This window comes from Chlorocebus sabaeus, chromosome 20, assembly GCF_047675955.1.
Source record: "Chlorocebus sabaeus isolate Y175 chromosome 20, mChlSab1.0.hap1, whole genome shotgun sequence".
In the NCBI taxonomy this organism is placed as follows: domain Eukaryota; kingdom Metazoa; phylum Chordata; class Mammalia; order Primates; family Cercopithecidae; genus Chlorocebus; species Chlorocebus sabaeus.
In genome coordinates, this window is record NC_132923.1 from 111,536,894 (window position 1) to 111,602,508 (window position 65,615).

The window sequence follows — 65,615 nt, forward strand, 5'->3', positions numbered from 1 at the left end:
GAGACTCCATCTCAAAAAAAAAAAAAAAAAAAAGAACAAAAAGAAAAAAAATGTATTTTGTCCAACTTCCCCTCTAGAACGAAGAGGGAATTACATAAAATTAATAAAAACAAATGTATCTTATAGACAATTTCAACTTCTAATAAACCCTTTCGAGAAATTAAGGCAGGGTGCGGTGGCTCACGCCTGTAATCCCAGCATTTTGGGAGGCCAAGGCGAGCAGATCACCTGAGGTCAGGAGTTCGAGACCAGCCTGGCCAACACGGCGAAAATCTGTCTCTACTAAAAATTGAAAAATTAGCCAGGCATGGTGGTGCATGCCTGTAAATCCCAGCAACTCAGAAAGCTGAGACAGCAGAATTGCTTGAGCCCAGAACCCGGGAGGCTGAGATTGCAGTGAGCTGAGACTGCGCCACTGCACTCCAGCCTTGGAGACAGAGGGAGACTCCATTTCAAAAAAAAAAATTAAAAATTAAAACAGGGTTAGGGGATTTTTTTTAAGGATAATGATGGCAACAACAGCTGCTATTTTATTTTTATTTTTAAATTTTTCTCAGTATATTATACCTCTTTGTGGCTGCTAATTTTGAGTGGGGTCAGATGAGGCCTCTCTGAGGAGGTGATATTTGTACAGAAACCTGAAGGAAGTGAGGAAAAGAGGAACAATGGAAGAGCACAGGTGAAGCCCCCAGAGGCAAACCAGCATGGCGTGTTTAAGGACCACCTAACTGGGTCGAACCACACACTGCACCCCTGCACACCTGGGTCTGACCGCACACTGCACCCCTGGGCATCTGGGTCTGACCGCACACTGCGTCCCTGCACACCTGGGTCTGACCGCACACTGCGTCCCTGCACACCTGGGTCTGACCGCACACTGCGTCCCTGGGTATCTGGGTCTGACCGCACACTGCGTCCCTGGGTATCTGGGTCTGACCGCACACTGCATCCATGCATACCTGGGTCTGACCGCACACTGCGTCCCTGCACACCTGGGTCTGACCGCACACTGCGTCCCTGCACACCTGGGTCTGACCGCACACTGCATCCCTGGGTATCTGGGTCTGACCGCACACTGCATCCATGCATACCTGGGTCTGACCGCACACTGCATCCCTGCACACCTGGGTCTGACCGCACACTGCGTCCCTGCACACCTGGGTCTGACCGCACACTGCATCCCTGGGTATCTGGGTCTGACCGCACACTGCATCCATGCATACCTGGGTCTGACCGCACACTGCGTCCCTGCACACCTGGGTCTGACCGCACACTGCATCCCTGCACACCTGGGTCTGACCGCACACTGCGTCCCTGCACACCTGGGTCTGACCGCACACTGCATCCCTGGGTATCTGGGTCTGACCGCACACTGCATCCATGCATACCTGGGTCTGACCGCACACTGCGTCCCTGCACACCTGGGTCTGACCGCACACTGCATCCCTGCACACCTGGGTCTGACCACACACTGCATCCCTGGGTATCTGGGTCTGACCGCACACTGCATCCCTGGGTATCTGGGTCTGACCGCACACTGCATCCCTGGGTATCTGGGTCTGACCGCACACTGCGTCCCTGCACACCTGGGTCTGACCGCACACTGCGTCCCTGCACACCTGGGTCTGACCGCACACTGTGTCCCTGCACACCTGGGTCTGACCACACACTGCATCCCTGGGTATCTGGGTCTCACTGCACACTGCATCCCTGCACACCTGGGTCTGACCGCACACTGCGTCCCTGCACATCTGAGTCTGACCGCACACTGCATCCCTGCACACCTGGGTCTGACCGCACACTGTGTCCCTGCGTACCTGGATCTCACTGCATACTGAGGTAGAGTGAGCTTCCAGGATGCAGCAAGCCTGGGACTGTGGCACCCATTCTGGAATTCAAGAAGGAGGCTTCCCTAGGCCTGAGAACATGTTCTGAGCAAACAGGAAGGAGGAAGCCTTCTTCGCCAGCACGCCAGCCTACTCTGAGCCCAGCCTAAGAGACTGCCAACGTTTGCAGAAATACTTCCTGTTAACATTTACCTTGGCTGATGTTTATTAATTGGGTCTATTAATAGACTTTTTGTTTGGCCTTTCCTAAGGAATAACTTCTAGAAGAAGCATTCCTACCCAATTATGCCCTGCCTTGCACAATGCTTAGGGTTTGTAAATTGCTATTCCATCCTTATCTCTTGATCCATTCATTTATTTATCCATAGCACACAATTATTGAGCAGGGAACAAGACAGACTCAACCCTGCCCTTGTGGAGCATATATCTTTTATGAGAGACAAATATGGAGGCCCCTGGTGGCTCATTTTCTTCCTGCCTTTGGTAGTTTAGCAGAGCTGTCTCCGCTGGACCAGGCCAGGCTGCAGGGAATAGCTGACATCAGCTTTGGTGGATAGCAGCGTTCTTGTGTGCAGAGGATTCTTCGAGAGACTTCCTGAGTCCTCGGCATGCAGCCCTGGGCCTTGGTATATTAGTCAGGATCTCTGGAGAAACAGAACAAATAGGATATAGAGAGATATACATATAACAGGGTATTTATTTAATTAGGAACAGAGTCTCCCTCTTTCATCACGCTGGAGTGCAGTGGTGCAATCTTGGCTCACTGCAACCTCCGCCTCCTGGATTCAAGTGATTCTCCTGCCTCAGCCTCCCAAGTAGCTGGGACTACAGGCTCGTGCCACCACGCCCAGCTAATGTTTTTGTGTTTTTAATAGAGACAGGGTTTCACCATGTTGGCCAGGATGGTCTCGATCTCTTGACCTCATGATCCGCTCGCCTCGGCCTCTCAAAGTGCTGGGATTACAGGTGTGAGCCACCGCTCCCGGCCTGTAAGAGGGTATTTATTATGGGAGTTGGCCCACACAATTATGGAGGCCAAGAAGTTCCATGATCTGCCATTTGCCAACTGGACAGCCAGGAAAGCCTTGGTGTAATTCAGCCCAAATCTGAAGACTCAAAAACCAAGAGCTTCAATGCTGGAGGGCAGGAGAAGATGGATGCCCCAGCTCAAGCAGAGAGAGAGGGAGAATTTATCCTTCCTCCAGCATTTTATTCTATATATTATTCCTCCATTATTTCATTCTATGAGAGACTGGATGATGCCCACCCACATTGGTGTGAGTGGATCTTCTTTACTTAGTCTGTGGATTCAAATATGAATCTCTTCTAGAAACGCCCTCACAGACACACCCATAATGATAGTGGGTTTACCAGCTATCTGGGCATCCCTTACCCCAGTCAACTTGATACATAAAATCAACCATCACACCTAATAAGCATACTCCTTAGTGTTGCTCACTCCCAGCCCTTGATATATTTATTTCTTTTTGAGATGGAGTCTTGCTGTGTTGCCCAGTCTGGAGTGCAGTGGTGTGATCTCGGCCCACTGCAATCTCCACCTGCCAGGTTCAAGCAATTCTCCTGCCTCAGCCTCCTGAGTAGCTGAAACTACAGGTGTGTGTAACCACGCCTGGCTGATTTTGATATTTTTAGTAGAGACGGGGTTTTGCCACGTTAGTCAGGCTGGTCTCGAACTCCCAACCTCAGGTGATCCCCCTGCCTTGGCCTCCCACAGTGTTGGGATTACAGGCGTGAGCCACCACACCCGGCCCAGGAAGACTTCTTAGAGGAAGGAACACTTCATCTTGCAGATGCAGAAGTGGGCATGGAAAGAGGAGTGGTCCAGGCAGCGGTGAGAGCACACAGGACTTAAAGGCAAGATGGAAATGACACTCTCAAGGAGCTCCATGACCCAAGAGAAAAGCAGGGCGGACCCACTTTACGATGGAAACACAGAACCTCTGTGAGGCCACTTGACCCATCCAAACTAAGGTTACTGACACACGGCGAGCCTAGATTTGAACTCCAGCTGTGACTGCATCCAGAGTCCTTCCACCGCACCCGCTCCCACTGTGGATAACAGTTCTTAGTCACTCTTTCTCTTCTCTGCATTGGCCATTTCCATTCTCCACATTCCCACTCCATGCCTATGTGCACAGTTTGCACGGCTCTGCTCGGTGAAACACTAACTTTCCTTCTGGTTCCAGCACAAGTCCTGCCATTGGAAGGGATCTTGGGCTCCTATTTGGGCTAGGTTTGAGGTTAACGGTTGGTTGGTTGTTCGGAAATTAGGGGTTAGACTGTGGTCACAGGCACAGATCAGCTAGGGATGGAGGTCAGGACTGAAATTAAAAGTGACTCATGGCCGGATGCAGTGGTTCACACCTGTAATACCAACACTATGGGAGGCTGAGGCAGAAAGATCACTTGAGGCCAGGAGTTCAAGACCAGCCCGGGCAACATGGTAAGACCCTGTCTCTACAAAATAAAAAATAAAAGCAGGGCATGGTGGTGCATGCCTGTGGTCCCAGCTACTTGGAAGAATGAGGCAGGAGGATAGCTTGAGCCCCGGAGGCTGGAGCTGCAGCAAGTCAAGATCACACCACTGCACTCCAGCCTGGGCGACAGAGTGAGACTCTGTCCAAACAAAAAAAAGGTTGGGCACGGTGGCTCATGCCTGTAATCCCAGCACTTTGGGAGGCCAAGGCCGGTGGATCATGAGGTCAGGAGATCGAGACCATCCTAGCTAACACAGTGAAACCCCGTTTCTACTAAAAATACAAAAAATTAGCCGGGCGTGGTGGCAGGCGCCTGTAGTCCCAGCTACTTGGGAGGCTGAGGCAGGAGAATGGCATGAACCCAGGAGGCGGAGCTTGCAGTGAGCTGAGACTGGGCCACTGCACTCTAGCCTGGACGACAGAGCGAGACTCCGTCTCAAAAAAAAAAAAAAAAAGTAAATAGAAGTGAATCATTACAGAATTTCTGATCAGAGTCAAGGTTTAGTTAGGGGCCAGGATTAGAGTTTAGTGTATAGTAAGGGTCCAGCCTGGAACAGAGTTCAAATAATTATCTAAAAGCTGAGGGCTCAGTTTTAGAGCAAGTTCAGGGCTCAGCCTGGAACCAGATTGAGGATCCACCCTGGAACCAGGATTAGGGCTCAGTCTGGGACTATGTTCATGACTAAGCATGGAGCTGGGGTCAAGCTCACTCTCGGGTCAACTTTGGGTCTCAACTTAGAACTAGAGTCAGGGTTCAGCTCAGGCTGGAGCTCAGATATGTGAATCTGCATCTGAGAGTGGATTGAGGACTATCAGGGCTCAGGCATCCCTGGTCAGGTCCCCCATCTGCTCAGGCCTGGAGTGTGCACTGTGCCCAGAGTGGGAGTGAGGCGGGAGAAGCCCAATGAGGGTAAAGACACACGTCAACAGAGCCCCCACCCCTGCTGCAGTGCTGCGCTCCAGACCTCCTAACTCATCCCCTCCCCGACCCAAAACACACACACACGCACACACACCTGGGAAACAGAGATCTAGGTATATGGCACTGGGAAGTGCTGTGGCCCTGATGGACGCTGGTATCTGCAGGGACCAGTCCACCCAGATCAGATGCGGCTGCAGCACAATGAGCTCTCAGGCAGGCCCAGAGATGAGTGCAGGGACAGCGAGGGGCTCAGGCTGCAACTCTCCAGCCAGCCTACCATGACAGCCCCGGGCCACCCAATCTGAATACCAGTCCTTGGTCACTCTTTCTCTCCTTTGGCTTGGCCATTCCCAGTCTCCTATCACGAGAGCCCCTCAGCCACCTGTCTTCAGAAATCTGGGCCTCTACAAAAACCATCCGCCTTGCCTACAAGTAGGCCCCTTGGACTGGCATTGCCCAGACCCCTGGAAAGATGATGGCCAGGTATAGGAAAACAGCCCTGGGCTTGGTGCTGGGCTCCTGGGTGCCACTGTCTTGCTTCCCTTCTCTGGGCCATCTGTAAAATGGAAATAAAATGACACTCAAGGAGGGTGGGTATTTGACAAATGAAGAAACTCACAATCAGAGAAAAAGGAAGAACCTGACTGAGGGTCGCACAGCCCAGTGGAGGGCAGTGTGGGGACTAAAACCCAGGCCTGCTGACAGCAAAGGCCTTACTTCTCTTGCCAATCAGGCCTCCTTTGTCTCAGAGGCTGACCTGTTCATGTCCACCCCAGCCCCTCATGCAGGCTCCTAGGAGTAGGCAGTAGAAAAGAAGAAGGGGTGGGTGGTTAGAGGCGGGACAGACTGCCTCCTCCTCGGGTCTGCTAGGATCTCGGAGCACAGGAGAGTGGAATAGGCCCAGAGGCCAGCTCCAGCTTCCCCACACACCTGCTGCGTGCCGTCAGGTGAATTGCCTAACTTCTCTGAGCAAGATTCAAACCTCCATCTATGACAGAGAGATAATCAGAGCTACTTCCTCTTTTGGATTATTAAATAAGAAATGCATAAACAGAAATGATCTATAAATGTTGCTGTTGCCACTGTCGCCACTGCCAGCCTCAACTCTCACCGCTCTGTCCTCGGTCTCACCACCCCACACTCACCAGTCTTCCCATCTCCCCATGTGCCACACTCCTTCCTGTTTCAGGATCTTGGGACATGCCATTCTTTTGACCTAGTCTGACCTCCAAAAGTCACTTCCTCAGAGCGCCCCCAGACGAGATCAGAACATTCTCTGCCCTGCCCTTGGTCGCAGTTGCCAGGACTGTAACATGAGGCTGGGGTTTTATGTGGAACAGGATAGCAGCAGGAGCTTTTCCATTTGCCCCAAAACTGACAACTGGGGTGCAGAGCCAGGGTGAAGTATTGCAGAACACCCCAAATCCTGAAGACAGGCTCCAACAAATAGGGCCAGATGCTCCCTCTAGGGCTTGCTGAGAAGGCAAGACTGGCCCTCCCATCCCTCTACTTCTAGATTTATGTGGGGGAAGGGATTCCTCAGGGATATGAAGCTTCAGTTTCATATGGAAGCTGTGGATTTTCTCTCCTCTTCCCCACCACCCGAGACCCCTCTCAACCAAGCCCAGTGGGAGAGGCACCAAGAAAATCACACGTTATTATGGAGGTGGGAAGGTCCCTGCTGAGAGGCAAGACTGGTATCTCCCTCCTGGGGACCTTTGCTGGTGTGGCCAACTTGTTCTGTCCCTGGGTCTTCTGAGCAGGGGAAGAGAGTAATGGAGAGAAATGGCAGGGTGGAAGGGGCTGGCCATAAGACAGTCTGCATGCTTGCCATTTGCTGAGGCCAGCAGAGAACACAGAAAAAAGAGCTGAACTTGTACCATCTTTTGGGACCCAACCAAGAAGACACCCACCACACGAGGGGCCCCAGCAACAGGAACCATGGGGCGGACTGCTGCAGGCAAGGGCAGGGGGTTGGGGGGCATTGGAATAGGTTATCAAGGAGCCAGATAACCACATCAGGTGACTGTGGAGGCTGAGGCTCCCACAGGACCTCCAAAGAGCACACACAGGCTCCCACAGAGCCAGCGTTCAGACACCTGCCATGCAGAGGACATTGGCTGCTGACAGGCTCGACCCACAGACAGGAGCACGGTCCGGGTGGATGAAGAAGGAGATATTGCCTGTCGAGCCCCTGTTCTCTCAGCCCCTGTGCTGGAGAAGCCAGATGTTAAAAATAGGGAGGAACGAAGCACTGGCATGTGCTACAACATGATGAACCTCGAAAACATCCCACAAAGCAAAAGAAGCCAGACAAAAGATCATACAGATCATATGAATCCATTTATATGAAATGTCCAGAACAGGCAAATTCGTAGAGACAGAAAGCAGATTAGTGGTTGCCTAAGGCTGGGGGGTCGGGAGTGTAGAGACATGGTGGAGGGTGGCATAGGGGTTTATAATGGACAGGGATGGGAAGCTACAAAAGGTGTAACTTACATATAATGGGCATACCAGAAAGAGAAGACAAAGAGAAAGGAACAGAAGAATATTTGAAACAATGACAACAGAATTTTTCCAAATTTATGTCAAGCATCAAACCACAGATCCAGAAAGCTCAGAGAATACCAAGCAGGATAAATACAACAACAATAACAAATCTACACCTAGCATTTTGTTTGCAAACAACAGAATATCAAAGATTTTTTTAAATCCCAAAAAAAGCTGGGCGCGGTGGCTCACGACTGTAATCCCAGCACTTTGGGAGGCTGAGGTAGGCAGATCACTTGAGGTCAGAAGTTTGAGACCAGCCTGGCCAACATGGTGAAAACCTGTCTCTACTAAAAAAGTACAAAAAATTACCCAGGCGTGTTGGCGGGTGCCTGTGATCCCAGCTATTTGGGAGGCTGAGGCACGAGAATCACTTGAACCTGGGAGATGCAGGTTGCAGTGAGCTGAGATGACTCCATTGCACTTCAGCCTGGGACACAGAGTGAGATTCTACCAAAAAAAACAAAAAAAATCCCCACAAAAGCCAAAGGAAAAAAACACCTTACCTACAGAGGAGCAAAGATAATTATATCCCACTTCTCAGAAACCATGCAAACAAAGAGAGTGGAGTGGACTTTTTCTTTTTTTTTTTTTTTGTTTTTTTAAGACAGAGTCTCATTCTGTCCCCCATGCTGGAGGACAGTGGTGTGATCTCGGCTCACTGTAACCTCCACCTCCCAGGTTCAAGTGATTCTCCTGCCTCAGCCTCCCAAGTAGCTGGGACTGCAGGTCTGCATCACCACGCCTGGCTAAGTTTGGTAGTTTTAGTAGAGACAGGGTTTCACCATGTTGCCCAGGCTGGTCTCGAACTTCTGACCTCAGGTAATCCGCCCACCTCGGCCTCCCAAAGTGCTGGGATTACAGACGTGAGCCATCGTGCCCAGCTCATTGTACACTTTAAATGAGTTGTATAATATGTGAATAATATCACAACAAAGCTGTTATTTTTAAAAGGAGGGGGATTCAAGTTTAAGGTGATGAAAAAGTTCTGGAGATAGCGGGGAAGGCTGTACAACAATGTCAGTGTATGTAATGCCATTGAACTGTACACTTAAAAAGGTGAAAATGGTAATTTTTTTTTTCTTTTTTTTTTTTTTTTTAAGATGGAGTCTCGCTCTGTCACCAGGCTGGAGTGCAGTAGCCCAATGTCGGTTCACCGCAACCTCCACCTCCCGGGTTCACGCTATTCTCCTCCCTCAGCCTCCCGAGTAGCTGGGACTACAGGCGCCCTCCACCACGCCCGGCTAAGTTTTGTATTTTTAGTAGAGACGGGTTTTCACTATGTTGGCCAGGATGGTCTTGATCTCCTGACCTCGAGATCTGCCCGCCTCGGCCTCCCAAAGTGCTGGGATTGCAGGCATAAGCCACCGCGCCCAGACCATTCTACCATAATTTTTTGAGACAAATTTTAAAATAGAGGGGCGGAAGTATCCTACAACCAGATAATGCACCCCCAAATACTGGAGTCAGCGGGCCAAGGACGGACCACCGCAGTCAATGTCTGATGAAAGAATGAAGAGTTTCCCCTATTTGAGAGACAAGAAAACTGAGGCCCAAGGGGGAAGCCATAGCACTGCCCAGGGCTGCACAACAGGGCCAAGGCAGAGATCCGGACCAGAATCCAGATAAGTTCCAGCCCTGGGAAGCCCAGGCCTGTGCTGGGCGGGGTTGGATTTCACCAAGCCCCTCCCCCAGCTGTGCACATCTGTCCGTCTCAGTGGGATGAGGCCATTGCCCAGGAAGCTGGCCAAGGACTCAAACATCCAGGACAGAACAACGGAGGTGCTTCCAAGGGGCGGTATTGGCAGCCTCACACTTGAACCTGGGCCCTGTGGGGCTGCCTGCTCCTGCCTGGCTCTGGGGGCTGTATTCCTAAGGCCACACTTACTCTCCTTACCCCAAATCCTCCTCCCTCAGCAGGAGCACCAGGATGCAGTCCAGGTCAGCTACTCCCTAGGGGAGGCACTCAGCAGGTCCCTGCCCCTCCCAGGGTCTCCATTTCCGCTTCAGCATAGTCAGGTTTCATCCAGCTCTGCCGGTCCCACTCCTCAAACCTGAGCAGCCTTTCCTGACATTGCTGTCTTGGAATACTTAGCCCTTCAGGTGCCCTAGTCGGAGGGAAGAGACGTGCTGCCGTTAGAAGGCTCAGCCCGAGGTTGGAGACAGAGCCCCGCACACAGGAGCTCCTGATATGTCGGAGGAGCGAGAGTTCTGCCCTTAGGAGCCTCCAGCCCAAAGAGGGAAACGGACCACTCCGGATTCAGGAACTCCTGATCTGATGGGGGAGACCTGAGCCATCACAGGGTCTCCTGTGTCAGTGCTTGGGCCCTGGCTGGTATCTCTCTTTTTCAGAAACCCTCTCCTCTCCCCGGCTCAAGAGGCCAGGGGCCCATATCTACCTCTCTGCTTCTCAGAATTCAGCCGCTTGCCGGGCGCGGTGGCTCAAGCCTGTAATCCCAGCACTTTGGGAGGCCGAGACGGGCGAATCACAAGGTCAGGAGATCAAAACCATCCTGGCTAACACGGTGAAACCCCATCTCTACTAAAAAATACAAAAAATTAGCCGGGAGTGGTGGCGGGCGCCTGTAGTCCCAGCTACTCGGGAGGCTGAGGCAGGAGAATGGCGTGAACCCGGGAGGCGGAGCTTGCAGTGAGCTGAGATCCGGCCACTGCACTCCAGCCTGGGCGACAGAGCGAGACTCCACCTCAAAAAAAAAAAAAAAAGATTTCAGCCGCTCTCCTAGTTTACTCAGCAGGGCCCCCACCCTAGGCTGCTGGCTACAGCGAGCATCACGACAGACTGCCCATGTGCTGAGGCCTGGCAGAGAACACATGTTCCTCACACCATATTTGCTTTTGGTGAGAAGTTCTCCACCCCAGCACGGCACCCTCTTGGTCCAGGACTGGCCCCCAAGCAGGCCAATGGCGTAACATCTAGAATTAGGAAGTACTCAGTCTAGACAGGCTCTTCCTGCCTTTGCTAAGGCCAACAGACTAAGGCTGGCCTAAATTTAGGGAAACCCCTCCAGAGCCTGGTTCTGAGCCATCCAGGATTCACGGTGTCCTGCCAGGTTCTCACAGTACCCCAAAGCCTGGGGTTACTACTGAAGAAACTCAGAACCTGTTCCCCATCTATAAAATGGGGTTGATAAAAGCAACACCTCTTGAAAGATAATTGTGGGCCAGGTGCAGGGGCTCACACCTATAATCCAGCACTTTGGAAGGCCAAGGCAGGAGGACTGCTTGAGACCAAGAGTTCGAGACCAGCCTGAGCAACGTAGTGAGACTCCATCTCTACAAAAAAATTAAAAAGTTAGCCAGGTATGGCGGCTCACACCTGTAGTCCCAGCTACTTGGGAGGCTGAGGAGGAGGATGACCTGATCCCAGAAAGGTCAAGACTGCAATGAGCTGTGATTGTGCCACTGCACTCCAGCCTGGGCAACAGAGTGAGAGCTTGTCTCAAAAATAGTAATAATTGTGAAGATTAAATTGAGATAATGAAGCCAAAATGTTAGCACAGCGTCTAGCCAAGGTGAATATTTTCTTTTTTTTTTTTTTTTGAGACGGAGTCTCGCTCTGTCGCCCAGGCTGGAGTGCAGTGGCGCGATCTCGGCTCACTGCAAGCTCCACCTCCCGGGTTCATGCCATTCTCCTGCCTCAGCCTCCCAAGTAGCTGGGACCACAGGCGCCCACCACCACAACCAGCTAATTTTTTGTATTTTTTAGTAGAGACGGGGTTTCACTGTGTTAGCCAGGATGGTCTTTTTTTTTTTTTTTTTTTTTTTTTTTTTTTGAGACGGAGTCTCGCTCTGTCTCCCGGGCTGGGGTGCAGTGGCCGGATCTCAGCTCACTGCAAGCTCCGCCTTCCGGGTTTACGCCATTCTCCTGCCTCAGCCTCCCACGTAGGTAGCTGGGACTACAGGCGCCCGCCACCTCGCCCGGCTAGTTTTTTGCACTTTTTAGTAGAGACGGGGTTTCACCGTGTTAGCCAGGATGTTCTCGATCTCCTGACCTCGTGATCTGCCCGTCTCGGCCTCCCAAAGTGCTGGGATTACAGGCTTGAGCCACCGCGCCCGGCCTAGCCAGGATGGTCTTGATCTCCTGACCTCGTGATCTGCCCGCCTCGGCCTCCCAAAGTGCTGAGATTACAGGTGTGAGCCACCGCGCCCGGCCTTAGGTAAATATTTTCTGGCTTTTGGTTTTGTTTTGTTTTTCTCACTCAGCATTCAAACCCCTTTTTAAAAATGTTTTGTTTGTTTGTTTTAGAGACACTCTGTCACCCAGGCTGGAGTGCAGTGGTGCTCCTTAGCCTCCCAGAGTGCTGGGATTACAGGCAGGAGCCACCGTGCCTGGCCTCGAGCCCAGTGAACCTTACAGGAAACAGCTCTGTCTTCCCGTGCAGAAGCTGATGTTCACCCTCGTCAGCTAGAAGCAGGCATTACGACGACTCCATCCACCAGGAGCCTACCCTGAATCTGTGGAAATCAGACAGAACAGACAGAAGCAGACATCTGTAGGGGCACCCTGCCTGTGTCCTGACTGCCAGCCTCCCTCAACAGCTGTTCTCTCTCTGAGCCCACTTCTCCAGCCGATTGCCTGAGCTCCTTGGTGTCTTTCCAATAAGTTCCTTTCTGCTTAAATTAGCAAGGGTCAGTTTCCATTGTTTTCAACTCGGAAACCTGGCGGGTTTGGAAATTGGTTGGAGGGGGTGGTTTCACACTCCATACCCTCGGGAAAATGATGATCTGGTCTAGTTGGAGCTGAAGGAAGGGTAAATCCAGTTAGTGCTCAGGGATGAGAATCTAGCAGCTGTGGTATGTAGTGGTGAAACAGCTAATTAAGTTATATTAATTAATTAAATTATGGCCTGTGGCCATCTGGGAAAAAAGCTCCATTGAAGGTAGAGCTTTGAGGGTCTGAGTCGACACTGCTATTGAACACATGAATGGCATGAAGATTTCAGAGATGGGGTAGCTGCTTCTGTGGCACTGGGCAATTCAAGGAAAAGAATAACAAGCTTAAATCCCTAAATTCTTGGCTCAAGGCATAGACTGGAGCCTAGGAACTTTCTATAACTGTGCTGAAAAAAAATTCTCTTATCTTTTATGGCAGCAGGATTAAGTCTGTGAAAAAACAAATGTAAAATCTGACCCTTGGCATCACCACATTACTGTGGCAGCTGAGCTCACGGCCTCCTCTTCCTCTGCCTGCTGCACAAATCCTGTCCGTTCCTCTAGGCTGCTCCTGGGTTTTCTTCTCTTCTTGCCCTGCAGTCCTCCCGAGTAACAGAAAGCTGCCCATGGAGGCAGATCCGTGGTGCAGATCTGTGTGCAGGTGCTTTTCGCTCCCAGCTCTGCTGTTCTCAGGGCTGGCCTCACCGAGTGGGGTGCTGGAGCCGACTCTTCCTGGCTTGCAAGAATAGACTGTGTGCATCTTAACTCCAGGTTAAGTGATGTCATATTGGTAGCTTGACATTGGCCATATTTATACTAGGAAATAGACAAACACTACAAATCAAGGTTTTAAACAACACATGGAGAGGTGGCATACTGCATACTGCTAGCTTCTTCCCAGATCTGGTCCTCTGAAGGGGTAGCATGGGTCATGTAAGACAAAGTAACGAATTTAAGAAGCCATGTTTCTCATTTCTGCATGCCAGCATAATTTCACAAGCCCCTGATTCTGTGACAACGTGCAGCTCTCCAGAAAGATGCTTTAAAGACAAACCCCCCTACGTCTCTTGCCTGAGTCACTATATTCTTTAAAAGATAAATGAGACCGGAGTGGTGGCTCATGCCTGTAATCCCAACACTTTGGGAGGCCGAAGCAGGTGGATCACCTGAGGTCAGGAGATCGAGACCATCCTAGCTAACACGGTGAAACCCCGTCTCTACTAAAAATACAAAAAAATTGCCAGGCGTGGTGGCGGGCGCCTGTGGTCCCAGCTACTCGGGAGGCTGAGGCAGGAGAATGGTGTGAATCTGAGAGGCGGAGCTTGCAGAGAGCCAAAAGATGGCGCCACTGCACTCCAGCCTGGGCGACAGAGCAAGACTCCGTCTCAAAAAAAAAAAAAAGATAAATGGCCACACACCCGGCACAGTGGCTCACACCTGTCATCCCAGCACTTTGAGAGGCCAAGGTGGGTGGATTGATTGAACCCAGGAGTCTGAGACCAGCCTGGGCAACATGGTGAAACCCTGTCTCTACAAAAAATATATAAATTAGCCAGGTGCAGTGGCATGTGTGCCTGTAGACCCAGCTACTTAACAGGCTGAGGTGGAAGGATCGCTGGAGCCAGGGAGGCTGAGGCTGCAGTGAGCCATGATCACACCACTGCACTGCACGCCAGCCTGAGCAACAGGGTGAGACCTTGTCTTAAGAAAAAGAAAGAAAAAGAAAGATAAACAACCCTAGTCCTTGCCTTTTCCTGCACATAAGGTAATGATGTCTAATCTAACGGGGTTAGCGATGATGCCTCTGTAATCTATCACCAGATGGGCTCCTGCACCCAAACTTCAATGTGATTTTGCACTACTGAACCTCGACCAGCTGCATATTGTTGGAACCTAGGTTTAGATTCCTTCCTGGGATAGGGGGTCGTCTCGAGAGACCACTCAACACGGGAGTCACAGCAGAGAGATTTATTACTAGCGCGCTAGGGTCCTCTGCACAAAGGTGGCAAAGGACCCCGATTGCTTGTTACAGGTAGTTTATATAGGCAAACACCACCGGTTCAAACAAGGCGCGAAATTCAAACAAAGCTTGAGGCGCGAGATTCAAACAAGGCTTAAGGTTCAAAACGATTGGAGCCAGCTATGGTGCGAGCAGGGTGTGTCTTTTCTGATTGGTTGGGGTAGGCTAGTTCTCTGATTGGTTGGGGTGGGCTCGTATGAGGGGTTTTTCCTGGAATTATTTTTCTGTTTGCGTTCCGGGGATATTGGGTGTTTACTAAGGGGCCATCTGGTGTTGGGTGGGTCTGAGTGGGTTGTTTTTCTAAGTTTCAAAATGGCCTAACTTAAGTTTCTAATTTTTATTCCTTTCATTCCCTCCTCTTTTTGTCTCAGGAGCTCCATCTTGAGCTTCTTCATCAGTCTTAAGGATCTGATATTGTTGGGTCAGGACCATAGCTTGTATTAAGTTTAATCTATTTCTGATTAAGGCTAGCAAGCGGTTAAGGATGCACGGCCCGAAAGTCAGAATGAGCATAAGTAGGATAAGGGGACCTAAGATAGTGGAGACTAAGGTGCTAAACCAAGGGGACTGATTATACCAATTTTCAAACCAATTTTGTTGGGATTCTCTTTCTTTTTTCCGTTTGTCTAATCTTTCTCTCAGTTTTGCCATAGAATCTTTAACTACTCCGGAATGGTCAGCATAAAAGCAACACTGTTCCTTGAGGGCTGCACAGAGCCCGCCCTCTTTTAGAAAGACAATTTCTAGTCCTCTCCGGTTTTGCAACACAACCTCAGACAGAGAAGTCAGAGACTCTTCAAGTTTTGTGATAGAGTGCTCTATGGCTCTAAGGTCTTCGTCCATAGCTGCTCTGAGCTGTTGCAGATGGTAGCTACCCTTCACTAAGGCTGCTGTTCCGGTCCCAACCCCGGCTGCTACTCCAATTCCTAACATAACAGCGAGGGTAAGGGAAACAGGTTCTCTCTTTGGTCTAATATGAGTTTTCTGCTCAAATTGAAAGTCAAAGGAGTCTCCGGAGTGATAGTATACCCGGGGGACAAGCTGTTACTAACACACAGTAGTCTGTGCTGCTATTAAAGACAGCTGTGGATACACAAGGGGTGAGTCCAGTGTTGCAAGCCCACCAGTCCGCCCCAGAGGGGATTAAATAGTGAGTGGAGCTAGGTACTTTCATGGTAACACTACAGAGATGCTGATGACTAGGGGGCACTTGGCCTATACAGGTTCCTGTCCCGGAAACCTCAGCCAGGGTCAGTTTCTTATGCTGTTCCCATACACATCCAGTAGGATTGGTGGAACTAGAAAAGCTATTAGTGGAGGCAACGCCTTCATAATAAGGGGGGCCTGTAGCCAGGCATAGCCAGCAAGAAGAGGTGGATTCTGGCTTTGTCTGGTTCAAGGCAAAATAGGCGCCCTTTATGAGATTTAAGAGTCTGTCACCCAGCCCTGGGGCGAGGGGCTGGTGGGTGACGTTAGGGGAGGCAGGTTTCAGAGGTGGGGGAATGCCCTGAGGGACTTTTGGCTGCTGAGGAGGCTGAGGGGCTTTTGGCTTAGGAGGCTGAGGGGCTTTTAATAAAACCTGGTTCGGCCCTATTGCGACAGGGGCTTCGATGGGGCTTACTATTAGCTGAATTCTGATAGGGACCCCAAACAATGGCTTTTGGTATAAATACAGGCCCCATATTAACCCTAATGTCCAACGGGTATCAGATTTTGCCACTGTTTCAAATTTGATACGGACCAGGTTGCAATTGGCTGAATACCGAGATCTGGTGCAGGGCTGGACATAGGACATGGTTATGTACCAGGGTTTTGCGGCCCATTTCCATTTCCCATCATTAGTGGTTACACAAGACTAACTATAGCAAAATAGGGAGGTTATATCTCCACAGGTCTTTTTCATTTCTCCTGTCCGGAACCCGGGGCAGGCATAGAACCCGTTTTGGCTTATGGACACCCTTCTAGCCCGCTTTCTCCATTCTCCCCCTTCCATATCATCTATCATTGCTATTTTATCTAGGTTGAAATAGAGGTCTGGGAACCAAGTCCCTACAGGAGCAACATGTGAGGTCTCATTTAGGACTTCATGGGTGTTATAATGAGTTATTCTCCAGGTTAGGTTAAAGGGTTGATGGGGGTTTCTACCATTAGCGACGCAGGGAAAGAGAACTAGGAGTAAGTAAGGGATTAGGTGCGAGAGAGTCTTATCTTGAGTGGGTCCTCGGAGCGACGGAGTCTCCATGTCCCGGGTGGTGTTGGTCCGGGCGTCTCTGGAGCAGCCTTGGCGTGGGATGCGTGGATCCAAGTGGTGATTCCGTCAACCTTTATGGCTGTGGGCATGGTTAGGAGAACAACGTAGGGTCCTTTCCATCAGGGCTCCAATCCTTGAGAACGTCTTACGTAGGCGGAGTCCCCCACCTGGAAGGGGTGGCTGGTCTGTGGATGTCCTGGCTGGTACAGTTCTGCCAAGGGGGCCCAGATTTGGGCCTGTACTACTTGTAGTCCTTTTAGCCGGGCCTGTAGGTCAGTCTTAGGGTTGGAGGGAGAAAAAGAGTCAAGCAGGGTTGACAAAGGGGGAGGTCCTCCATAGAGGATTTTATATGGAGTGAGCCCAAAGCGACTAGGTGTATTTCGGGCTCTTAAAAGGGCTAGAGATAGGAGGCGTCTCCAATCTTTTAGGCCAGTCTCTAAGGTCAATTTAGTAAGGGTCTCTTTTATTGTTCTATTCATTTTTTTTACCTGTCCTGAGCTCTGGGGTCTATAAGCACAATGCAATTTCCAATTAATCCCCAGTATCCTGGCTAGCCCCTGACTTACCTGAAAAACGAAGGCCGGCCCGTTGTTTGACCCAATTACCTTGGGAAGTCCAAATCTAGGAAAGATTTCTTCTAGAATCTTCTTGGCTACTATGTGTGCCGTTTCTTGTCGGGTGGGGTAGGCTTCTACCCATCCTGAAAAGGTATCTACAAACACCAGTAAGTACTTATACCCCGCATAGTGAGGTTTTACTTCAGTGAAGTCCACTTCCCAATAAGTCCCTGGGCGGCTGCCACGGGTTCGTATTCCTGCTGGCACTCGAGTAGCCCCAGCGTTCACCTGCTGACAGACCTTGCAGGCAGAAGTCACCTGTTCTATCAGAGTACTTGCCTTAGGAATTAGAAAGTCAGTTTTTTCAATCAACATTTTTAACTTCCGGCTACCTAAGTGTGTCCAGGCGTGCATCTGCTGGATCATAGCCACGGCTTCTTTTTGTGGGAGGACTGTCTTCCCTTCTTTTTCCCAGTTCTTGGTGTCCTTGTTTTCTATAGCTCCTATGGCTCTTGCCTCTTCCTGGTCTTCTGGGGTGTAGGTGTGTCCATCCTGGTCGGTTTTGTCGGGTTCTGAGGCTAAGGTTAGTACTTCTGCCATGGCTGCCTGCTTGGCCACGTGGTCCGCCTGTCTGTTTCCCACTGCAACTGGATCCTGTCCTTTCTGATGTCCGGGACAGTGGATTATGGCTACTTCTCGTGGGAGGAAGAGGGCTTTTAACAAGGCAATTATTTCAGCTTTGTTCTTGATTTCTTTCCCCTCTGATGTTAGGAGACCTCTTCTTTCATAAATACTTCCATGGGTATGAGCCATTGCAAAAGCATATCGGCTATCTGTATAAATATTAGCCTTTTTCCCCTTGGACAGCTCTAGGGCCTTTGTTAGTGCTATTAGCTCAGCCTTTTGTGCAGACGTGCCAGGGGGCAGTGACTGTGCCCAAATGGTGGTGTGGCCATCTACCACTGCCGCTCCCGCCCTCCGGGTACCTGAGTCAAGATAGCTGCTGCCATCTGTATACCATGTGTGGTCCGCGTCTGGGAGTTCTGTGTCCTTGAGGTCCTCCCGCGTTCCGTGGGTTTCTGCCAACACCTGCCGACAGTCGTGAGGGCTCAGTTGGTCTTCTGGTAGCGGCAGCAGCGTTGCAGGGTTCAGGGTGACCGGAGGGCCAAACCGGACGCGGTCTGTGTCCAATAGGAGGGCCTGGTAGTGGGTCAAGCGTGCGTTGGTAATCCACCGGTCCGGGGGCTGTCGCACTATGGCCTCTAGAGCATGTGGAGTAATAACAGTCAATGGCTGCCCAAGGGTTAACTTAGCAGAGTCTTTGACTAACATAGCAGTGGCTGCCATGATGTGGAGACACGGGGGCCAACCGGCTGCTACAGGATCTAGCTTTTTAGACAGATACGCTACCGGTCTCTTCCAGGGCCCCAATTTCTGGGTTAAGACTCCTTTTGCAATTCCTTGCCTCTCATCTAAGAAGAGGGTGAAAGGTTTTGAGGTATCCGGTAACCCAAGGGCTGGGGCAGAGAGGAGTGCTTTCTTTAGAGTCTCAAAAGCCAATTGATGTTCCTCCTGCCAGGTAAAAGGGGTGCTTCCCTTGGTGAGGGTATAAAGGGGGGTGGCCAGTTCAGCGAAACCAGGTATCCACAAGCGACAGAACCCAGCAGTTCCCAGGAATTCACGCACCTCTCTGGGATTCCGGGGCGGTGGAATGCGAGCCACAGTCTCTATGCGCCCAGGGGTGAACCACCTTTTCCCCTCACTCAGTATGTACCCCAGGTAGGTTACCTTGGTCTGACAAATTTGTGCCTTCCTGGCGGATGCCCGGTATCCTTTCTCACCCAGTTCCTGGAGTAGATGCCTAGTACCTTGCATGCAGGCTTCCTTTGTGGGGGCCGCCAGGAGGAGGTCATCTACATACTGGAGCAAGGTCACTTCTGGATGCTGGGTCCGGAAGTCGGTTAGGTCCCGGTGGAGAGCCTCATCGAAGAGAGTGGGAGAGTTCTTGAACCCTTGGGGAAGTCAGGTCCAGGTCAATTGGCCTGAGATTCCTCTCTCAGGGTCTTTCCACTCAAAGGCAAAGAGTTCCTGGCTTTGGGGGGCCAGGGGTAAACAAAAGAAGGCATCTTTTAAGTCCAGTACTGTATACCAGCTGTAGTCTGGTTTTAAGGTACTGAGCAAGTTGTAAGGATTGGGGACCGTGGGATGGATATCCACAGTTCTTTTGTTAATTTCTCTCAAATCTTGGACGGGCCTGTAATCCTGGGTACCAGGCTTTTTTACTGGCAGAAGAGGAGTATTCCAGGGTGAGCGACAAGGTCGCAAAACTCCAAGTTCTAGAAATTTGATAATGTGCTGCCGAATACCCATATGAGCCTCTCGGCTCATGGGATATTGTTTGATAGACACAGGCACTGCCGTGGGCTTTAGATCAATTATAATTGGGGCTTGACACTTGGCCCGCCCAAGTCCTCCCGTTTCCGCCCAAGCTTGGGGAAAATCTTGTAACCAAACATCAGGGAGGCTGGTGGTGACCGGGGTGTCAAAAAGCCGGTGTTCATCTTGCAGAGACACAGTCAAAATTTGGATGGGCTGGCCGTCCCGGTTTAACACTTGGGCCCCTTCCTCGGAGAAGTGAATTTGAGCTCCGAGCTTGGTCAAAAGATCTCGCCCTAGAAGGGGGTATGGGCATTCGGGCACCACCAAGAAGGAATGTGTTACCATCCCTTGTCCAAGATTAACTGTCCGGTGGTTGGTCCACTTGTGCAGCTTTCTCCCTGTTGCCCCTTGAACCCAAGAAGTACGAGAAGACAGGGGCCCGTTTGCCTTTGTCAACACCGAATGCTGGACCCCTGTGTCCACCAGGAAGGTGGTGGGGTGCCCCCCTACAGAGAGAGTTAGCCGGGGCTCGGGGGGGGCTCCAGAGCCTTGACACCCCTATTCGCTGTCCTCACCTAAGGTGAGGACAGGGGCAGGTTTCTTCTGGTCTCTAGGACGCTTGGGGCAGTCCTTGATCCAATGCCCTCGTTCTTTGCAGTAGGCGCACTGGTCCTTGTCTACTTTTGGCCGCCTCCGCTTCTCCCCCTGTCTCCCTGGCCCTTTCTCTGTTACTACTGCCGCCAGGATTTTTGTCAAGTGCTTATCTCTCTTTCGGTCTCTTCGATCCTCCCGTTCCTCTTGTTCTTTCGCTAGCCTGGCCTCCCTTTCCTCAGGGGTTTCTCTCTTATTATACACTTTTTCTGCCTCTCTAACCAATTCCTGTAATTCATAGGTCTGAATCCCATCTAATCTTTGGAGCTTTCCTTTGATGTCTGGTGCTGCCTGATCTATGAACGACATGGCCACGGTAGCCTTATGTTCTAGAGTCTCTGGATCAAATGGGGTGTACATTCGGAACCCCTCCAGAAGCCTCTCCATAAAGGCTGCCGGGCTTTCGTTCTTCTCCTGAGTTATAGTTCTTACCTTAGCCAAATTGGTGGGGCGTTTTCCTGCCCCTTTGAGACCCACCAACAGAGTCTGGCGATAGATTCGGAGACGCTCCCTACCTGGTGCTGTTTCATAATCCCAGTCCGGGCGGGCGAGGGGAAATCCCTCGTCTATCTCATTGGGGAGTTGGGTTGGGAGGCCTCCTGGCCCCGGCACATTTTTCCTGGCTTCCAGGAGGACCCGTTGCCTTTCTTCGGTGGTCAGGAGGACCTGCAAAAGTTGCTGACAATCATCCCAGGTGGGTTGGTGGGTGAGGAGAATGGATTCTATCAGCGAGGTTAGGGTCCGAGGATCTTGGGAAAAGGAGGGGTTGTGGGTTTTCCAATTGTAGAGTTCGGAGGCAGAGAATGGCCAATACTGGATCGTGTGGTCGACGGTGCGGAGAGGAAATAGAGAGGATTGCCAGGTGGAAGGGCTATTTGGGTCCTCAGTCCACCGCAAGCGGAGACGAGGGGTCGGTGGCGGCGTCCTAGGGGTGAGTTCGGGCGGGGCTGGAGAGGGAGATGGGGTTAAAGAAGAGGCTGAAGAAAGAGTGGGGGCAGAAGGGGTAGAAGGAGGGACTGGGGACAAAACAGGGGCCGAGGGCGAGTTGTAGGGCGGGGGCCTCAGGAGGGGATTTTGAGGTGGAGAAGGCGGTGAGTCAAAGAGGAGAAGGTCTCTCTGATGTTCATCCGGGAGGACTGGCTTAGGCGGGTCCGGAGTCCGGTTCTTTGGGGCTTCTAAGGCAAGGAGGGTGGACTGGGATGAGGAAGGGGTTTGGAGGAAGGGTTTCACCCAAGAAGGAGGGTTTTGGACCAGGTCCTCCCAGGTGATTATGTAGGCCACCTGGTCCAGGTGACCACGTGGCCCAGGATCCATCACTTTTGCTTTAACCTGCAAGATAATTGAGAGGGCAAAGGTTCCGTCTCGGGGCCACTCCACATGGAGGGTGGGCCAGTCAGACGAGCAAAAAGTTTGCCAGCGTCCTTTACGGACTTCTACTGAGAGACTGTGGGCTCGTTCCCGAACGTCAGGGAAGTGAGTCAGAGTCAGGGTTAAAGGTGTCGTTAGTGCCTGTCCCATTTCGTCCAGAGACTCGTTCACACACAACCACACAATGACAGTCACATAAACAGAGACCAGACAAATACAGAGGAGCCGCGCGGCAGGAGAGTGGCGCCACAAATTTACAAAGGATTCAGATGGCAGGGGCGACCTGCCTACGGATTTGAGGAGGCTGACAGAGTCATCGGCCTTCCTCCGGACAAACGCCAGGGCGTTTCAGATGGCAGGGGCGACCTGCCTACAGATTTGAGGAGGCTGACAGAGTCGTCAGCCTTCCTCCAGACAACCACCAGGGCGTCCCCCGGGGCGCAAGTGGGAAGGTGCCGGACACGTCTGTCCCCCTTCCACACTCAATTCAAACGGAGTACTCCCCAGAGTAGCCGGCAAGACAGACAGAAGACAAAATGAAACGAAAGTACCTGGTCGAGTCCGTCCGTTCGTTCAGTCGGCGGTCGGTGGCCCGGGCCAAACGGGTCTCCGCCGGAGGGGTCGAGGGTCCTCGGATGACCCCAAATCCCGGATGGGCCCCCAAATGTTGGAACCTAGGTTTAGATTCCTTCCTGGGATAGGGGGTCGTCTCGAGAGACCACTCAACACGGGAGTCACAGCAGAGAGATTTATTACTAGCGCGCTAGGGTCCTCTGCACAAAGGTGGCAAAGGACCCCGATTGCTTGTTACAGGTAGTTTATATAGGCAAACACCACCGGTTCAAACAAGGCGCGAAATTCAAACAAAGCTTGAGGCGCGAGATTCAAACAAGGCTTAAGGTTCAAAACGATTGGAGCCAGCTATGGTGCGAGCAGGGTGTGTCTTTTCTGATTGGTTGGGGTAGGCTAGTTCTCTGATTGGTTGGGGTGGGCTCGTATGAGGGGTTTTTCCTGGAATTATTTTTCTGTTTGCGTTCCGGGGATATCGGGTGTTTACTAAGGGGCCATCTGGTGTTGGGTGGGTCTGAGTGGGTTGTTTTTCTAAGTTTCAAAATGGCCTAACTTAAGTTTCTAATTTTTATTCCTTTCAATATCAGCAGTGGGCTCAAATGCTGTGCTGTAGTCGTCTGACAAACCCTCTCTGGAGGGTTGCTTGTGGGCCATAGGCCTCTGTCTATAGTCATCAGCAAGACTTCTGTATAAAACTAATTTTAATTATTTAAAAGCTTGATTTTTTGTCTTTAGTCGATGGTCACGCGCTTCTTTGTGTGCTCAAGAGAGAGGGACAGAGAGAGAGAGAGGAAATAACTCTCCCAGTGTTCCCTGAAGTGCAAGAGCCCTGTTGGGGTCAGATCTCTGAACAAAACTGTTTTATTTTTAGGGAATGAGGAAAGAGGAAATGGAGGTGGGGGGGCTCACCCACACCTGCTGCTTCACCGATGACACAGCTACGTCCCCAGCCCAGATGCCCCCTGAGCTCCTGACTTATGTAACTGATGACCTGCTGGAGACCTCCACTGCGACAATTCTAACAACAGTCCCAACAGCTCGTGCACACGCACTGACGCATGCCAGGCGCTGCTCCAAGTGCTCTCTGCAGCTCCTCTCATCCACACAAGAGCCTCACCATCACCCCCATTTACAGATGAGGAAGATGAGGCTCCAAGGGGGGCATAACCTGCCCAGGTCACTTGCCAGAGCCAACTCATGGTGATACCGGGACGTGAGGCAGCCACCCGGCGCCACGCCTCTGCTCTGCACCGTCTCGTCCCCGCCAGGTGCCTCAAACGCTCCGCCTTCCCTCACACCTGCTTGGAGCCCTTCCCCTCCTCGTCAAACTTCAACACAGTGAGGTCTCACCGCAGGCCTCCCTGCTCTAGAAAGCCTTCCTAACCGCACGCCAGGCTCGATGCCCAACTCTGGCTGGCACGTGCTCTGCCTCCTGCACTGGGCATGGTAACTGTCTGCATGAACCCTGAGTTCCTTGAGGACAGGAAACCAGCCCAGGACCTGCCCACAGGGCCACCTGGTAAGGAACAGGTCAAGGAAAGCCCAGCCCAGGCCCTGGTGGTCTTGGCACGTCCCTTCTGCCTAGCCATCCAGGCCTTCATCCTGGCAGCCCTCCCCCACTCCACCTCCCAGCTGGGTCTGCTCCTCACGCTCAGCAAAGCTCCCCTCACCTCCGTTCATCAGCCTCCTTCCTGCTCTACTCTTTTATTAAGATTCTAATTCAATAATTCTAATTAAATGTAATGAGCTGAATCCACAAACTTATTGCAATAAAGCAGCGTTCAGAACATGCTTCCTCCCAATCTTTCTCAGGCAGTGGATGCAGGGATGGCACAGGGTCTCTGCTGCCTGGGGTGACTAAGAGGGGCTAGGACTGACTGCCACGCTCACAGGAACATCGCCACGGGAGGGAACCACTGGCTGAATATCCATGGCCCAGCGGGACCTTCCCACGTGGAGTTGCCCCAGACTCCCTGAGCCGGGCAGAAGTTTCTCTGCTCTTAGAGACAGCAGGTGTGGGCCTGGACCACCCTGCTGGCTCCTCCTTGGGTCTGTGTCTCAGGCCACTCCTAGTGCCTCTGCCTGATGGCACCATCCTGCCTCCTCCACACCAGGAGGGGCGGGCACCACTCCAGGCCTACAATAGGGGCTTGCTAAGCATATGGCTGTCTGTCTGCCCCTCAGCCCTGCTCTCTGAAGCAGCAGCAGCCCTGGGCCTGCAGGCTGCTTCTGTGTGACCTTAGCCAAGTCCCACCCCAAATCTGGGCCCCATCTCAGTTTCCACTGAAGGGCAGGCCAGATGGGGTGGGAGAGAGCCTCTGTGAAAGAGAAAGTGGATATTGGGTTAGGCCCAGCCTCAAATCTTGGCCCCGTTCCTTCCTGGCTGTGTGGCCTGGGGCAAGTTGCTTCACCTCTCTGAGCCTCAGTAGTAACAGCTATCACTAGCCAGGTACCCAAAGCCAGGTGCTCTGCTTTCACTGTCTCGTGCTGCTACTTTTGTTTGTGTGTGTGTGTGTGTTGTTTTTTTTTTTTTTGAGACGGAGTTTCACTCTTGTTGCCCAGGCTGTAGTGCAATGGCACAATCTCGGCTCACTGCAACCTCTGCCTCCTGGGTTCAAGCGATTCTCCTGCCTTAGCCTCCCAAGTAGCTGGGATTACAGGCATGCGCCACCACGCCCAGCCAATTTTGCATTTTTAGTAGAGACAGGGTTTCTCCATGGTTGGTCAGGCTGGTCTTGAACTCCTGACCTCAGATGATCCACCCGCCTCGGCCTCCCAAAGTGCTGGGATTACAGGCGTGAGCCACCGCGCCCGGCCTACTTTTGCTTTTTTTGAGGTGGAGTCTCTGTCACCCAGGCTGGAGTGCAGTGGCACAATCTCAGCTCACTGCAACCTCTGCCTCCTGGATTCAAGCGATCTTCCTGCCTCAGCCTCCTGAGTAGCTGGGATTATAGGCATGTGCCACCACACCCAGCTAATTTTTTTTTTTTTTTTTTTTGTATTTTTAGTAGAGACAAGGTTGCACCATGTTGGCCAGGCTGGTCTCGAACTCCTGACCTCAAGTTATCCGCCCACCTCCATCTCCTAAAGTGCTGGGATTACAGGCATGAGCCACCGCACCCAGCCTCATACTGCTACTTTTGAAGTCAGGCTGCCTGGTTCAAATCCAGGCTCTGCTCATTCCCAGCTGAATGACCATGGGCAAGTCACACCGCCTCTCTGGGCCTCAGTCTCCTCTTCTGCAAAATGGGGCCAGTACCCATTCCACGGTTATCATGAGGAGGCAATGGGGTGGTTTGTGCAAAGCTCTCAGCCCAGGGCTGGGTACATAATCAGTGCTCATTTAATCTCCACAGTAGGTCCAAGAGGCCAGTCCTGCCTCTGCAGATAAGGAAACTGAGCAGCCATTTGACTAAAGTTTTGGAACTAGGAAATGACAGAGCGAGTGTTTGTTTGTTTGGACAGGGTCTCATTCTGTGGCCCAGACTGGAGTGCAGTGGTGCAATCACAGCTCATGCAGCCTCGACTTCACAGGCACAAGCGATCTTCCCACCTCAGCTTCCTGAGTAGCTGGGACTACCAGTGCATGCCACTACACTCGGCTTGTTGTTTTTTGGGGGGGGGTTTTGTTTTGCTTTGTCTTGTTTTGTACTTTTTGTAGAGACAGGGTTTCTCCATGTTGCTCACACTGGTCTCAAATTCCTGGACTGTAGCAATCCACCTGCCTTAGCCTCCCAAAGTGCTTGGATTATAAGCGTGAGCCCCTGTGCCTGGCCAGAAATGGGATTGGAACTCAGGTCCTTCTGACTTCTAACTCTGTGCTCTTTCCACAGTGCCGGAGTCCTGGCCTTCCCAGGAGGCCCCCAGGTTTAGGGGTCTGACTCTTCCTTGGGGCTGGCAAGGCTCAAACATCATAGTCTTCCCAGCGGGGTGGTGAGAGCCCTGGTCCAGCCTTGTGACCCAGAAAGGAGGGTCTCTGGGTTTAAAGCATTGCATCTGGGGACCGGGACAGTAAGTCTTCCTTACCTCCCCAAGATGCCCGGGGAGCAGACCCTGAACCCAAGTCCCCAAGAGGCACAGGCCAGTCCTACTGGGTCCTGGGGCTGTCTGTTTCGATTCACCACAAGAACTAGAGCTGAGTTGTGGAATGTCAAGCGAGCATGACCCAGACAGTGACAGGCCAAAGTCAAAAACACCCCTCACTGCTGCCCACTATGGACAAGCAGGAACCCACAGACATGCACAAGGAAACACACAGACCTCTCACCCTCAACTCATGTACAGACCTGCAGGTCTATACGCCCCTGGCACATACACAGTCCCACTCACACACACCCAGAGAAATGATATAGCATGCCCAGAACACTCGCCGCGTCAGCCTCTCACATGGCTGGCAGGAACCGAGAGACACCAGCCCTCCACATCACACGGGGATACATCAATCTCTGACTCAGGCCAGAGGCCTACAGACACCCACAGGACTCCCGACACACAGACTTAGGACCACCACCAAACCCAGGCCACTGGCCACGCACACATCCTTTTCTTCGACAAACCTGGAAGCTCCTAATTGGACAACAGAGCGGGAAGACACGGGGTTGCCTTTCCAACCTTCCACCTGCCCCCTTGCAAGCCCGGAGGTTGCTCTCTCTTGGGTCCGACCCTGGATGACAGCCTCACTCTCCGAGAGCCTCGGTCTCTGCATTGCCCCTGGCTGTGCAGCCTTCGTGTCCTCGAGACCCCACACTGAGCCCTGCACAGCAGGTCTGAGCCTTGCCACTGCCCCCTGGTCCAGGCGCTGTGCCTGCTCTGAGCCCATTTCCCAGCTCACCTCCTTCCTCCTTCCTCTCCAGCCTCAGACCTCCTCCTGCCCTTGGCACATTCCAAACTGCAATCCTGGGGCTTTGTGCTTGCTTTTGCCCTCTCAGGTGCCTCTCTCTCGGGCCTCCCTACCTCCTCCAAGACTCTGTCCAATACCGTCGACTACCCCAGGTGCAGCAGCACGTCTGGCCAGGCCACTCCCGTCCCCTCCCCTGCCCTTTTTCCTTCGAAGTGCTTACACCACACTTATCTTTACATATTTATAAATATTTATACATATTTGGAGGAGCGTCAGCTCCATGAGAAGGGGGATTTCTGCTGTTTTGTTTGCTGCCATGTTCCAGGCGCCTAGCGTGCATCCTGGCATGTAGTGGGCACTCAATTGCTGGGCATTGGATGAATGACCCTTGACCCAAGCCTGGCTCAGGGAGAGGCAGGAGCAGACCCCACCCATATGAAACAGCCCTGGGGTGCTGTCCTAGCTTTTCGCATCTCAGTCAGATCAGTTCATGGCCTCACGTTGCTATCCTAAGGATTACATGATAATGTGTGCAAAGCCTTGGCATAGCTCCTGACACAGTAGGTGTGGCAGCCAGGTTTTCTTGGGGCTAACCTCCCCCAGCTTCTTTTACCCTCCCTGCCCCCCAACAGTGTCGGGGTGGTGGGGTGCCAGAGGGTCTGCTGCATCTCAGCACCATTTCCCTTCCCTTCCCTGTGCTCTCCTGAGCCACAGGGGCTGGATGTCTGCAAACCACCTCTTCCCAACTTCTGTTGTCAGCAGCTTCAGGCCAGCTCTGCCCTGGGATGCAGCCACCGGGACCTGCAGGAGCAGCAGCTGCCAGGTCCCTGAGCCCCTGCAGGGACCACCTGCACCCTCACCCTGTCAGGGCTTTTGTGATCTGGCGCTCTTCACTAAATACCTTCCTACTGGAAACTGCTAGACTGGAATGCTTTCCTGGCTAGACCGTGCAGTTTGTTGAGTTTTTCCTGAGGGCACAATGTGGTGGTCTCAACGTGGCGGGGCCTGAGTGTGCACCTGGGTGCATCAGGGGAGCTGGTAGGACACAACCTGTCTCCTCCCCACCTCGGCTACCCTGGGTGGGCCTTACCCCTCGGGAGACGCTGGTCATCCCCACCCCCATCTGACCTCCCCCGGCCCCGCAAAGCAGCCCCTGTGTTTGGACTGCACCTTTATCCTATTTAACAGGTGAGAAGACTGAGACACAGGCTACTAAGTTGTTTCTGCGGCTAAAAAGTGGTCGTCTGGGATTGAAACCCAGTCCTGACTGCTGTGGCCCCAGAGGCTGCACTCAGAACCGCAGCTCCACGCCCCCTCTTCTAGGCGTCTGGCCAGCAGCCTGAGCGGCAGATGAGACTTCGGGGCCCTTGAGGGGGACAGTGGAGAGACGGATGATGAGCTGGTGCTCATTACATGCTTGAGAATCCACCAAGGTCCTTTCTCCAGCCTCTTCTTATCATCACATCCAGTTCCCCGCAAGCGCGTGGCCCCCTTCTAGCGGGACTTCTCTCTCCTCTCCCCAAGTGGATGGAGGACTGAGCATGGAGTTGGTGGAAAATACAGCTCAGATCCCAGCTCTCTTAATTGCTGTGAGTCCCGGGCAAGTCCTGTGCCCTTTGCAGGCCTCTGCTCCCCATTATAAGCACAGTGGGTGGGCTGGGAACCATCAGGGGCTCTCCCAGTACTAACATTCTAGAATCTTACTTTGAAGACAGCATGAAAACCAAGATCTTTGGTCGGGGCAGAGGGTGGACCACACAATATGTTTTACCAAACCGGGATGGGTGTGCCACGCCACAGGCTGTGTGTGATGGAGACCCAGAGTGCCTAAGCCCAGTGCACACCGGGGAGCTGTCACAGGATGCATCCGACAGCTGGCAAAATGGACCCCTGGGCTACAGGGCTCCAGCGCCACCTGCTGAGCCAGGGCTGCCCCTTCTCGCAGCTCTCATGGAAGCCAGGCTGGTTCTCCCCTCCTGATGAACTCACTGATGGCCACTCTGTGCCAGGTGGTAGGCTGGGCACTGAGGCCATGGGGCGAATCAGACAGGCATGTCCTCAAGGAGCTCCCAGGCTAGCACATGCAGTCACCATCCATTCTACCCTTCCTTCGAGGCCCACCAGGGATAAGTCCCTCTTCTAGGAGCCTGCCCCGGCTTCCCCAGATGCCATACCTCAGCTCTGACTTCCAATGTCCCGCTGGCCTGGTGCAAGCCCAGCCCATACCCGGGAGCTTTCCAGGGTACCATGAACTACAACCCCTGGACTGCGAGGGGGTCAAGGGCAGCTGTACCTCAGTCACCCTGAGACAGGCTGTGCCAGGGCTCAGCAGGTGCAGTCAGAATTGCTGTCTGGCAACAAGGATTCATGACACAGCCCACATCTGTCCTGGCCACAAACGCACCATCTGATCCAGTACCTCTGTGCTGGACACTTGGCTAAGGTTACTCTGCGCTGGGTTCAGAAGTTGCTAAGCAAGCAAGGTCATCCTGATTTGCCAATGTTCCAACTGGCCTGCAGAGGTAGCCACCCAGCACAGTGAAGAACACACAGGCTCTGGGTCCCAGGCCTGCCGCCAAATAGCTGCGTGAGGCTAGCCGATCATGTAACCTCCACAGGCCTCGGTATCATCATCTCTAAAATGAGCTAACAATACCTACAGGCACAGGTGCTGTGCAGCAGCTTAAACTAGCTGGTATGTGTGGATGCTGCTAGTGTTCAAGATGTGCACCCTCCTTTCCTGCCCTTCCGAGGCTGGCATTCACCTCCCAGAGGAAGCCTTCCTTCTCTGAGGGGCACCAACACTCACTGTGGGCCCCACTGGCAGGCTGAGCAATGCCATTGGGAACAAAGCAGGGTCTCAATGCAATGAGACACACCCCTGTGGAGTTCTAAACTAGACATGTCCAGAGAAGTGGCCCCAAAGGGCAGCCACTGGGGAAGAGGTGGGATCTGCTCTGGTGTCTAGCTAGGAAGTCAGCCCTTGCCTGTGGAGACACCCACTGGCTAGCAGCTTCCAGTGTCTTCCGTGGTAGCTGGGGCTGCTGTCGAGGCAGAGCAGGGCACGGCAGCTCGGTTGGGGTTTACCTTGATCTACACGGAGAGGCACTGTGCAGTGGAAATCTGGAGCGCTGGAGTCAGACAGCAGGGTTCAAATCCCAGATCCCCGAGTGGATGTGAGACTGGTCAACTTGTTGATACTCCTTCACCCTCAGCTGCCTCATCAGGAAAATGGGACTAGGACCACCTACCTGGTAGCATGTGAGGCTGCGAGGATTAGTATCACTGGTGTTAGGTGCAAAAGACCTAACAAGCCCAAGGATTACTTCTTTTATTTTTATTTTTTGAGACGAGTCTCGCTCTGTCACCCAGGCTGGAGTGCAGTGGCGCCATCTCGGCTCACTGCAAGCTCCGCCTCCTGGGTTCACACCATTCTCCTGCCTCAGCCTCCCAAGTAGCTGGGACTACAGGCGCCCACTGCCACACCCGGCTAATTTTTTGTATTTTTAGTAGAGACGGGGTTTCACCGTGTTGGCCAGGATGATCTTGATCTCCTGACCTTGTGATCTGCCCATCTCGGCCTCCCAAAGTGCTGGGATTACAGGCATGAGCCACCGCACCTGGCTGGGTTACTTCTTAATATACAAACGGGCACCTGTTCTGATCAGTACCTGGGAATGGTCAGGGGAGGGAGGCTGGAGGAAGACAGGCCCCAAGCCGGAACCCCAGATGCAAATCTGCCCCGATTCCCTAGCCAGGCTTGTTGAAAAGTCCCCAGAGAGATTTACATGGGACAGGATCTCTTCCTGGGAGAGAAGATCCCAACATGCACCCAGTGAAGCTGAAGGTCATATCAAATCTGAAAGGTGACTTTGTTCTCCCGGCTTCATCCCTTACGCATGAAAGAGCACACGGCGGGTGCTCAGGATTCATAATCCGAGACATCTGGAGACTAAAAACGTTGGCCAAATTTAAACCGAAAGATGAACTTGTTGGCTGTCTTTTCAGATTATGAGGGAAAGAAGAAAGGGGAGAATTTCTTATAAGAGTCATCCACGAACCACTGAGAATTCACTAGGAGTCGGCCTGATGCTGATATGAGGGCTCTGCCTCTGGGTTCTGGACACTTAAAATACCACCGTTTGAAAGGGATAAAGAGATACATGTCCAAGGGGACCCCCACAAGCCATCGCTGATGGGCAGGGGAGTCTCTGGAGAGTGGCTGAAAGAACCTGAAAAGAGTGGTCCTTCTGTGAAGGTCACCGCACAGGTCAACAGGCGGCCTCAGGCAGCATACGGCCAGACGGGGCTCCCGGGAGGCCAGGACATGGTAAGGTGAGGGCCACACAGGTCGGAGGCTTGGCTGTGGCCCTGCCCAGCACTGGAAGCACAGCTGCCTTCCTCTCCCGTTACTTCCTCTCAGCAGTAGCGGGAACTAATGCCATCTAACACCATCTGGGCTCAGCACAACCGTTCCGATATGGTGCAGAGCTCAGCACAGCCCTTGGCGCATAGCAAGAGCTCAGTTAACACTAGTTGCTAACAATTTTACTTTGCCATTGTTGAACATATTGAGTTCCAATTGCCTTTGGCTCTGAGATAACCTGAATGCACAAGTGTTCTAGCAACAACGTGATCATGGTCACCGCTGAGTCACACAAAACCCAGGGTGGTAAAAGCGGGGAGGTCGTTGCACCATTTTCACAGATGGGAAAATCAAGGCTCAAGAGAAGAGGTGATTGATCAAGCGTCACAGCTTCCAAGTGGCAGAGCTAGGGCTAGACCTCGAGTCTCCCAAGACACTGAAATACTTCCCACCATCCCCCAACACACTGAAATGACACATCCTGAGTCCATCGGGGGACGCCTGGACCCCTGTCCCCAGTACTGAGACCCAGGCCCAGTCCACGTTTGGCCTGGAGCAAGGCTGTGGAATGAAAAAGTGTTGCGGATCCAAAAAGTGATGGAAATAACGGACATCCTCTCTGGGGAAAACGCCCATGTGGACACGTACACAACCTCGTGTACACTGCAGGGAACTCACAGCCCCTGGCCAGGGTCCCCCACCCAGGCTCACGGACGCTTCAGCTGATGCACCAGATCCCTGGTGTGGCCTCCGTGAGTCATCCAGAGGTGACCTCATCACACACACACCCAGCTGCTGGGTGAAAAGGGGGCCCCACTGGGCCTTCAACACCGGGAACCTAAGACCATCACTCCCCAGCTCAGTGCTGCACCTGGGCACGTGGCCCCACCCAGCCTGCAGTCACTGCTGCTGCCATCCCCAAAGGGCAGGAGCTGCCGGACGCTGCCGCCGGTCTACTCCATCTGATGAGCGCTGCTTGCATTTCAAAATGAGAACATTTATTATTTGTTTTTTCCTCATTAAACTTTCACAAATAAAGCACAGCAAGACTTGTCTGCAGACACACACGAGGCACACGGACAACCCGTCAATGAGAGATGAAGACGAAGGCCAGTGTGGCTCTCATAGGGCAGTGCTTCTCAGAACCCCTGGCCCCCCCTGTGCCAAGGCTGGCCTGTGTCAGGCCTCGCCCACGCCGCCTTATGACAAATACAGAGGCTGATGCCAAGGAGGTGGCTACAGAGCTGGGGCAAGAAAGTTATCCTCTTGTTCTGATAATGACTCTACAAATCCCACCCTCCCCTCAGGCACCTCCATCTAAGGTGTCCGGTTACTCCAGGTAAGGAGGTTCTAAGGAGGGCTGTGTTTTCCCTGGGGCTGATGAAACTTGCTCAGACAAGCCAGGCCACTGGGAGGCACCTCAGGATGGCAAAGATGCTGGAGGCTTTGCTGGCTTTCAGGATGCCGGGAGCCCCACGGAGGCAAAAGGGGAGGAAGGAAGATTCTAAAGACAGACTGCTGCTGGTATGTCCCGACCCAGGGTCACAGTGTCAGCAAAGAGAACAGCATGATTCTGACAGGGTTGGATTTTGTTTCACCCTCGGGATGAGCAGACTTCAAACACTGCATTTTCACGGAAATCAACAAGAGAGACAGCTAGCAGGACACGGGGCTCCTGCCAGTTCTGTGTGGAAAGGCACCAGATGGTTTGTTATGAAACACATTTTGGTCAGAAAATAGCTGGGGTTTTTTGGTTCCTGGGAGGACAACAAAGCTAGAAGCAAAGGAGGTGTGAGTTGTGTGAGGAGGAGGCAGAGAAGAAAGCAGCTTTGGCATCAGACCTGGGTTCTACTCTTCACTCTACCCCACCATGCTTGAGGCCTCAGTTTCCTCATCTGTAAAGCGGTCATAGAATATTTCCAAATAAATCTAGGTGTCAGGTTTCACACATCATCCCAGGAAGTATGGGGAGGCGGGGCATAGAGACACTCAAAGGGACACACAGAGAGCAGAGGAGGAGCACAGCCTTGCGTGCAGGGGAGAAGGCAGGGAGGGGCCCGACGGAGGGCGGTCAGAGGTGATCCCCGCAATCAGTCCCTGGGAGCGGGGAGCAGCCAGTTACACTGGTTCCAAGCACAGGTGGAGACCATCCACGGGGACCTTGGCCCCTTCTCCTGGAGGAAGGGCAGAAGGAAAGCTGGATTCAATGCAGCACCATGGAGGAGCCCTCAGGGCCACGCCTGCTGTGAATGCTTTAAAGTGCCAAGCTGTATCGTCTTTGGTCAGGAGCTGCCCCTTAGTCTCTAAGAGCCTGGGGTCCAGGACTCACGTCCCGCCTGCTGGGCCCTGAGGAAGGAGAGCAGGAGGACACATTCCCCTTCTGAGGCTGTGGGTGCTCTCCTGTGCTGGGGGCTGAGGGGAAAAAATCACTGAAATCCAATGGCTTTCAGAAAGCAGGATGCCCCCAGGGAAATTTGGGTCCTTAGAGAGAGAAGGGACTAGAAATGCTTTGGTCACAGTCCTGATACCCACAGCCAGGGCAGAGCTTGCTACAGGAGAGCAAGCGGGAGCCGACTGCAGCACTGCACACATCATGCAGCAGGAGACGTGCCTGACGCAGACTGGCTTCCGAGCATAAGCCAGAAGTCACTGAATAAATATTCAAGGCATCTTTTGGTTCTCAGAGAAAGAGCAGGGCTTAAAAAAAAAACCTCTCCCCTGCCTGACTGGCTGCAGCTCTGATCTTCAGGCTGACAGTGCTGAGGGCTGGGAGAGGTGGCGGGCGGGTTCCGGAGCCGGCTCCCCCGCAGCAGGTGGCTTTGGTCCGTCAGATGTCAGGGTCGCTTGTGTCTGGCTGGCCCCGGGCCCTCAGAAGCTGAAGAGGTCATCCTGCTCTGGGCCGCTGCTGTCAGGCTTGTCCCAGTCGACAGGCGAGAGGCACTGGGCGTAATGGATGTCCTGGGCTGTCAGGCCAGTGTCCAGGACCTGAGGGTTCGTCCGAGACTGGGCAAGTCTGGAAGGCAGAGGTGTGTGAGCCGAGGGCCTGGGTGAGGGCTGGCGGGTCCCGGGGTCAGATGCGAGGAGGCACCAGTGGGGAACAGCAGGGCAGGTGGCCCAAAAAGGAAGCCCCAAGTACAGTGGAGGTGGAGGAGCCTCAGATCAAAGCACCTCCCTTGAAAGTCAAACAGCTCAGAAAAGTCTGGGGCAGCCAGTGGTGCACCCACCCCCGGGAGAGGCCAGAGCACCCACTCTGTGCCCCAGCTCAGTCAGGATATGCCCAGGAAAGAGGAGAAGGGGCAGTGCTGGTAAAGGGAGCGGCAGGGGTGGGGTGGGGTGGGGAACAAGCTGTGGGAGGGAACACGGAAGATTCTTTGGCTATAACTGTGTCAACATCGTGCTGTTCGAAAAATAAATTTACAAAGGGAGACAACCTACATGTCCAAAAGAATAGGGGAGGGTCAAGTAAATTACAGCCGCTTCCCTTAGGAGAATGTTAGGCAGTCAATGGAAGCGATGTTTACGAGGAGTTTTTAACAGCCTGGAGCAATGCTTCTGACACAATGCTGTTAAGTGAAAAATCAGGATCCCAAAATGCAAATACGATGAGCTGATCAATGCAAAATAATGTATATATATAGGATTAGCATGAATTAAGCCCAAAACTCTGAGCTGTGAGATTATGGGATGGTGTTACTTTCTGTTTAACGCTTTGCTGATTTTCAAAATTGTTAATAAAGGGCACACGATGCTCAAAACAGTGTGGAAAGATGAAACGGTGTGTGAAAGATTTTCTTCAGAGGGCGGGTTTAGTCAGCCAGGGAGGCAGGGAAGGTGTCGCCCTCGCCCCAGGCTGGACCAAGGGGTTTCCACCAGTCCCTGGCAAGGAGGAGGCAAGGAAGAGGAAGGAGGAAGCAGGAGGGCAAAGACCCTGACTCTGTCCCCACTCGCTGGACCAAAAATCGCGGACCCCAACCCCAAACAGAGCCCCTGATGTGGGAGGGCTGTAGGAGGCTGCTGAGGGTCTCAAGGGAGAAAGGGAGGCCTGACAGACGGGGACCCAGGGCTTGGAACCCTGACCTGCCCAGGCCTCTCCTCAGCCACAGCCTTCTCAGTGGCATGTCCCCAAGCTGCAGGGGACCACAAGGATGGCCCCTGGGAAAATAGGGAAATGCCACCACCCTCAGGCTTTACCAAAACACCTCCCCACTGTGCCTGACCTTCCCCGCTGTGGAACAGTCCACAGCTTCATTAAGCACTTTCTCCCTTCCCTTTTTCATAAATGCAGACCTCTGGAGAGCAAAGCCTGTAAAAAAACAGCCCCTTTTTGAAGGCCACGCCAGGCGGAGGAAATCAACTTGGGCTGCAGCGTTTCGCTCAGCTCAGACTGAGGCAGAGCAGCCACCAGGAAAAGTAGTTTTTGACTCAACAGTAAGAACTTTCTAACAGCTCTGGACAACACTGGAAGGGGTTCCCTCCCCAGACAGTCGGCTCCTGCCCCTGGAAGCATTTGAGTGGAGGGATGGGTCTGTTGCTCTGGAGGGCGTCCGAATGGCTTGTGTTTTTTTTTGTTTGTTTGTTTGTTTTGAGACGGAGTCTCGCTGTGTCACCCAGGCTGGAGTGCAGTGGCACAATCTGGGCTCACTGCAAGCTCCGCCTCCCGGGTTCACGCCATTCTCCTGCCTCAGCCTCCCAAGTAGCTGGAACTACAGGCGCCCGCCACCTCGCTTCGTTAGTTTTTTGTATTCTTTTGAGTAGAGACAGGGTTTCACCGTGTTAGCCAGGATGGTCTCGATCTCCTGATCTCGTGATCCGCCTGTCTCGGCCTCCCAAAGTGCTGGGATTACAGGCTTGAGCCACTGCGCCCGGCCACTTGTGTTCTTAATCACATCCCCAGGGGAAAGGGTGGCAGGGCCAGCCCACGCACGCCAACCCCACCGTCCAGCACAGGAAGCTCACGTTACCTTGAAAACGCTTCATCCAGGCCATCATCCAGCTCCTTGGGGAAAACAAAGCAGGAGATAAGAACTCTGTTTGGGGGAGCCCACGCTCACAGCTGGAGCTTGTCCCAGCCCTGGGTAAGCTACAGACTCAGGACACAAGCTCAAGGTGGGCGCCTGGAGGCACGGGCTCAGGCAGGCCTCCTGCCTGGGTGCATTGCCAGCATCTCAGCCCAAGGACCCAAAGCTGGAGACATGGGAGAGGAGAAAGGGCATGTCCTAGGGTGTCTGGAGACCCAGGTGGGTTCAGTGCCCTGCTCCACTGCTACCTGCCCATGAGACCCTGGGCAAGTCACTGCTCCTCTTTGAAACTCAGCTTGTCCTTCCGTAAGAGGAGGGCGTTGGACCTGATAATTTCTATGGCTTTCAAATTCCAAAAGGAAGAGGGTGGGGAAGGAAGTTTTCTTGCCTTCATGTATTTCCAAAAGCCAAGCCAAAATTCCAAGCTCACGAGGGATAACTGATGCCAGGAGTCCCACAGCCTCAGTGGAAGAGCGATGGGTGAGGTCACTCCATGGCCTGCTCGTAGGGATGCGCAAGTGGCAAGGGTAGTTCCTGAACAGCAGAGAACAGGCTCAAGGGACACCTGGGGAACTCCCAGTACCCAGATTTTTAAAAATTAAAGAGACAAGTTAACATGTGATTCTGCAATGGATGCTGGGCCAGAAACAGGACACCGGAGGGGCACCTGGAGAAATGTTAAGTTCTACAGATAATACACAACCACATGGTATCGTGTTTGTTTCCTGATTCTGATCACTGTAATGTGGTTATGCAGGATGTTAAAAATTGGGGAATCTGGATGAAGGGTGAACAGGAATTCTTTGTACTACTTTTATAACACAGTCTGAAATTATTTCCAAATGAAAAATTAAAATTTCAGGTTCCTCGGGGAGATTCTGTTGGCAGAGGTCATCACCCTCACTGAGATGAAAAAGCTGAGACAGAGAGGTCAGGGGGCTTGTCCTGAGTCCCTGAGGGAGTCAGGGACCAAGCTGGTGACTGCCCAAGTCTCTGGGTCCTCACTCAGGCAGCTGAGGGGGAGGGGTGTCAGCAGCGAGCTCTGCCACGCCAAGAACAAGGGTGCCTTTGGCTGCTCTTGTGGTGGGCAGAGCCGTGGACGCTCAGGCCAAGAGGCCAAGCATTGTGAGGAGACAGCTGTGCTGGGAGCCAAGCTTGTTGGGAACGCAGCCTCAGGTTCAAAAGGGACATTGTTTATTCCCCATCCTGGGCCTGGGCACTACCGGGCTGGGTCTGGTCCTCCCAGAGGCCCACAAGTCACGGGTCCCAGGGCCTGGTCCCTGGAGCAGCCCAAGGCTTGCCCAGAGGTCAGGCTGAGGATCACCGATCTGCTGGCCACACAACCACTCACCCAGACAACACTGCTGCCACTCAAGGCTTGTGGCCGCGGCACCTCGTCCACGTTGGTGGTGTTGGCGCTGACTGTGGACAGCGGGGCCTTAGCCGTCTCCTCTAAGTCCAGCAGGTTCCCCGTGGCGACCACTGTGAGGGATCCGGTCAGGTTGTCAGTGGGAGATCAGCCTCTTCCTTCCTGGCCCCCTCCTGGGCTGTCCTGGCCCTGACCCTCCCCTCTGATGTGGCCTTGCCCAGGCCTCCTAGCAGAGCCCAGCCCTGGCACCTCCCCACGGCAGGTGCACCGCTGCCCACAGAGTGAGAACCTGACTAATGGCTTAGACTGAAACTTTTGTATTCACAATAGTTAAGTTTTCTTAAGCGATCACACAACAGTATGTTAAGTATATACAAAGGTAGACACATATTTATATATTTGCATAGGGATATATCTCTAGAAGAAAATGTACTAAAATGAGTTATTTCTTCCCCTTATCTACATTTTCTAATTGATCTGTAATGAACGTGTATTATTTATCTAACAAAACAAAAGTGAAAAACCAAGAGGCTGCCCCAGCCCAGGCAGGAGCGGGACCCCCTGGTGAAGCACAACCCCAACACCCCACGGCCGAACCCCGCTTCCCTGTCAGGACTCACAGCTCTTCAAGGCGGGGGTGCAGTCTCGGCGGACCCCCAGGACATCCCCTCCCTCTTGGCTGGCTTTGTCCCTCTTCTCTTTCTCTGCAGGACCAAGGCACAACATGTTGGAGCCTCAGACCCCAGCACTCCGTCCCCAGCAATCACCGGGCAGGGGTGATTAGCCGTGGCCAATCTCAGGGGACAGTTTCAGGTTTCCAGCCGGGAGGAAAGAAACCTTTCGGATGTCAGTTAATCCTCACAAGCACCCTTGGGGAGGGAGACAGCTGTTCCCATTTTTCAAATGGGAAAACTGAGACTCTGAGCAGTGAAGGGACCGGCTCACAGTCACAAGCCAGGTGGGTGATGAAGCAGGAAGTCGGTCCAGGTCTGACCCCAGGGCCTTCACGTGTCTCCCCACCTCCCACCACACCCACAATGTAGATGCAAAGTCTCACCTTCCTTGGACACCTGCCAAAACTCAAAGGCGACTTTGAAGGCCTGGGCTACGGTGAGGGTAACAGCCTGTGCCTGGAAACAGGAAGTGCGGATGGGGAGGGGTGCAGCATCAGCCAGGGCAGAGCAAGTCTGCACTGGAGGGCTGGGGACTCCAGGCCAGGACCCCTGGCTCCCTCCCTGCAGCTTCTGCAGCTCCATCCCAGGCTCCAGAATGCCTCCTGGGCAGAGAAGGGTCCTGGCCCTTCCCAGGTCTCCAAAGCAGCCTGGCGTGTCATAAGGCCACAGCCTTGCAGCGGCAGTAGGGGCTTCATCTTTACCATCTCTGGTCCCACCAAAGTTCTCACCCTCACTCTAGGGCCCCTGCCTGCAAAGGCTGTTCACCTCCATGTCTTTTCCTTCCCCTTTGGGCTTCCCTAAATTCAATGAACTGTGAGGCTTACTTCCTCCAAGCCCTTCCTAATTACCTGTGGACTTAACTTAGCCCTTGGAATCGGAGAACAGAAAAGCCAGAAATGGAAGGGCCCAGCCATTGCCCCAAATGAGCCACAGCCAGAGAGGTGAAAGTTAGGTTCCGGTTGGGACTATGCCAGGGTTTATAACTGGATCCCACAGAGTAGAAGGCTTGTCAATTTCCTGATAGGAGCAAGATGTCAATGAAGGCCCGGGGACCAAAACCGGTCAGTGCTATAACCCACCTGTCAGGAAGGGCCACACCTCGGCCCTTCACCCCGGGGGAACTCCCCCCATACCCCTCCAAACCCAGCTCAGATATCTGTCACCACCTCTCTCCTATCACCAGCCCCAGACTCCTCTAGCCCCACCCACCTCCCTCTGGCACCATGCATGTGAAAGTGTCCCTGGCTCCCCTGCCTATGTTTCCCCCAGCTGTGTGCACCCTAAAAGCAAGAATCAGTCTGAACACCCCCGCCCTCTGGAGCGGGCCAAAGTCTCCCAGAGGTGGCAACAATGCTGGGTGAATTACATTCATCTGAGGGGCAGGCCTCATTCCAGCCAGGACCTATCCCCAGCCCATATTCATCTCAACACCTTGCTCTCTCAGCCATTCCAGTCCAGGGTTAATCAACTCAGCTTCTGGGAGTGGAAGTCCCAGAGTTCGCAGCTACAGCCGGAAACATCTAGCTTCCTTCTGAAGCCCTGGCTGAGAGAAGAAAGCACCAGCCTCTTTCAAGTTCACAACAAGTTCAGGCCTTACCAGCTTCAGCCCCACTCCCTGCCCTCCCCCAGACAACTCAATTTAATTGAGAGACGGACCTGTGGCCACCGCCTTTAAAACTCCTTTAAAAAAAATATGTAAAATTCCTAAACAAACTGACGGATCCGTGCCAATTAAACTTCACAAAGTATAAAACCTCATTTGAATGTCTCCAACATTTACATTTTTGATGGAAGTACAAGCACTTTATGGCAAAACTTAAATATGGTAATTAAGTATGAAACTCTTCGCAGCTGTTTACAATTTAAGCTGTCATATCTGAATCAAGTTTAATAGACCCAGTTACCATTGAGAATTGCCCATGAACTAAAAATATGGGCTAATTACCAGCCCAAGTCAGATCACTATCCACCCAAGCAAGGGCTGGTCACCCAATGTGGCAGGGATATGAAAACGCCATTATTTAAGTCTGCTGGAAATCTGGAGACACAAGCTTAGACTGCAAAGGCTGTTCAACTCCACGTCTTTTCCTTCCCCTTTGGGCTTCCCTAAATTCAATGAACTGTGAGGCTTACTTCCTCCAAGAAGTCCTCCCTAATTACCTGTGGACTTAGCCCTTGGAATTGAAGAACAGAAAAGCCAAAAAACAGAAGGGCTGGGCCCTTCCAATTCTGTTTGCATAAATCTGCTTGTTCATTTGCATACATTCCTACCCTTTTGCCCTGAAGTCCCAAGCTGTAAGTTAAACCGAATACAACCCAAGAGGTGGATGTGTGCAGGTGGCTGCAAGCCCAGGCTGGGCAGGGACTGGGAGTGGGGTGGGCCCTGCTTCCTGCGGTGGCTGCAGGAATCCGAGGACGAACATTAGGTGAGGGACTGCTCGGGCCTGCCCAGGCGGGATGCCCGCCCCTCCTGACTGCCCCTGGCCTGCACGTCTGCCTTATTATCCTGACTGGATGCTGCCTTGCCCAGTTTTTCACATTCCTTGCTCCCAGGAACCAGGCTGCTCATGGCTCAAAAGGGGCCAGAAACTCGGACCAAGACAGCCACGTGCCCCCCAGGTGGAAATGCGGGTAGCACTTTGCTTACCATCAGCCCAGGCCCAGCAGCTGCATGACACCTTCACTTTGGAGCCCAGAGGCCTCCCAGTTGGGCAGATGGAAGGGAGTCCTTGGAGGAACCCGATGCTGGCTGTGCCTAGCAGCACCAGGGAGGGGAGAGCTGCGGTGGCTGTGCTGCCCCAGAGTTCAACTGACTGGTGGGTGATGCAGAAAGGAGCCCCTCCCCCCCAACCTGAAAGGGTGATGAACTCATTCAGGCAGCCCAGCCAGGAAGAGTAGGGATGTGGAGGCCCCCAGTCACAATGAGTGCGGTTTTGTCAACATCCCGATTCAAGGCCTGCTGCAAACGGAAGCCGCCTCACCACCCACCCCAGCAGAACCATTTCACTTTGCCCCTCTGTGCTTGCACGTGTGTTAATCCCGTGCTGCTGTGCACTCGCCACCACCACCCCACCCCCTTCTTTTGGCCTAGCAAACTCCTCCTGACTCCTCAGCCTTCAAAGCCCCATTCAAGGTGTCTGTCTCAGGGAAGTCTCACTGACTCTCCCGTGAGATTTACTAACTTCTATCCCAGAACTAAGCCCCCCTGGGTTCCAGATACTGAAGCTGGACTGTTCTCTACTGCCTTGGATGTTTTCTCCATGGCTCACACCAGGACAGACGGTGCCAAACATCTGTGGCGGAGCTGCCAGCAGGTGCGGAGGCTGACACAGCCATTCCATCTCCTGCCTCCCCCAAGAACACTTCCACTTAGCTCAAGAATCTAGGATTTCCAACATGACGAGGTCATCAACACACTGTCAGCCCGGGCTGGGCTAAGACCTTGAGGCAGCAGGTGATGTATTTACACCATGCTGGGCTGGGCTGGGCTGTCTTGGAGAGGGCTCCGCAGGGCCCCTGAAGCAGGGAGGCCAGGTAGCAAAGGGTAGGGAGATAGATAAGCCACTCCAGCCATCAACCCAACCCCACAGAAGAACACACTAAGAAAGATGAAGAATTTGGATGTCTGGCAGGGGCCCTTCCTGCTGCCGGTCAGGGCTCTACAGTCAGTGGCTGAGCAGTGGCCTGGCTCTGTTCTCCTCGGTAATTGACCCCATGGCCTGAGGGTAGGCTGATTTCACTCAAGTCTGTGTGAAGTCCTCTGACCACAGGCCAGGTCTCCCTTGTAAGAGCTGGGCCTGCACCTCTCTTACTCCCAGACCCCTTATCCCAGAGGAAGCCTCTGCACTGTCGAAGGCCCCTCCCACCCAAGGCCAGCTGTCCCTGCCCAGGGCCTGCCCTGGGCAGCAGGGAGGAAGAGATGAACAATGGGGACATAAGGAGCTGTATTTTTAAGTCTGCATGGGCTCCTAAAAGACAAAGCCACGAGTCACATCTGTGGGAACTCACAGGAGATGCCACAGCAACTTGGAGCCCTGGGACCTCACGAGGCAAATGGCCAGCGACACTGAGTCTGCAGGAAAGAAACAAGGTGTTCAAAAGAACCTGGGGCCTTTCAGAACAACCCTGGAGGTCACTGAGGCAACCTTCTCATTCTGCTGACAGGCAAGCGGCCCAGAGAAGGGCAGGATCTTCTCCAAGGTAACACAGCAAATCAGCCAGGATCAGACGGCTAGACTGTCTCCTCCTACAGTGCCTCTTCCATGACACCTGTGGTGGCCTGAATTGTGTGTCTGCCCCCAGGATGTCCACATCCTAATCCGTGAGACCTGTGAATGCTGCCTTACACAGCAAACAAGCTTTGCAGATGTGGGTTAAGGATCTGGCAATGGAGATTATCCCAGATTACTCAGTGTGTCCAAATGTAATCACAAGGAGTGCTGAGCGGGGTAGGAGAGTCAGAGCTAAAAGCAGCAATGTAACGACGAAATCAGGAGACTGGAAGATGCTACATTGCTGGCTCGGAAGATGAGGACAGGCCCACGAACCTGGAAGTGCAGGTGGTCGGTCTCTGGGAGGTAGAAAAGGTAAGGAAATGGATTCTCCCCTAGAACCTCCAGAAAAAAAACACAACCCTGCCAACCTAGTTTAGACTCCTGATCTACCTCTGTCACAGAATACATTTTTCTTCTCCATAAGAGAATAAATTTGTGTTGTTTTAAGTCACTAAGTTTGTGATCATTTGTTACAACTTACACAATATCTGAAGTGTGCCCTCATGGGCAGCAGGAAGCCTGGGGACCACAAAGACTGTGATGGACCTGACATGTCCTTTGATGACAGCGGAGGGAAGGGGATCTTGTCTCCTATAGGTTCCAAGGGCTACAGGGCATGGGGACTGGGGCTCTGAGCTGTCAACAGAGGTCAACAGGTGTCAATGCTCCATCAACGGATGTCAGGAAGCACCTTATAGGGAGGATGCTCAGATCCTGGGGGTCTCAGAAACAAAAGCTGCAATGCCAAAGGTTGACCCACTCCACTCCTTGCCCCCAAATTCAGGACGAATCCCCAGTGACCACCAAAGTTCCCACTCATCCCGGCTAAGATGTGGTCAGGGGTGTCCTGGAAATGAGACAAGGAACTCTGAATTTCCCAGTCACGCAGAGAGGGGAAGAAACGTGGGTTTAAACCCCCACTCTAACCCTGACTGGCTATGTTACCCTCAGCAAGACAGCTGGCCTCTGGGAGTCTGTTTCCTCATTAAAAATTTAAAAAAAGAAGAAAAAGAAATGGAGAGAGTAACAGTTCCCACCTTGCAGAGCTGTGAGGATTAAATGAGTAAAGACCTGGAACCTAGCACTGGAATGTACACACAGGAGGCACCGAGAGATGGTCACTGCCCTCCACATTCCGGTCACAGCTGGAATGGACACGCAGGAGGCACCAAGAAATGGCCATTGCCCTCCTCACTCCGGTCACAGCAAGCCCAGTTCTCTGACGGCTCTCGCCTTTGCCTTCCACCCCAGGCCCCCCGATCTCCCATCTCCGAGGACCAATCCCTACAAGGCCCTGCACCCCTAGACCATATTAAAGACAGGAGATCCAAAACAGCCTCAACCCAACAAATCACATTACAGAGAGAAAGGGGCCCAAACACTGGGGATACAGGCTAGCCACTGCCCACACCAGGCTGACCGCCGGGTCATCTGCCTGCCGGCAGCCTCACCATTGTACCACTTAGCTCTCAGCACCCACTTGGGGTTCCCAGGGATTTCACCCTCTTCTTCAGTAATGGTCACCTTTGGGTCCTGCCTCCCACACCAGACAGCCCCCCACCCACAGCAGGGCTGCCAAGGCCGCTGGAGCCTGCCCCAGCCCCAGCCCTCCCCGCTGACCATCTTCCGCTTGGTGCAGAGGAAGGCGTGGCACTCGAGGCTCTGGTTGTGCTGGCTCTGTGCGATGTATGCAAACACCTTGTCATGCATCTTGTCTGCCGTGCAATAGGAGATCCTGAAAGGCAAGGAGGAAGTATCACCGGACCTGGCACGGGGGCCTGAGCACATGTGGGATGCCCTGCAGGGCAGCTCCCCTGAGTTGCAGAGAACCTGCTATTCCCACTCCACCAGGGCAGACTCTGAGAGTCCAGCCTTGGCCTCCAGGGTGGGTACCTAGGCCATCTGTGCAGGAGGGGCCGAGGCCAGGCAGGAAGGAAGGAATGGGGTAAAGACTGGAAGCAGGGCACTTCCCCTCTTCCTCCCATCCCACACTGAGCCACACCCCAAAACAGTAATAGCTGAACCCTTACCACATACCAGGCAATGTGCCAAGAGCTTTCTAGATCTCGCCTCATGTAATTCTCAAAGCTACCCTCTGAGATGGGTTCTATCACTATCCACATTTTTCAGATGAAATAAACTGAGGCTAAAGACCGGAGCCCAGACCTGAACTCACTCGTAGGACTCCAGAGGCCATGACTGCCATGCTGCCTCTTAAGGCTATGTGCCAACTGGCTGGAAGGGGAAGCAGAAAGCAGGACACTCCCCTGCTCACCGATGTCCTTCACCTGGCCTCCCCCATCCCACCTGCCCTCCGACCCATGCCCCTGCCCAGAGGTCTAGTGAGATTCAGGTCCGTCTCTCTCAGGGTGGCTGGGACCATTTGCATGTTCTGGAGCTGTGGCCAGGGGTGGAAGAGTTGGGAATAGGGGTGGGGTGTGTGTGTGACAAGGACCCAACAAGGAGTCCCAGTGGGCCTGGGAGGAGACACACAGCAACTCCCTCTGCATGGAGCACCCTCTCTACCCCCAGTCGCCACCCGTAACCTTGGGGCCACCCAAGCCCTTGGCCTCCCACCCTCCCTCACATGTCTAGTCCCAGCTCGTTGCCTCCAGTCAGCCTCAGAGTCTCAATCGGGGAGGGGCCGGTAGCCCAGAGGTGGGACCGGAGTGCCACAGACCCATCCCTCAACCATGTGGCCCCAGCTTCAATCACAGGCATCAACACTCCAGGTGGGCAGAGCGTCAAGGTGCCAGGGCCCTTCCTACCTATTCTCCATCCCAGGGGATCCAGCTTCCTGCTCTAAATGTTACTGGGTCCTTGGTATCAATAAACTAGATCCTGTTATTCCTCAAGCCCCAGCAAGGTGCCGCCTCCCCTGGGAGGCCTTCCTGGATTTCCCCGGGCAGACCCTCTCCTTGCCTTCTTGGAAAACACTATGCTCTATCTCCTGTTTCCTTCCAAATATTCCCAATTAGAGTGGAAGCTCCTTGAGGGCATGAGCAGGATTGGAGTCCTCATCTGGCACAGATGTTGGCAGAACAGGTATCTGAAACTGTTGACTAAAGGCAGGCAGGTATGATCAGGCCAGTGAGAGGAAGATATCACCCGGGCCCCCACAACACACATCTATCCACCCTACTACTGGCCTGTGCACCAAGGGGCTGAGCCGTCTGCTTGGAGACAAAGCAAGAGGGTGGAGGGATGCCTGGCAGATGGGAGCCTGCCGGACAGGGCTCTGGCCTGGGTATCCTAGTTCCAGTTCAGCTACTACCTCACCATGTAGCCGTAGGCAATCCCCTCTCCGGGCCTCAGATTCTCCATCTGTAAAATGGACCTGAGCTATCCCTTCTGGTTCTGAAAAACTACAACTGACCAGCTGAGAGAGGTGGAGATAGCCTGAGGCTCTAAAGGCTGACCAGAGGACCCACTAGAGAGACCATCCATACTCTGACCTCAGATCTTGGCTGAAGCCTCCCTGGAATGCCTGGCCAGATACCCAGAGCTGAGCCGCTGCATTCACAGAAGGAGGAAAAGGCAGTGACTCTGCAGTTCTCTGCTCCAAGCCCGGCTCAGCGGCATGCTGGTGGGGACTAGGGGGCGGGGCACAGGCGGGCTCAGCTGTCTTCTGTAACTGGTGATGATGACAGCAGCAGCTGCCACTTAACCAAGTGCTCATCGTGAGCCAGGTGCCATGCACTCGGCGTTTCCTAACAGCGCTGTGCAGCAGGATCTGTTCCCACCCCCATTTTACAGATGAGGAAACTGAGGCTCCAATGTCACCCAGGTAGGAAGTGGTAGAGCCTGGATTCAGATGGGACACTCCAGTGGCAGAGTCGATGGGTCAACCCCATGCTGAGCGTACCTGTAGATGGACACGTTCTCAATGAGCTGGTTGGTGAGGTTGTCTGTCAGGATAATTCCCCGTGGAGACACCTTCAGAGTCACCTTCTGCAGCTTCTTCCCACTGGCCTTAGCCTTGGGGCAGATAGGAGTCAGAGGAGTCTGCTAGCCTCACTTGAGACCCACGCTCACGGCCTACACCGCACTGTTCCTAGGGCCCAGACGCGGGGCCCATCTCAGCTCAGGCGACTGGCAGCGGCATGGGGAAGACCACTCAGCCAGTACCCTCTTGTAACAGAAACAGGAGCAGCATCTGCTGAGCACCAGCTATCTGTCAGGCACCGTGGACCTCGAGTCATCCTCCCTCTCCCCAGAAGGAGATGGACTCAGAGAGGCTAAGGGACTTGCCCAAGGACACACAGCTAGGAAGGCACACAGACTTGGCACTGAATGAGCTAGCACAACCCAGCAGGATGACTCTTGGGGACTCTGCTCCATCCACTGAGCTGAGGGGTCCGAGGCCACCAAGGGAAGTGGATTTAAAAGGCCCACCCTTGCTCAAAGCTAGGGAGGGGCAATGTGCTCTCGGATGTGCTATGCTGTCTCTCAGGCCGTTGGGCAGGTAGTAAAGGGAAAGCAACCTCCCCACCCTTCCTGGCGCTGATAAGTCACCAATACATCAGCAGGGAGCCTGAGGAGGGGGTGGGGAGGCTGGAAGAGGTCATAACGGCTGGAGGGAAGCCACTGACCGTGACCTTGCAAGTCCCCTCTATCAAGGCCCAAAAGCTGGATGGAAGGAGAATCAAGGGCAGGGCCAGGCTCAGACACACCCAACTGGAGTAACAAGCTGGGACAAGGGCACCCTGGGAAGAAACTGGTCCTTGGTCCCTGGTCCCTCCACCCTTCCCAACTGGGATGCTCACCGTAGCCACGATCCTCTTGATGGCAGCGGCCGACAACTCCTCGCCCTTGGGCTGCTCCACCAGCGTCATGCCCAGGTATTTAAGGCTGAACAGCATCCCCTCCAGCAGCGTCTCCCGAGTGTCCGTCCAGTTCTCAGGCAGCTCTGGGGTAGGACAGGGAAGGCCCTCAGACTCTGCGGCTCAGGGCCCACCACCAGCAACAGCTCTCACCAGCCTTCTTTCCTAGGAAACCCCAGCAAGTTGGCTGGGGGTCTCCCCCACCACTACTGTTTGTTTTTGTTTTTTTTTTTTTGAGACTGAGTTTCACTGTCACTCAGGCTGGAGTGCCGTGGTGTGATCTCAGCTCACTGCAACCTCCACCCCCTAGGTTCAAGCGATTCTCCTGCCTCTGCCTCCGGAGTAGCTGGTCTCGAACTCCTGACCTCAAGTGATCTGCCTGCCTCAGCCTCCCAAAGTGCTGGGATTACAGGCATGAGCCACCGCGCCGGGCCTACTGTCACTTTTAATAAAAGGCTAAAGCTTTCTGGCACATATCAAGGCTCCATGTAAGCAGCTTTACCTAAAATGTTCTCATTAATCCTCCTTAAGAACCTATGAGGTCAACGCTTTTATCAAACCCATTGACAGACAAAGACATGGAGGCCATGGAGCCTCAATCACACAACCAAGTCCAGAGAGCCAGGAAGTGCAAGAGCCAAGTTTCAATCCCCATTTTCAAGCCTGGAGCCCTCTTTACTTCAATGCTACCACTTGTTGAGGGCAAATCATACCATTTCTTACTGAATCCTTAGTGCAAGCCTGTGAGATAGTGATTCTACAGATTAGAAAACTGAGGCTCAGGGAGGCAAAGTCATGAGATGAAGGCCACATACAGTGAGTCAGACTTCAACCCTGAGTGGTTCCCACGGCCCCAGCCTGCACTGCTTTCCTCCCTGTGCGCATCGGTAGAGACCAACAGGGGCGTGCGGGAGGCTGGGAAGGAGACAGTAGCCCACGGAGCGCAGGGTAGGATAAGGCTAGGTGGGGAGAGGAGAAGGTGATTTCCCAAATCTGAGAAGGCTCGAGACCCACTCTGCTTCCCACTCCCTGGATGGTCCTAGGGAAGTCCCCTCTCCTCTTTGGGACTAACACTGCACCCCCCTCTCTGGGCTGTGGCAATGGCACAGAGCAGGGTCCACAAGGAGAGTCCTCTAAAAGCACCAACCACACACATGTCAGGAAATAAGGGGATAAGCCTGCCTCACTGGTGGGCAAACGGACCAGGAGGGACATGTGGAAAGAGTGCCCCACCACATGGGTGAGGGCCTTGCGGAGGCAGATGGGCATAAGGGGAAAATCGGGCTACGCTGATGGTTTCTGACCATCCCCGGCTCCTCAGAAGGAGATGAACAAAGATGAACGAACACCCCACACTTCCACCTGCCAGAGCCCCTGCCTGTCCTCTACCATCCCCTCACAGATGCTGTGCTTGTAGGAGGTGTTTGTTATGATTGCACCATTTTAGAGATGAGAAAGAAAACTGCTCTTCAGCCTCACACACAATCTTGTTAAGGACAGAGCAGGATCCAGCCAGGGATCAGTTTCCAGGGGCCACGAGAGGTAGCCAGGGCCAGCTTCCCTAGACCATCCCCCAGGGAGGGGCTGGGAGATGTCCTGGGCCCTCCCTACCTCCGCCTGGGGCCTTCCTCACTGGCTCTGATTGAAAAGCCACAGGACGAAAGTTTAGGTATCACTGGTTCCAGGGCAGCTGAGGCTCCAGCAGGGATGTGGGCCCCTACTACAAGGCTCCTCTTGGCTCTGGAGTTCTGGCTCTGTCAAGAGCAGAAGTCTGGGTCCAGGTGGCATCACCAGGTCTCCTACCCAGTCTGGATCCCTGCTTCCCCTCTCAGCTCCTGTCCTAGAGCTCTGGGCCTCCAGGGGCTCTGGTCCCCCTCTCCACAGCCAGAAGGGGCCTTGTACACCCACATTTCTCTGGATTTGCCTTGAGCAAGCCACTGTCCCTCTCTGAGGCCATTTCTTCATCTGAAAGAGGGTACAGGTGTCAGGGCTGCGGAGGGTTATACAGGAACTTACAGATGTGCCAAGTTCCCCTCATGCCTTGAGAGCAGGTGAGCAGGGACTTACTGTCATCTAGAACCTGGCATGCAGCTAGTGCTCAATACTTGCTCAAGGAAGAAATGACGAGGACAACCCCATCCCATCCCCAGCCCTGGCCCCAGGCTCACTGCCCCTTCAGCTCTAGCCCTCATCCCCGGGCTTCCACCCCAACATGAGGCCGGGCCCCCAATGAGATGACCCCAAAGCCCAACATGACCTTATCCTCTGTCCCATCAAGCACAAGCCTATTCCATTTGATCCTCCAAAAGAATGTGAAAGTCCCTGAGGTGTCCCCAGTCCTGGGTTGAGTGATGGGGCCCTGAGCAACTCAGACACAGACCCTGCTCTCAAGCTCAGAATAACAGCACCATCATCAGGGAAAAATGGCACTTTCATAAAACAAAGATACAACGATAATAAAGCTGTAGCTATTACTATCATCTCTAACACTCACAGCCACCTTGCAAGCAGGCATTCTTTCATTCCCATTTTACAGAGAGGAAACAGACTGACTCTAAAGCCCAAGCTCCTGACCATGGGACCACACTACCTTATCATGCAGCAAACTACCTTAATTCTAGCAAAAGATCAGGTTTTTGGAGGTGGAGGCATTTTTTCTCACCCGGAATTAGGTATTCCTAATACCTAAGGTTTCCCATCTGCAGGCTAGGATATCCAGACCACCACTTTCAACCTGAGACCCATCTAAGCAAGGACAGCAATGGAGAGAAGTGCTACTGTGCCTGTGGCCCATGCCCTTGGCAGACATTGATAATCAATTGCAGCTCTACTTCCCTCTGACCGTTTCTCAGCACAAGGCCCCAGGCGGGCAATACTGATCGATCAAGTTTTGAACATCTCATTATCCATTCCTACCCCTGGCAAACATTCTCCACCCTCCCTCTCCAGCCCCCATTTTCATGTCCCCATTCTCCCATTTCCTCTGGTTCAGCCCTTTCCTGGCCCCTTTCCAAAGCCACTTCCGCTCCCTCCATTCCAAAGAGCCAAAGCCTGCCAAGGTCACTGGTGATCTCTTTGCTGTCAAAACATTCCCTAGTCCTCCCTGACCCCTGAAATGTTCAGCATTTTTCTGCATTCCTCCTTCCCTGGACTGACCCTTTCCCTCCTCTAACCATGTCCTTACAGACTGGTTGCCACTCATCAGCCTTAGGCCCTCAGCTCAAGCCCCTCACTTGATAGATGATACAACTGAAGCCCAGACAGGGACAGGACCTGTGCACGGTCACAGGGCAAGTCAGAGGGCCCCTCCTCACCCCACCCAGCCCACTATAGACAATCCCCACGATGACCAGTGACTGTGAGGGGATTTTAAGTTTCCCCATCTCTTCTCCCACAATATCCCTACACGCTCCCTACCCCAAGAAGCTCCAACCATGCAGAGCTTCTTCCTAATAATGTCACATTTACTGTCTAACTTCTGTGCCTTTGCTCAGGTAGTTCTCTCTATCCCAAATGCCCTTTCTTCACTTGATCAAATCCCACACATCCAACCTCTTCCAGGAAGCCTCCTTTGAGGCAGTGTAGCCTTGTGGTTAACAGCAAGGGCCTTAATCCTAAGATATCAGCTCCGAGGCTTCATGTCTGAGTCATCTTGACTGTGTTCATTACCTTCCCTGAGCCTCAGTTTTCTCATATTTTAAAATGGGGGAAACAACAGCTCTGACTCCTGGCGGCTGTTGTGACCCGTGGATACGTTTATAGAATTTAGCAGAGAGGCAGGCCCATCGTAGGTGCTCCGTACACCTTCCAATGGGGCCTCATCCCTCCTGTGGGCGGGCTGCTGGTGTCTTTCTTGAATGTAAATCTCTTCTTCCTCCCGCAGCCACACCACCCACTGCCAAGCACTGCCCGCACGTCTCTTCCCTTTAAAGAACCTGCCATTCATGTCTGCTTCCCCAGGACCTGGCACAGAGGTGTACGCCTGCCCAGTGTGGCCGTCCAGTCTGGTCCTGTTTCTCCCTTGTCCCCCATGTGCCCAGGCCCCACTGAGATGCTCCTTTCTCTCTAGGAAGCTGCTTCCCTCCTGTGGTCTGTGCACATGACTCATCTCTTCACTACAGCGTAAGGCCCCTCATGCCCACACCCTCCCCACAGAAACCAGCATCTGGGAGCTCTCAGTGAAGGCTCACTGGTAGGGCTCAGGACCACACCCGCCCCACTTGCCAGCCACAGCCGGAGGCCTAATCCCGGTGCTCCCTGAGGACCCGGGCAAATACAGGCCTGAGTGCACAGCCCTGTTCCGGTCCTAGTTATTTTTGGCCCTATAGTGGGTAATGACTGTGCTATTTTAACGCTGCAATTTTACAGATGACCTGCTCCCGGAGTTAGCTGGGGACAGACCATATGCCTGGTCTAAATTACAGCTGTGAACACGTGCTCTTTCCTCGTTAAGGTCCCCCCAACCACCCAGGAGTCAGAGCTGGGCTGAATGCCCTTGTGCCCCTTCTGCTGCTCCCAGAGACCCAGCCTGGCTGGTGTGTCTGCAACATCAGAGTTGCAGCCAAACCCAGGGGCCAGGGAAGCCTCTGGGGCTCTGGCCTCCAGTCTCCCCCAGCCTGGTGGGGAAATGGCCTCAGAGGCCAGAATGACAACATCTCAGAAGAGGGCTCAAGCTCTGCCCTGACCTGGAGTGTAGCTGCTTCTCTGGGCTATAATTCTATCTGACAAATGGGTTCAGCCCCTCAGGAGCATCATCAGAAGTTTCTGGATGTGAAAAGTACTAGGAAAATTTTGGAAGTCAAAGCTGTTGAGATTGTTATCAAAAGAAAATAAGTTTTAAAATGATAAATTGCAGCAGCTACCACTTCCTAAGTACCTACTTACACAGTAAGAGAAAAATATGCTATGGGCTCTGGAGTCTGTAGTCACTGAACCTCCCCGGACCTTAGTGTCCTAACTTTAAAACAGAGACAAGACAGGCACAGTGGCTCATGCCTGTACTTCCAGTGCTCTAGGAGGCCGAGAAGGAAGGATTGCTTGAGGCTAGAGTTCAAGACCGATCTGGACAACACCTTAACACCTCATCTCTACAAAAAATAACTAGCTGGGCATGGCAGTGTGCACCTGTAGTCCTAGCTACCCAGGAGGATCCCTTGAGCCCAGGAGGTCGAGGCTGCAGTAAGCTATGACCACATCACTGCATTCCAGCATGGGCAACAGAGTGAGACCCTGTCTCAAATAAATAAATAAATAACAGGGGGCCGGGCGCGGTGGCTCAAGCCTGTAATCCCAGCACTTTGGGAGGCTGAGACGGGCGGATCACGAGGTCAGGAGATCGAGACCATCCTGGCTAACATGGTGAAACCCCATCTCTACTAAAAAAACACAAAAAACCAGCCGGGCGAGGTGGCGGGCGCCTGTAGTCCCAGCTACTTGAGAGGCTGAGGCAGGAGAATGGCGTAAACCCAGGAGCCGAAGCTTGCAGTGAGCTGAGATCCGTCCACTGCACTCCAGCCTGGGCAACAGAGCGGGACTCCGTCTCAAAAATAAATAAATAAATAAATAAATAAATAAATAAATAAATAACAGGGACAATAGCAGTATCCACCTCAGACAGGCGTGGTGGCTCACGTGTAATCCTAGCACTTGGGAGGCTGAAGCAGGTGGATCACTTGAGGTCAGGAGTTCAAAACAGCCTGGCCAACATGGTGAAACACCGTCTCTACTAAAAATACAAAAAAATTAGCTGCGCGTGGTGGCGGGCACCTATAATCCCAGCTCCTTGGGAGGCTGAGGCAGGAGAATCACTTGAACCAAGGAGGTGGAGGTTGCACTGAGCCAAGATCCCAATGCTGCACTCCAGCCTGGGCAACAGAGGGAGACTCCCTCTTAAAAGAAAAAAAAAAAAAAAAAAAAAAAAAAGAGTATCCATCCATGGGATTGTCTTGAGGATGAATTGAGTTCACACCTGAGGTGAGCTTAGAACCTTGTCTGGTACATACCAAGTATCACAAGTGTGAACTACTGTCATTACCAATGGTCAAACGCAAAGAGCTTTAACATGTCCATGGCCATTCTCATACTGAAAGAAGAGTCCAGGATAGATCAGTGTTCCCATTTCACCGATAGAGAAGCCCAGAGGAGTCTGACCATGGCTCACAATTGACAGCACTGGAACTCCAGTCCACAACTGCCTCCTGCAGCCCAAGCCCCTTGGTGGGATCAGGCAGAGCCCTGTAGGGCTGCTCAAAAAGAGCATCTGACCCTCAGTGGGCAGTGGGTGACCTCTGACTCCTTCAAGCCACGTGCCCCTCACACAGCCCCCAGGCCCGTGAGAAGCAGAGTCTTAGGCTCCAGTTCACCATTCCCTGCACTTGCTGTTCCCTCTGGCTGGAACGCTCTTCCCAGACTCCTCCCTCCTGGGATTCACCGGTGTGTACTGAGTCACCTTCTCACAGGGACCTTCCCTGGTGCTGTCAATGGCCGCCCTTATCCCCTCTGCATACCACTTCCATGTTGTGCTGACTGCCAGCACCTGCCACTCTACCTGCTGGAGATGCTGAGGCCAGTGCAGACTGGGAAATGAAGATCTCCCATCCCCAGGAGTCCTCCCCTCCGGCAAGGTGCTGCCCTTCTCTGGGCTTGTTTCTCCACAAATAAGCAATGCTCATGCTAATCCTAGTGAGGACCTTGACGGGGAGGAACAGGTCACAACTGAGAGCAGCGTTTGAGTCTAACTTTAACTCCACTGGCTTCAGTTTGGCCTCAAAACTCAACCACAGGGACCAGGTCCAAGGCCTGGATGGGTCACAACCCTGCGCAAGGTGACCCTAGCACCCCCACCCCCACATACCCCATGGCCCCTGCTCTAACCTGTGGCCACTGCTGTCAGAGGCTGCCAGCCCAACCTGGGGTGGGTGAGGACTGCTCCCAGCTCCTCCCATGGCAGAATCCACCAAGCACACTGGTAAGACCCCTGTGCTAGGAATGTGGAGCTCTGCCTCTTAGACGTTCTGTGTCTGGGGCCAATGACTCCAATGCTCAGAGTCTCAGTTCCTTTGTCTCTAAAATGGGCCTGCTCTGTCACCTCACAGGAGTCAATGAGAGAATGGAAGCAAAAACACGTTGTAAAACAGTTACAAAAAAAGTAGTTACCATTTACCAAACTCTTCCTCTATGCCAGGCAAACGCAATTTCATTTGATCCCCACAAACAGTTGGAGGCAGGTACTACTGTTACTTGCAATTTACAGGTGAGGAAATTGAGACTTCATCACGAGGGACAGGTGGGGCTCGGCCCGCCCTCCTTCAGGTCCAGAGGCTCCAGGGCAGCACTCTGGGCTTACTGGGGCCTGGAGGAGGGGGAGAGGTGCTCCTCTCCTTTCCTCCAAAGGTGCAGACGAGCTCTGGGCCCCCAAAACCCATCTCACCACAGTACTAATCACGCTAGCGGCGTCCCAAGGATAGGCAGGGGGAAGAGGAGCAGGGCAGAAGAAAGCCACCAGTTAGGAGGGAGCATTATTACCAATAATCTCCTTGATACTCCTGCCAGGTAAGAGTTTTTATCCCCATGTTGCAGATGAGGAAACCGAGCATCAGAAAGGACAAGTGACTTGCCCAAGATTGAAGATGGCAAGAGAAATTCTCTTCCACCATCCAAAGTGGCTACCTCTTCTGCGTCCCCAGATTCAGAGATGTTTCTTTCTAGCCTCCCTTCCCTTGCCAGCCCCCCTTCCTTCAAAACCACTTCCCCGGGGGCTGCCCTGCCACACTCCCTCCCTCATTCCTGGAGAAAACCACAGGATTCTCCCGCTGGAACAGATGGTCATTCTCAGAAGTTCTGGTCAAATCTTGCCAGTTTTTAAAGGGTCTATTTTGGGAGGCAATCAGTGTGATAAACGGTACATCCTCTGGCCTACTGGTCCAGCCCTAATGGGTCTCTGACGCCACCCCCCACCAGCAGGCACCACCCCACATTCCCAATGCCAATGCCAGTCTCAGTTGGGAGGCGGCCACAGCTGAACAACAGAGTGGGGCCAGAGGAGGAGCAGGGCGGGCCCTCTAGGCCCAGACACGCTGGCATTCCTGGGACCAGGGAGCTCGGGCTCCCCTGCTGGAGCCCTGTAAGGCCAAGAGGGAATGGGGTGAGGGGGTGCTGTACTGTCAGTTGTTTCCTGATGAGGAGAGAGGCTGTGGCCCGAAGTGGCTGGCAGGGAGGAGGGAGTGTGCAGCAGTCCTGGGTTCTGGCTCCAAAACCGGCAGGAAGGTCTGTGTGACCCCAGGCAAGCCACTCTCTTCTCCCTCCCAAACAACGAGACCTGCGACCTGCGCTGGGCTGGGTCTTCTGGCTTCAGGGGAAGGTGCCAGGTGACAAGTTCCTTGAGCGTAACCAGAGACAGGGAGAGAAAGGAGCCACGGGGAGGCCCCTCCCAGCCTCCCAGACGCTCCAGGGAGAGGTGACAGCGAGTCTGCCGTTTGCCTGGGCGCCCAAGGGACTTTAGAAGCCCGAGGGGAAAGGTGTGAGAGAAAACAGGTTTCAAAAATAGTTGGGACGCCAGGCTCGTCACGTGGACCCGACTAGAGGAAGGGACGCAGGGGTCTAGACCGCCTGATGTGGGGCTCTCCCGAGGCACCCCAGGCGGGGCCTCTCTCCCAATTTCAAGTACGTACCTGCGACCCCGGGCTCACACCTGGGTGGGTGTCTGGACACCCGGAGTCAAAAGTTGGCCCGGTAGGTCGGACAGGGGGCGGGAGAACAGGCCAGTGGGCTCCCAGCTGCAGCCGCTGGCTGGGGCGCAGGGGTGCGGGACGGGGGCGTCTTTCCAAGCTCCTGCGCCCTTTCCTCCTCCCCCAGGCACCGACGACCAGGGCCTGCCTCCCCCTAGCTGGCCAGGACAGCAGGGCGGGAGGTGCTGCGGGTGGCGGGGGCCTCTTCTCCCAACCTGCACCCCACCCCATGCCGGCTGCACCTGGGGACCTCGAGCTCGGGCTCCTTCCTCAGCGCTGCCCCTCCTCGCAGCGGCACCGAGCGGCCGGGGAGTAGGTGCGCAACTTGACCCCGGCCGACCCCCTGCCCCGCAGGGCCGGGAAAGGGCCACGCCGGGACCTGAGCGCCGGTCAGGCCCCGCCTCTGCCCAACTTGGCCGCACTCCGGGCGCCGGCGGAGGCCCCGCGCGCCGACCCCGGCCCGGCCCGGCTGACGCGCGCACACTCACTGCGGTGCCGGCCGCCGCCCCCCCAGCTCTGCTTGGCCAGGCTGGGGCTCCGGATCAGCGCCCGCCCCGCGGACTTGAGCGCGTCCATGGCCCGCTCAGGCCGCCGCCGCCGCTGCCGCCGCCAAAACTCCGTCAGGAAAAACTTTCCGCCCGGCCCTGCAGCGCGCGGGCTGCGCGCTCCTCCCCTCCCGGCGCGAGCTCCGCCGCGGCGTCCGACGGGGCGGGGCAAGGAAGGACAGGCCACGCCCCCAGGCGGGCCACGCCCCCGACCGCCGATCTCGCCCCGCCCGGTGCCTGTCCAGGCCCCAAGAGCTTCTGAGGCCGCCCCAAGAGCTTCTGAGGCCGCCCCAAGAGCTTCTGAGGCCGCCCCAAGAGCTTCTGAGGCCGCCCGAAGGCGCCAGAAGATAGCGAATCGCAAGCCCCAGACGCCCCCGCTTTCCTCCTTCTCCCCAATCCCCACCCCGTAGGAGCCTGAGGGTCTGAGAGCAGCGGCCTAGGATTTCCAGTGACCATTTTACAGATGGGGAGACTGAGGGCTCCTCCAATGGTGAAAGGTCTTGTTCAGGGACAAGAGCAATGCGATGTCCAGGGCAGTGGGAGACTTAGGAAAGAGTGGAGGCTGTAAATCAGGGATATCCAGACTTTTGGCTTCCTTAGGCCACATTGGAAGAAGTGTCTTGGGCCACATATAAAATACACTAACAACAGCCCATGAGCTAAAAATATATATATATATATACACACACACACACATATCTCTCTCAAAAAAAAAAAAAAAAACTCATGAGTTTTTTTTTTTTTTTTTTTCCTGAGACACAGTTTTACTCTGTCGCCCAGGCTGGAGTGTGGTGGTGCAATCTCGGGTCACTGCAACCTCTACCTTCCGGGTTCAAGCTGTTCTCGTGCCTCAGTCTCCCGAGTAGCTGGGATTACAGGCATGCACCACCATGCCCGGCTAATTTTTGTATTATTAATAGAGATGGAGTTTTATCATGTTGGCCAGGCTGATCTCGAACTCCTGACCTCAAGTGATCTGCCTGCCTCAGCCTCCCAAAGTGCTGGATGGCTGTAAGCCACCGCACCCAGCCCAAAAAGTCTCATCATGTTTTAAGAACCTTTACGAATTTGTATGGGGCCCCATACGAAGCCGTCCTGGACCTCACATGGCCAGTGGGCCACAGGTTGGACAAGCTTGCAGTATAGACCCTTGTTAGGCGATGGGTCAGTATATAAAAGTTTGCCCTTAGCAAGTCCAGCCAGGCACTTTAGTCATCCAGGTAGCTCCCTGGCTGCTCCCTGGCACCACCTGAGCATGCTGGGCCACCCCATGCCCCTGCAACTTCCCAGGTAGCCTCAGAAATGGTATGATCTGGAATGTGCCCCTGACACTGACTTGCTGTGTGACCTCAGGCAAGTCCTTCCCCTCTCTGAGTCTTGTTTTTCTGTGAATGAGAGTCAATGCTATCTCTAGTGATCCTTCCAACCTGCCAGGGTCAAGAATCTGCATGACCTTGACCCTGACCCCATGCTGCTTCCTAGGAGCATTTGGAGGGCACTCTGAACCCCAGAACTGCTCAGGCACAGATGTTCTAACTCCAGGATTGGAAGGATGTGTTCTAACTCTCTAGGATGCCGTGCCTGCCTTTCAAACTGTGCCAAAAGTAGCCAGAGGGAGGACACACACATCCAAGCCACAGCCTGGCTTCTTTTAGAAGAGGGTGCTGCAGGCAAGGCCAACTTCAGCCTCTGTAATTACTCCCAGCTCAGAAGCCACAGTCTTCTCTGTGTCGGGAGAAAGATAGCACTGTGCTATCCCCAGCTGGATAGGGTGGCCTCACTGACATTCCCCTGTTTATAAACCAAGTGCTTTGTTAGCCAGTCTGTCCTTGGCTTCCCCAGCAACAGTGCTTAGGTGGACCCACTTTACAGATGAGAGCCCTAGGTCAGGGAGGGAAGCATTCACTGATAGTCTACGAGAGTCAGAGATTGGGATCAGACTCAGGCCCATAGGCGATGGGGTAGAGTATAATGCCAGGGGTTAGAACCCAGCTGTCCTTTTGGTGGTTGTGAACTCACCCTTCTGAGCCTCATCTGTAAAAGGGGCAACTGTACCTATTTCACGGGGCTATCCGTAAGGACTAAATAACAGGAGTTGGAATGGCTGAATCTTGTTCTTGAGAACCTACCTTTAAAGTTGCCTCCTTCAGGAAGCCTTCCCTGACTACCACCCATGGATTAAGTTTCTCTTTGTGGGCGCCCACAATCCTGAACTTTCAGCACTGCAAGCACTGCTGCTGCCTGTTTATACTCTTCTCATCTCCATTAGACTTTGTACCCTCCAAAAGCAGGAAGTTTTTCTGATTCATTTCTGAATCCCAAATGCCTAGTAAGGGGTCCAAATGGAGTTGGAACACAGTCAGTGTTCCTATCCTTCCTCCCTCCTTTCCTCCCCTTCTCCCTTTCTCCAACTTTTCACCAAACCAGGCTGCCTTCTGCAAAAGGGCTGTGGCAATAGGTAGGTGGGTCCACAGGGCTGAGCCCCCCAGCTCACTTATCCTGAGCCAGCTAGATTCTGGAATAGTAGAGAGAGCATTCTGGAGCAGGGAGGAAAAGTGATCCCCCAGGGCAGACTGGCCAAGGGCAGCTGGTGGTGTCCGGCTGGCAGGGGGCACCATATGGGCCTGATAAGCAGGAAGGCCTGGGAACTCGGCATGTGCAACGAAAGCTGTTTACCGGCCTTTGCAGTTTCCCGGAGATGGCTTGCTGGGAGCTGTCAGCCATGTGTCCCCTGCAGAGGGGCAGCCTGCTAGTGCCCCTTCTGCCAGTCGCAGAAACAGAAGCAGAAACAGAATGTCAGAGCTGTGAGTGGCCTCCTCTGAGGTCACTGTGGCCGAACCCTCATTTCACAGATGAGGAGGCTAAGACCCAGAAAGGGATAGGGACTTGTGCAAGGTTACACAGCAAGCCAGGAACAAATGCCAGGTCTCCTGCCTCCCACCTTGGATGCTTATAACAACAAGGAGGAGGCAAAGAAGTAGGGCCAGGCGCAGTAGCTCACGCCTGTAATCAGCACTTTGGGAGACCACGGCAGGCAGATCATCTGAGGTTAGGGGTTTGAGACCAGCCTGACCAACATGAAAAACCCCGTCTCTACTAAAAATACAAAATTAGCTGGGCATGGTGGCATATGCCTGTAATCCCAGCTACTCAGGAGGCTGAGACGGGAGAATTGCTTGAACCCAGGAGGTGGAGGTTGCAGTGAGCCGAGATCACGCCATTGCACTCCAGCTTGGGCAACAAGAGCAAAGCTCCGTCTCAAAAAACATAAATAAATAAGTAAAAAAGAAAAGAAAAGAAAAAAATAAGTCCTGAAAGTAGCTCAGTATTCAAGAGGGGCTTGAAAGGGGATTTTTCTTGTCTCTTCTGTTGTTTGGTTTTCTGTTTATCTGCCCTAACTTCATAAACATTTCTGTAGTGATCATGTTCCTTTAGTGATCAGAAAAAGAACAATAAAAGGGGTGGGGGAGCTACCTATGGGAATAAATGGCTTTTGTCTTTAGTCAAATGGCATCAGCTACAATCTTACTCATTTCTTCCTCAGGGGACCCACAGGACCCCAGCAAGATAGTGGATGCCAAGGAGTTGACAGGGCTCTGAGCCCCTCTCCAGCCATCATTTGGGCTTGTAGTGGGACCAAGACAAAAGCCTAAGCTGGGATGAGAGGCCCTGGGGTCCTCAGGTGGTCTGTCCTCCCTACTTCCCTGAGCCAATCCCTTCCTCTGTTTCTTCATCTGTAAAATGGGAGTTATTAGTGGAAGACACCAGAGTGCAGTAGTTAAGCACACCAATGCTGGATCCCGGGATCCAGGCTCCCCTATTTCTTTACTGCATGGCCTTTGGCAAGTCATTTACATTCCATGGACCTCAGTTTCCTCTAAAATGTAAAATTGGTGCAGTGGACTGAATGTTTCTGTCCTATCAAAATTCGTATATCAAAATCCTAACCTTCAAAGTATCAGGAGATGGGGCCATTGGGAGGTAATCCCTTCATGGAAGCAGAGGCCTCATGAATGGGATGAGTATAAACAAGACCCCAGAGAGATTCCTGGCCCTGTTCACTCTTACAGTGACAAGACAGCCATCTACGAACCAGGAAGCGGGCCCTCGCCAGACAGAATATGCCAGCACCTTGAGCTTGAACTTCCCAGCATCTGCAACTGTGAGAAATACATTTGTGTGTTGTTTATAAACCAGCCGGTCTTTGGTATTTTGTTAGAGCAGCCTGAATAGACTAGAATAATGGGGATTACACCTCACGGAGTCATCATGAGGATTAAAAGTTAATGTTGGCTGGGTGCCGTGGCTCATGCCTGTAATCCCAGCATTTTGGGAGGCCAAGGTGGGCGGATCACCTGAAGCCAGGAGTTTGAGACCAGCCTGACCAATGTGGTGAAACCTCGTCTTTACTGAAAATATAAAAATTAGCTGGGTGTGGTGGCAGGCGCCTGTAGTCTCAGCTACTCGGGAGGCTGAGGCAGGAGAATCACTTGAACCTGAGAGGTGGAAGTTGCAGTGAGCCAAGATTGCACGACTGTACTCCAGGCTGGGCAACAGAGTGAGACTCCATCTAAAAGAAAAAAAAATGGCCGAGTGTGGTGGCTCATGCCTGTAATCCCAACATTTTGGGAGGCCGAGGCAGGTGGATCATGAAGTCAGGGGATCAAGATCATCCTGGCCAACACGGTGAAACCTTGTCTCTATTAAAAATACAAAATTAGCCGGGCATGGTGGCACATGCCTGTAATCCCAGCTACTCGGGAGGCTGAGGCAGGAGAATGGCTTGAACCCGGGAGGCGGAGATTGCAGTGAGCCAAGATCACTGCAACCTCCGCCTCCCGGGTTCAAGCGATTCTCCTGTCTCAGCCTGCTGAGTAGTTAGGATTATAGGCACCCACCACCACGCCCAGCTAATTTTTGTATTTTTAGTAGACACAGGGGTTTCACCATGTTGGTCAGGCTGGTCTCGAACTCCTGACCTCATGATCCTCCTGCCTCAGCCTCCCAAAGGGCTGGGATTACAAGCTTGAGCCACCACGCCCGGCCACATATTTTAATAAAACTAAAATTGCTTTCCTAACTGGGTGGACAATGAAGATGGCGTGGCTGGAGCACCTATGAATATCATAGTTCTTGGCTGGGCCCCAGGGAAGGGAGTGCTCTGTCTTGGGATTGGAACCAGCATAGCCCAGTCTGAGTGGTAGGCAGGCTAACATCACACCCTCAACAGACAGGGTAGGGTTGCCCCACCCTCCCTGGGGCCCAGGTCAGAGACATTCCTCTCCCAGGGAATCAGAAGGAGCCTAGGTTACTTACTGGTGAGTCACAAGCCTCAGGGCTCTGACCTTTTACCCCAAATGCAGGGCCTTTCCTGCCTGCTGTGCCCGCTGACCTGACCACCCCAACCAGTTGCCTCTGAACCCATCCTTCCTCAGACCCTTCCCATGCAGCTGCTGCTTCCAGGAACATCCAGCCAGACTGCTTCAACTCTGCTGGCCTCCCCACTTTTGCCTTGAACAGCTACTTGGCCTCCTCCCTAACACCCATGGTCACAGCCACCCACACACCAGTAATCTCTCCCCAACACACACGCACTCCTAAACAACTGTTAGACCTTGGAGCTCCACATACCTTGGCTCTAAAACAAATCCTCCATGTATGTATATGTAACCTTAGCTATCTCTGAGCCTCAGTTTCCTCATCTGTATAGTGGGCATAATACCTACCTTAGAGGGCTTTGTAAGACTTCTGTGGGATAATATATGCAAAATGCTTAGTCTAGTGCCAGGCGTGTGGCAAGTGCTCAGTAAATGGTAACAGGGCTGGGCACGGTGGCTCACGCCTGTAATTCCAGCACTTTGGGAGGCTGAGGTGGGTGGGTCATCGCTTGAGCTCGAGAGTTCAGGACCAGGCTGGGCAACAAAGCAAAACCTCGTCTCTATAAAACAAAATTTTAAAAATTAGCCCAGTATGGTGGCACACACCTATGGTCCCAGCTACCCAGGAGGCTGAGGTGGGGGGATCACTTGAGCCTGGGAGGCAGAGGTTGCAGTGAGCTGAGATTACGCCACTGAACTCCAGCCTGGATGACAGAGACCCTGTCCCAAAGAAATAAAAATAAAGATAAAATTTTTTTAAAAGAGTAGCTCTGATGATCATTATTATGATGATGGTGAGCCTGTTTGCCTCTTCCAGCATCTGGGCATGCCTCAGGCATGGGGGCTGGAAATCAGCATTCGCTCCAGGGACTCCTAGAGCTGCTGACCGGTGCCTGGCACAGAGGAGGTGTCTCACACGCATCCAATGGCTTAACTTCTGTCCTCTGGTTCTCACAGTGTCTGGCAAGTGGGTGAGGAAGGAGGAGAAACAGCAGGTGGAGAAACAGCAGCCCCTAATGGGCCTGGAGAGGTGCTCCTGAGGGGGGACCCTTGGTCCCTACCCCTCCAAATCGCCCTCCATGGTGGGACCAGCAGCTGTCTCCTCCCCCAGCCTGGATTCTACGGGGAGATCTCTGGGCTGTGGAGCCACTGAGCTAATTAAGAATGACAAAGCACCGTGTAATTGCCAGCAATTGATGAGTCCCCTGCTTCCTCCTGCCCCCGCTTCCCTCATCCTCCTTGGCACTGTCTGGCCCGGAGGTCACCGCACAGACACGGAGGCAGGCAGAGTGGTGTGACTGAGCACAGGCTGGTGTCAGGAGACGTGGGGGCTGGCCGCCTCTGCCACCCTCTTGCAATGGCACTTTGGGCAAGGAAGTTCCCTTTTTAAATTGACTCTATTTTCCCTTTTCCGTCTACAGGGATCTTGACCTTGTGCTGAAAAGAGGTAGGAGGAGGGACAAAGTGAAGGGACGAGGCCAAAGAGGACTCTGCTTAGGGGTCTGCTGCACCTTCCAGACTGGTTGAGTGCGAGGCAGACAGCCTCAGGTTTGAGTCCCGAGCCCTACTCAGCAGCTGTGGGATCGTGGGCAGGCCACCTACCGACCGTCTCCAGGCAGCAGGTTCCTCAGCTCTAGAATGGGACTCATCTGAGAGCACTGAGCTCTTACTAGGACAACCTGCATGTGTCCTGAATCTGGGCCTATAAAGAGATCCCTGGACAAGCCCAGTCCTATCAAAGAGAGTATAGATATTAAGGGTTGAGAACTTTTAGAGCAATTTGATAATTTTATGTCTGTTGAATCTCATTTTTTAAATTAGGCTTGTGTTTTTTGTCTTATTTTATTTTATTTTTCTAGTAATTCATTTTCCTTGTATTTTACAAAAGCATTGGTCTGTGACAGATTAGAAATTCTTTTAAAAATGGTCCTGTTCCACTGATGCTTTGAGAAGCATGACTTAGTGGACTTCATAAAACAGCCATCGGTGGCAATCTTGCCATAATATCTGTATAGTTCCAGGGTTTGATTTCCAGGAACTTTCAACTTCTCCAAAGCCTGTGGGATAAAGACCAAACCTCTTAGCCTGGCTTTCAAGGCCCTTCTCACTAAAGTCCCAACCCACCTTTCCATCCCTCATCCTCCCCAGCCACATAGCCTTGTGATACTACCCTGTAACCCCTTCCCCTAAACTTCCTGTATCCTCCTACTTCTCCATGCCTTTGCTGTTCCTTCTACCTGGAATGCCTTTCTCCACTTTGCCCTTCAACTGGCGAACTCCTATTCATCCTTCAAAGCCCAGACTAAATGTCACCAAGCCTGGGAAGCCTTTCCCAATGCCACCCCAGCACTCACCCCAGGTGGGGTTGCTCCCTTCTCCATGCTTCACATGGAACGTGTGTGGGGATAGGATATTGCTGGGGTTAAGGCTACAGGCTCAGCAGTCAGAACAAGGTGGGCTTCAGACCAAACTTTACCAGCTGCACAATCCTGGGCAGGTGACTTAATACTGCTGAGTCTCATTTTCCCGTCTGTGCAGTGGAGTCTAGAGGTGATGTTGGAAAGTTTCCAGCACCATGGCACACAGTAGAGACCTCAGATATGACAGCTGCTGTCAATGGTATCCCTTTGGTTCATAACTTTCCATGTTGCTTTTCTGTCTCCCCACTAGGCTGGTTGCTCCTTGAGAGCAGAGGCACTTGAGAGTATCTGGTTTACCTAGATGTTCCCTGTGCCCAGCCCAGGGCTTGCACGGAGCTGTGCGTTGAATGTGGGTCTCTGGGTGCTCCCTGCCCCATGGTGCTGGCAGCTGCTACCTTGTCAGCGGCGTGCTGATTAACCCCATTTCTGATTTGTACTTTTTGCCAATTTCCATGATGCAAATACACCCACCACAGCCAATTTCAAGTCACCAGAAGTTTAATAACCATCTTGCAAAACTGCTAAATATTAAACAACCTGCTCATTTGAGCTACCCGGCTCCTGCACCCCTCTGGGTGTGACTATGCCGAACAGAAGATGAGCCAGAGCAGGCTTGGGTCCCGGTTGAGGGACAGGCTGCCTCCCATGCTCTCTGCCCAGCCAGCACATTGAGGGCCACCCAGGGAAGGGCCATAGGGTCAGCCATGCCCCACACAGAGGACTTCGCTCATCTCCCTCCCCCAGGCCTCCAGCCCCTTTGTTCTCTGAGATAAAAGCCTGTGAAATTGTTCATCTGTCTCCTCCCACAGAAGGAAGAACAGAGGCTGGTTAAGGGACCTGGCAGATCCATCCATCAATGGTTCTTGGGGGCCTGGGCAAGAGGGTGCTAGCCACG

General features: G+C 53.2%; 1 protein-coding gene across 2 annotated transcripts; it reads right to left on the minus strand.

Annotated features, from left to right (window-relative positions):
* Window positions 1–32,469: 32,469 nt before the first annotated feature.
* Window positions 32,470–57,065, minus strand: LDLRAP1 (low density lipoprotein receptor adaptor protein 1). 2 transcript variants are annotated; one of them, XM_007979977.3, is made up of 9 exons: window positions 56,866–57,062; window positions 47,595–47,737; window positions 46,694–46,806; window positions 44,449–44,563; window positions 38,938–39,010; window positions 38,501–38,584; window positions 37,863–37,993; window positions 36,455–36,489; window positions 32,470–34,506 (listed from the first exon to the last, which is right to left on the minus strand). In XM_007979977.3, exons 1-9 carry the CDS (start codon window positions 56,951–56,953, stop codon window positions 34,362–34,364), a joined length of 927 nt encoding a protein of 308 aa, XP_007978168.2. In that variant the 5' UTR covers window positions 56,954–57,062; the 3' UTR covers window positions 32,470–34,361. The 2 variants fall into 2 exon arrangements, with proteins under 2 accessions (XP_007978168.2, XP_037863602.1); XM_038007674.2 differs by lacking the exons at window positions 32,470–34,506; window positions 36,455–36,489 and adding an exon at window positions 36,506–37,045 and having other exon boundaries at window positions 56,866–57,065.
* Between the last annotated feature and the right edge of the window lie 8,550 nt (window positions 57,066–65,615).

Bases quoted from the DNA above. Each gene is read 5' to 3' on its own strand.
- LDLRAP1 (XM_007979977.3), bottom strand. From the start codon at position 56,953: ATGGACGCGCTCAAGTCCGCGGGGCGGGCGCTGATCCGGAGCCCCAGC. The intron at 37,994-38,500 runs GTGAGTCCTGAC...GATCCCTCACAG, and splicing joins CACCCCCGCCTTGAAGAGCT to TGGTCGCCACGGGGAACCTG. The intron at 36,490-37,862 runs GTGAGTGGTTGT...GTTTTCCCCAAG, and splicing joins GTGGCAGCAGTGTTGTCTGG to GAGCTGGATGATGGCCTGGA.